This window comes from Salmo trutta, chromosome 4 (assembly GCF_901001165.1).
Source record: "Salmo trutta chromosome 4, fSalTru1.1, whole genome shotgun sequence".
In the NCBI taxonomy this organism is placed as follows: Eukaryota; Metazoa; Chordata; class Actinopteri; order Salmoniformes; family Salmonidae; genus Salmo; species Salmo trutta.
The window spans coordinates 39868716-39940804 of NC_042960.1; the positions used below are offsets into that span (position 1 = coordinate 39868716).

At 41.9% G+C, this 72089-nt stretch overlaps 2 protein-coding genes across 4 annotated transcripts; both read right to left on the reverse strand.

The window, feature by feature from the left end:
- Nucleotides 1–2803: 2803 nt before the first annotated feature.
- On the reverse strand, nucleotides 2804–23070 carry LOC115192342 (volume-regulated anion channel subunit LRRC8D). Of its 2 annotated transcripts, XM_029750729.1 has the most exons (3): nucleotides 22831–23070; nucleotides 6028–6178; nucleotides 2804–5861 (listed from the first exon to the last, which is right to left on the reverse strand). In XM_029750729.1, the coding sequence occupies exon 3, from the start codon at nucleotides 5857–5859 to the stop codon at nucleotides 3319–3321; it is 2541 nt and encodes an 846-aa protein (XP_029606589.1). In that variant the 5' UTR covers nucleotides 5860–5861; nucleotides 6028–6178; nucleotides 22831–23070; the 3' UTR covers nucleotides 2804–3318. The 2 variants fall into 2 exon arrangements, with proteins under 2 accessions (XP_029606589.1, XP_029606588.1); XM_029750728.1 differs by lacking the exon at nucleotides 6028–6178 and having other exon boundaries at nucleotides 22831–23069.
- Nucleotides 23071–28990: 5920 nt separating this feature from the next.
- LOC115192344 (volume-regulated anion channel subunit LRRC8C-like) lies at nucleotides 28991–54684 on the reverse strand. Of its 2 annotated transcripts, none has more exons than XM_029750731.1 (7): nucleotides 54242–54684; nucleotides 39107–39249; nucleotides 32143–32532; nucleotides 31396–32000; nucleotides 30926–31247; nucleotides 30165–30527; nucleotides 28991–29934 (listed from the first exon to the last, which is right to left on the reverse strand). In XM_029750731.1, the coding sequence occupies exons 2-7, from the start codon at nucleotides 39242–39244 to the stop codon at nucleotides 29368–29370; spliced, it is 2385 nt and encodes a 794-aa protein (XP_029606591.1). In that variant the 5' UTR covers nucleotides 39245–39249; nucleotides 54242–54684; the 3' UTR covers nucleotides 28991–29367. The 2 variants fall into 2 exon arrangements, with proteins under 2 accessions (XP_029606591.1, XP_029606590.1); XM_029750730.1 differs by having other exon boundaries at nucleotides 39107–39252.
- Between the last annotated feature and the right edge of the window lie 17405 nt (nucleotides 54685–72089).

A 72089-nucleotide genomic window follows, 5' to 3' on the forward strand; every position in this document is an offset into this window, starting at 1 on the left:
CCCTTCACAGAACAGAGCAAACTGGCTCTAACCAGAATAGAAAGAGGAGTGGGAGGCCCCGGTGCACAACTGAGCAAGAGGACAAGTACATTAGAGTGTCTAGTTTGAGAAACAGACACCTCACAAGTCCTCAACTGGCAGCTTCATTATATAGAACCCGCAAATCACCAGTCTCAACGTCAACAGTGAAGAGGTGACTCCGGGATGCTGGCCTTCTAGGTAGAGTTCCTCTGTCCAGTGCCTGTGTTCTTTTGCCCATCTTAATCTTTTCGTTTTATTGGCCAGTCTGAGATATATATTTTTTTTTGCAACTCTGTCTTTTGAATTTCTTAGAATTTCACTTAATTCAATTCTATTTCCTGTAATTTAAATTGCAATTCTTATCATGTTTGATGCTTAAATTCAAATTCAATTCAAGAATAAAAATTTATAAGGTATTTTCAATTCAATTCTGAATTGAGCCCAACCCTGATATACAGTCACCACCAAAATTGTTGACACCCTTAATAAAGATGAGCAAAAAAGACAGTAGCTAATAAATAATACAAATACTGAACAATATTGCATGGCCTATTCAAAACAATTGGAAAATGATATTTTATAATAATACAACTGCTCAGAGAAAAATATTTTGTTTAACAAGTTAATAGAATATATATATATATATATATATATATATATATATATATTAAGATACGTAAAAATGATTGCCACCCGTTTGCAATACGTTGTGCACCCTACCCATGCAAGGATAAGGGCACATATCCCTTTTCTATAATGTTTTATGAGATTTGAGAACACATTGGGAAGGATCTTAGACCATTCCTCCACACAGAACCTTTCCAGATCCTTGATCTCCTTTGGTCTGTGCTGGGTTTCAAGTCCAGGGAATGAGATGGCCATTACAAAATGTGGATTTTGTTATCAATTAACCATTTCTTTGTGGATTTTGATGCATGCTTGGGGTCATTGTTTTGCTGAAATATCCACTTGCGGCCAAGTTTCAGCCTCCTGGCAGAGACAACCAGGTTTTTGGCTAAATGTCCTGGTACTTGGTAGAGTTCATGATGCCGTTGACCTTAACAAGGGCCTCAGGACGAGTGGAAGCGAAACAGCCCCATATCATAAAAGATCTACCAACATATTTTACAGCAGGTAAACACAGCAAAAAAAGAAACGTCCCTTTCAGGACCCTGTCTTTCAAAGATAATTACTAAAAATCCAAATAACTTCACAGATCTTCATTGTAAAGGGTTTAAACACTGTTTCCCATGCTTGTTCAATGAACCATAAGCAATTAATGAACATGCACCTGTGAAACGGTCGTTAAGACACTAACAGCTTACAGACGGTAGGAAATTAAGGTCACAGTTATGAAAACTTAGGACACTAGAGGCCTTTCTACTGACTCTGAAAAACACCAAAAGAAAGATGCCCAGGGTCCCTGCTCATCTGCGTGAACGCACCTTAGGCATGCTGCATGGAGGCATGAGGACTGCAGATTTGGCCAGGGCAATAAATTGCAATGTCCGTACTGTGATACGCCTCAGACAGCGCTACAGGGAGACAGGACGGACAGCTGATCGTCCTCGCAGTGGCAGACCACGGGTAACAACACCTGCACAGGATCGGTACATCCGAACATCACACCTGCATGACAGGATGGCAACAGCAACTGCCCGAGTTACACCAGCAACGCACAATCCCTCCATTAGTGCTCAGACTGTCCGCAATAGGCTGAGAGGCTGGACTGAGGGTTTGTAGGCCTGTTGTAAGGCAGGTCCTCACCAGACATCACCGGAAACAACGTCGCCAATGGGCACAAACCCACCGTCGCTGGACCAGATAGGACTGGCAAAAAGTGCTCTTCAGTGACGAGTTGTGGTTTTGTCTCACCAGGGATGAAGGTCGGATTCGCGTTTATCGTCAAAGGAATGAGCGTTACACTGAGGTCTGTACTCTGGAGCGGGATCGATTTGGAGGTGGAGGGTCCGTCATGGTCTGAGGCGGTGTGTCACAGCATCATCGGACTGAGCTAGTTGTCATTGCAGGCAATCTCAACGCTGTGCATTACAGGAAAGACATTCTCCTCCCTCATGTGGTACCCTTCCTGCAGACTCATCCTGACATGACCCTCCAGCATGAAAATGCCACCAGCCATACTGCTCGTTCTGTGTGTGATTTCCTGTAAGACAGGAATGTCAGTGTTCTGCCATGGCCAGCGAAGAGCCCGGATCTCAATCCCGTTGAGCACGTCTGGGACCTGTTGGATCGGAGGGTGAGGGCTAGGGCCATTCCCCCCAGAAATGTCCGTGAACTTGCAGTTTTATTAAATTTTTATTTATTTAACTAGGCAAGTCAGTTAATAACAAATTCTTATTTACAATGACGGCCTACCTTGGCCCAAACCATAACCCGGATGACCCTGGGCCATTTGTTCCGCCCTATGGGACTGCCAATCACGGCCGGTTGTGATACAGCCTGGAATCAAACTAGGGTCTGTAGTGACGCCTCTAGCACTGAGATGCAGTGCCTTAGACCGCTGCGCCACTCGGGAGCCCGGTGATGGATGACAAATGGATTTTACATGTGTGTTATCTCATTTTTACACAGGAAGCCATGGAAGGCCACAATATAGCTCCTTAAACTGAGATTCATTTTAAAAAGTAAAATAAGAATCTTTGGCGGTGCCAATAGTTTTGACACCTATGTTTATGAGATTTGTTTTGTTTTGCTTATTAAACCAAATCTACTTCTCTGGGCAATTGTATTAGTATAAAATAATAAAAAATTGCATACAATATTTGTATTTGTATTCTTTATTTTATACATTCTTTTTTGCTCATCTTTAATCAAAGGTGCCCATAATTTGAGGCTACTGTATCCCTGGTATCTATGAATTCTACACCACCATTCTCTGTTTCATTAAGAGGAGCATCCCTTTTCCTCAGAACATTGACTAATCATTTAGTGGTCTAACACAAACATTGCTGTCATTCTACAACTAACTCACTCTGGAACCAGCTCCTTATTCTGGAATCAGCCCATCACTATGGAACTAACCTATCATTCTGGATCTAGACCATCATTCTAGCATTTTACACAGTATCTGGAATCAACTCTCCTAACTAGTTACTACAGTGCCATTTTCTATAAGTTTAAACATCATCTGTTCGACGAGTCAGCCCTGAGCAAAAACCTTTATTCCAGTTCACATGCTTTAATTAAAAAAGTTGACTAGCTTGCTGTGTATGGACAATTATTGCCACCTTTTTGTAATCTCATTCCTGTATGGGTAAAGTGACTGTCCTTCCACACTCACACCCCATTAGCAAAGGGAACGTTGGCTTCCTGATTGATACTCTCCTTGACGTCTAGGGGGAGTGAGTCAAAGAGGTGGTCCTCCACCATCAGGCAGTTCCTGCGGAGGAGATGACACTGGCCTAGCTGTGCTGGCAGGCGGTCCAGACAGTTTCCCTTAAGCTCCAGGTTTGTTAGCTGCCCCAGATTGCTAATCTTCTCTGGAAGGACAGAGATACAGTTGTGTCCCAGACATAGTGTCTTCAATTTGGTGCACTTGAACAGCTGCTTGGGTACCACCTCCACCTTGTTTCCTGTAATGGCAAAGTGCTGGAGGTTCTGCATGAAGCCGATCTCCAGAGGGATCACCACTATGGAGTTGTGGCTAACGTCCAGATACCTCAGCTTCAGCAGGTTAAACAAAGGTACGGGCAGAGATTCGAGTTTGTTGTGCGAAAGGTAGAGGGACTCAAGGTTTTTGACATGGCTTATGGACAATGGAATGGTGATGATTTTATTGTGCCACAGTTTAAGGCAGATCAGCCTATTGAGGTGCTGGAAGCTGATGACTTCCTCAATGGTGCGAATATTGTTGGATTTCAGGTCCAGCTCCTGCAGGTTGGTCAAACTGAAAATAGCATGGGGAATCCTCTCCAGTTCACAATTGTGAAGCTCCAGTTCAGCTAGGTTCATCATTTTTTTCAAACTGTTCAGTACCAGGAGTTTAGTACCGTCATTATGTACCACCAGCTTGATCAGGTGTGGAGAGAGATCTGTTATGTTGGTCGGGACCTTCGTCAAGTTGCTTTTTAGATGCAAAATCTTCAGATGTCTCAGGTCTCTGAGAGATTCTAAACCAATCATCTTGTTGTTTTCAGAATTCAGATTCCCGACCAAGTACAGCTCCCGCAGACTTTTCAACAGGTACACCCAGGTGGGAATCTCAGCTACGTCGGTAAACTTGACATGAAGGCACCGGAGGTGGTCGCGAAGGAAACTGAACGCGGTCTGCTCAACTTTGGCAGGACAGTGATAGAAGTGAAGCTCCTGAAGGTTGATCATCTGGGAGATCTTGGCTGTTATCCTGGCCTCTGGGATCAGCTCCAGCTTTAGGATCTCCAAATCGGTCAGATCGAAGACAGCATCTGGCAGACCTGACAGCATGAAGAGATGGAGCTCCAGTTTGTCCTGAGTGTTGCGGGTTACGTGCTGTCTCAGTTTCTCAAAGGTCCACTCGTGATTCAAGCTGATCTCTCGCAGTTTATTCTCGCTGACTTCAGAGAGGAAGACACCAAAACGCTTTGAGTACAGCTGGTCATACTGATCGACCATGTGCAAGAGAAACGCAAAGTCGTTCTTCACGTCAGGAATGTCACTGAAACTACTCTCCTCTCTGACTTTCTCGAAAGAGTACTCCTTGAGAGGTCGTCGAAACAGCCAGAAGAGAGTGTATATACAGATGAGGCCATATATACAGACGAGGGAAATATAGCTGACAAGCAGCTTCCTTAACATGAATGCCATGTTATGTGTGCATTGGAATTTAGAGTATCCGGTTAAATGTTTTATGTCAGGCTCACACACATGGTCAAAGTCAATTGAAGCAACAAATGTCATTGTGTAACACAAGATCAAAATGAACTTCACGGTTTTGATCACAGTTTGAGCAACATAGAGCTTGTAGATCAAATCACTGTCTTCCACGTGGGCACGGAACTTCCTAACCTTTTCAAACAAGGCCTTGGCCTGCTCTCCATCTTTCTTGTCCAGTATGGTCATGCATGGGACTTCAATAACAGGCTTATCAGCAGTAAACTTGACCCCAGATTTAGCCAGCATCGGGGTGGACTGGTTAGGACTTCCCTCTTCACTGCTGGTTGAGAAATGTTTTGGTAGGGAATGGGCACCAGTGAGCCTTTGCTTATTCTCCTCTGAGTCCTCACATGCCGTCTCGGACAATGCCTTTGTTGTCCAAGGAGACTCAAAACACTTCCCCAGAATCCCCACAAAATGCTCTATTTTCGAACTAGTCTTTGGATATTTGAACCAAAAGTTACTGCTGACCATGAGGACGATGGTGTGTATGAGAGCAAGGTATGGGAAGTATTTTGAGTACCACGGCAGGGCAACGTGGTAGCACATCTGATTGACAAAAACATACTGCTGAAAGTCCAGGTTTGTCCTGACACCTGTTGGCGGAGGCTGCTGTCCAACACCACCAAACTGTGTGAAGTGGATCTCATGAACATCTGGTAGATCGTTAATCATTAGGGGCGCAGCGGCTAGAGTCACCCTACTTCCTCCGTTCCCTGACCCTGACCCAGAACCAGACCCAACCTCTGGCTGCGGTGTTGTGAAGCTGCTGGGGTCCTCTGGAGCTGGTTCCAGGACGGGAAGGCAAACCACCTGGTCTTTGGTTAATTGCATGGTTCCAGAAAATATGGCCAGCATCAGCATGACGACGCCCAGGTAGTCCATAAAGACGTCCCACCATGGTTTCAGGATTCGATAGGTCGGCTGGATGTCATTCAGGGCGGCTACCTCTGTGAGAGTAAACATCACTGCAACAGAAAACAGACATATTAATTAAACAGTGAATTGAAGATGAGGGGGAAAAATGGCAGTGTCTACCCCAGTACCTTTGTTATTGTTTTTGCTTCGTGGATGAAAGGTTAGATTCATCAAGCAGCGTGGTAAAAAAAAGCAGGATTCCAACACTCCACTTACCAAGACCATTGCCGAATATGGCGCACTGTCACCTGCTTTTATTGTAAGCCCTGAGGTGGTACCACCCAGCACATCAAGAAGGGAGTGTATTTCATACCGAACCTCTCCCTTGAGATGACTACATCATGAATTCAATGGTAGAGTTGAACCGCTAGGGGCAAAAAAAGTTAGATTTACTACAAAAATACCTAAATATATCACTTTGCAACGTACGGTCAAAATGAACACCAGAATTTACGTCTTTCACTATAACTAAGCCTTAAAAATGTGGTTTCAATTAGAAAAAATATTTTTTATTCAAAGTTACTCTTAAAAGTTATGGCCCATATTATACAAAGAAATTAGCATAGTAGGCAATGTAACCAATCACAGCCCTCATTTCAGTTGTATTATAGCAAATCCTACAAATCACCAGCAGAGGGCGACCCTTTTGAATCCATTTTCACATTCACTCTGTTGGTAATACTTACAAATTGGATCCTAACTCTAAAAGTAGCAGAGATCCCACTCTGAAACTTTAATAAGATAATGATTTCCTTTGTTTTACTTATTTTCTATTGATATTTTTTGGTATATACAGTGCCTTCGGAAAGTATGCAGACCCCTTGACTTTTTTCACATTTTGTTACATTACAGCCTTGTTCCAAAATTGATTAAATAAAAAAAATTCTCAGCAATGTACACACAAAGCATAAACCGTTTTTTAGACATTTTTAGAAATTCATAAAAAATAAAATCAGAAACACCTTATTCACATAAGTATTCAGACCCTTTGCTATGAGACTCGAAATTGAACTCAGGTGCTTGATTGGAGTCCACCTGTGGTAAATTCAATTGATTGAACATTATTTGGAAAGGCACACACCTGTCTATATAAGGTCCCACAGTTGAAAAACCAAGCCATGAGGATGAAGGAATCGTCCGTAGAGCTCAGAAACAGGATTGTGTCAGGGCACAGATCTGTGGAAGAGTACCAAAACAAATCTGACCATTGAAGGTCTGCAAGAACACAGTGGCATATATATTTCTTAAATGGAAAAAGTTTGGAACCACCAAGACTCTTCCTAGAGCTGGCCGCCCGGCCAAACTGAGCAATCGGGGGAGAAGGGCCTTGGTCAAGGAGGTGACCAAGAGCTCTAGAGATCCTCTGTGGAGATGTGAGAACCTTCCAGAAGAACAACCATCTCTGCAGCACTCCACCAATCAGGCCTTTATGGTAGAGTGACCAGATGGAAGCCACTCCTCAGTGAAAGTCACGACAGCCCACTTGGAGTTTGCCAAAAGGAACCTAAAGAATCTCAGACCATTTGAAACAAGATTCTCTAGTCTGATGAAACCAAGATTGAACTCTTTGGCCTAAATGCCAAGAGTCACGTCTGGAGGAAACCTGGCACCATCCCTTCGGTGAAGCATGGTGGTGGCAGCAGCATCATGCTGTGGGGATGTTTTTCAGCGGCAGGGACTGGGCGACTAGCCAGGATTCAGGCAAAGATGAACGGAGCAAAGAACAGAGAAATCCTTCATGAAAACCTGCTCCAGAGCACTCAGGACCTCAGATTGGGTATGAAAATTCATCTTCCAACAGGACAATGACCATAAGAACACAGCCAAGACAACGCAGGAGTGGCTTCAGGACAAGTCTCTGAATGCGAGTGGCCCAGACAGAGCCTGGCCTTGAACCCGATTGAACATCTCTGGAGAGACCTGAAAATAGCTGTGCAGCAACACTCCCCATCCAACCTGACAGAGCTTGAGAGGATCTGCAGAGAATGGGAGAAACTCCACAAATACAGGTGTGCCAAGCTTTTAGCATCATACCCAAGAAGACTCGAGGCTGTAATCGCTGCCAAATGTGCTTCAAAGTACTGAGTAAAGGGTCTGAATACTTCAATTAAAATTTTTTATATCATATTCACCTTTTTTAAATTAGCAAAAATGTCTAAAACCTGTTTTTGCTTTGTCATTATGGTGTATTGTGTGTAGATTGATGAGGGAAACAAATCATTAAAACAATTTCAGAATAAAGCTGTAACCTAACAAAATGTGGAAAAAGTCAAGGGGTCTGAATACTTTCCGAAGGCACTGTATCCATTCAATTTATGCTGATTCATGACTTCGACAGGTTGAGAAACTGCCTGCCTGTCGGTCTCATCCCGACACATTCATTACTATGTGACAGCTGTTGATCGAATTTGAATATTGAAACAATTTTGCAAATATCGGAGTGACGGACAGCAAGGTTTATACAAATCTCCGCTGTTGAAAACTAAATGTTAGTCGAAAAGAAATGTGAGATAATCTCTAGATGCTATTTAGAGTGGAGATCAAGTTCATAAATTGCCTTGCTTGGCTGATGAGACAGTGGATTGCGCAGTCAGATGGACCAGAGTAAATAGTTATTTTTACGTCATAAATTTAACCGATGGTAACTTGTGGAATAGACACTGACTGAAATGCAGTTTTAACCAATCAGCATTCAGGAATAGACCCAACCGGTGTATAATAGGCAACTATTGCACAATCCAGGTGTGCAAAGCTCTTAGAGACTTACCCAAGAAGACTCACAGCTCTAATTGCTGTCAAAGGTAAATGTAAACTCGGCAAAAAAAGAAAAATGTTCCTCTCACTGTCAACTGCATTTATTTTCAGCAAACGTAACATGTGTAAAACAAATTATGGACATAACATTCAACAACTGAGACATAAATTAAACAAGTTCCACAGACATGTGACTAACAGAAATGGAATAATGTGTCCCTGAACAAAGGGGGGGGGGGGGGTCAAAATCAAAAGTAACAGTCAGTATCTGGTGTGGCCACCAACTGCATAAAGTACTGCAGTGCATCTCCTCCTAATGGACTGCACCAGATTTGCCAGTTCTTGCTGTGAGATGTTACCCCACTCTTCCACCAAGGCACCTGCAAGTTCCCGGACATTTCTGGGGGGAATGGCCCTAGCCCTCACCCTCCGATCCAACAGGTCCCAGACGTGCTCAACGGGATTGAGATCCGGGCTCTTCGCTGGCCATGGCAGAACACTGACATTCCTGTCTTACAGGAAATCACACACAGAACGAGCAGTATGGCTGGTGGCATTTTCATGCTGGAGGGTCATGTCAGGATGAGTCTGCAGGAAGGGTACCACATGAGGGAGGAGAATGTCTTTCCTGTAATGCACAGCGTTGAGATTGCCTGCAATGACAACTAGCTCAGTCCGATGATGCTGTGACACACCGCCTCAGACCATGACGGACCCTCCACCTCCAAATCGATCCCGCTCCAGAGTACAGACCTCGGTGTAACACTCATTCCTTTGACGATAAACGCGAATCCGACCTTCATCCCTGGTGAGACAAAACCACAACTCGTCACTGAAGAGCACTTTTTGCCAGTCCTATCTGGTCCAGCGACGGTGGGTTTGTGCCCATAGGCGACGTTGTTTCCGGTGATGTCTGGTGAGGACCTGCCTTACAACAGGCCTACAAACCCTCAGTCCAGCCTCTCTCAGCCTATTGCGGACAGTCTGAGCACTGATGGAGGGATTGTGCGTTCCTAGTGTAACTCGGACAGTTGTTGTTGCCATCCTGTACCTGTCATGCAGGTGTGATGTTCGGATGTACCGATCCTGTGCAGGTGTTGTTACACATGGGCTGCCACTGTGAGGATGATCAGCTGTCCGTCCTGTCTCCCTGTAGCGCTGTCTTAAGCGTCTCACAGTACGGATATTGCAATTTATTGCCCTGGCCACATCTGCAGTCCTCATGCCTCCTTGCAGCATGCCTAAGGTACTATCTACTTCCGGATGCTGGAGTGAGTGGTCGTGCTGCACCTCGCTCCGCGGGTAATATTACATTTCATTACATTACATTGGAACGAATTGATTAGTGCATTGTTAGCTAGCTACATAGTTGTATATGCTGTCTTTGTATCAAGGATAAAGGTGTAGCTCTGAGGAACTAACAAGGTTAGCTAGCCTGCTGTATTCGTTCGTTCGCGCCGTTTTCGAAACGGCGTCAACACCATAACACCACTGCTAGCTAGCCAACTTTACCAATTAGCAGTACTGTAGAAACTATATACATTACAACGGAACGATTTGACTAGTGTAATGTTAGCTAGCTACATAGTTGTCTTTGTATCAAGATAAAGGCGTAGTACAGAGTAACTATCGAGGTTAGCTAGCCAGCTACATTTTCTAACATAGTCTACAACGCGCCCACTGCTAGCTAGCTTACCCTACCAGCTAGCTGTATCATTTTTAGTCAATAAGATTTTTGCAACGTAAGCTTAACTTTGTGAACATTCGAGATGTGTAGGCCACTTGTGTAGCTAGCAGGACTGACTTTGTGTTAGCTAGCCAACGTTTAATTACTTCTGCGTTATGAACTAGACACGGACACGAATGATCCATTGGTAGCTTGTGTTACCAAGTATTGGTGCTAACCGTGTGTTTATAGGATGCTAGCATGCTAGTTAGCTACGGCGTCATAGGACACGGTGGACTAGCTGGGTTTTCACGGAAGAATACTGTACCAAGTTATCTAGCGGAATAAACTAAGTTTGAGCCTATTCCTGGAAACATTGAACCACTGTAGTTTACATCAATTTTAATTTGGTAGCTAGAAAAGTTATATTTTAGCGTTTTAGTGTTTCAGTGAATTGTTAGTGAGGGAGGACCTGCTCTCTCGCTTCCCCAGATGTTTAGTTCATTTTCATGCCAATCTCCTTTGCATTAGCGTAGCCTCTCCTGTAGCCTATCAACTATGTGTCGGTCTATCCTTGTTCTCTCCTCTCTGCACAGGCCATACAAACGCTACACATCGCGTGGCCGCTGCCATTCTAACCTGGTGGTCCCAGCGCGCACGACCCACGTGGAGTTCCAGGTCTCCGGCAGCCTCTGGATCTGCCGGTCTGCGGCCAACAAGGCAGAGTTCATCTCAGCCTATGCTACCCTCCAGTCCCTCGACTTCTTGGCGCTGACGGAAACATGGATTACCACAGAAAACACTGCTACTCCTACTGCTCTCTCCTCGTCCGACATGTGTTCTCGCACACCCCGAGAGCATCTGGTCAGCGGGGTGGTGGCACTGGAATCCTCATCTCTCCCAAGTGGACATTCTCTCTTTCTCCCCTGACCCATCTGTCTATCTCATTTGAATTCCATGCTGTCACAATCACTAGCCCATTCAAGCTTAACATCCTTACCATTTATCGCCCTCCAGGTTCCCTTGGAGAGTTCATCAATGAGCTTGATGCCTTGATAAGTTCCTTTCCTGAGGATGGCTCACCCCTCACAGTTCTGGGTGACGTTAACCTCCCTACGTCTACCTTTGACTAATTTCTCTCTGCCTCCTTCTTTCCACTCCTCTCCTCTTTTGACCTCACCCTCTCACCGTCCCCTCCTACTCACAAGGCAGGCAATACGCTTGACCTCATCTTCACTAGATGCTGTTCTTCTACTAATCTCACTGCAACTCCCCTCCAAGTCTCCGATCACTACCTTGCATCCTTTTCCCTCTCGCTCTCCTCCAACACTACTCACTCTGCCCCTACTCAGATGGTATTGCGCTGTCGCAACCTTCGCTCTCTCTCTCCTGCTACTCTCTCCTCTTCCATCCTATAATCTCTTCCCTCTGCTCATTCCTTCTCCAACCAATCTCCTGATTCTGCCTCCTCAACCCTCCTCTCCTCCCTTTCTGCATCCTTTGACTCTCTATGTCCCCTATCCTCCCGACCGGCTCGGTCCTCCCCTCCTGCTCCGTGGCTTGACGACTCTTTGCGAGCTCACAGAACAGGGCTCCGGGCAGCCGAGCAGAAATGGAGGAAAGCTAGCCTCCCTGCGGACCTGGCATCTTTTCACTCCCTCCTCTCTACATTTTCCTCCTCTGTTTCTGCTGCTAAAGCCACTTTCTACCACTATCTTCCAAGCATCTGCCTCTAACCCTAGGAAGCTCTTTCCCACCTTCTCCTCCCTCTTGAATCCTTCTCCCCTCCCCCCCCCCCTCTCTGCGGATGACTTCGTCAGCCGGCCGCCCAACAACTTGCCCGCTTGACCCTATATCCCCTCCTCTTTTCTCCAGACCATTTCCGGAGACCTTCTCCCTTACCTCACCTCGCTCATCAACTCATCCTTGACCGCTGGCTACGTCCCTTCCGTCTTCAAGAGAGCGAGAGTTGCACCCCTTCTCAAAAAACCTACACTCGATCCCTCCGATGTCAACAACTACAGACCAGTATCCCTTCTTTCTTTTCTCTCCAAAACTCTTGAACATGCCGTCCTTGGCCAGCTCTCCTGCTATCTCTCTCAGAATGACCTTCTCAATCCAAATCAGTCAGGTTTCAAGGCTGGTCATTCAACTGAGACTGCTCTTCTCTGTGTCACGGAGGCTCTCCGCACTGCTAAAGCTAACTCTCTCTCCTCTGCTCTCATCCTTCTAGACCTATCTGCTGCCTTTAGTACTGTGAACCATCAGATCCTCCTCTCCACCCTCTCTGAGTTGGATATCTCCGGCGCGGCTCACTCTTGGATTGCGTCCTACCTGACAGGTCGCTCCTACCAGGTGGCGTGGCGTGAATCCGTCTCCGCACCACGTGCTCTCACCACTGGTGTCCCCCAGGGCTCAGTTCAAGGCCCTCTCATATTCTCGCTATACACCAAGTCACTTGGCTCTGTCATATCCTCACATGGTCTCTCCTATCATTGCTACGCAGATGACACACAATTAATCTTCTCCTTTCCCCCTTCTGATAACCAGGTGGCGAATCGCATCTCTGCATGTCTGGCAGACATATCATTGTGGAACGGATCACCACCTCAAGCTGAACCTCGGCAAGACGGAGCTGCTCTTCCTCCTGGGGAAGGACTGCCCGTTCCATGATCTCGCCATCACGGTTGACAACTCCATTGTGTCCTCCTCCCAGAGTGCTAAGAGCCTTGGCATGACCCTGGACAACACCCTGTCGTTCTCCGCTAACATCAAGGCAGTGACTCGATCCTGTAGGTTCATGCTATACAACATTCGCAGAGTACGACCCTGCCTTACACAGGAAGCGGCGCAGGTCCTAATCCAGGCACTTGTCATCTCCCGTCTGGATTACTGCAACTCCCTGTTGGCGGGGCTCCCTGCCTGTGCCATTAAACCCCTACAACTCATCCAGAACGCTGCAGCCCGTCTGGTGTTCAACCTTCCCAAGTTCTCTCACGTCACCCCGCTCCTCCGCACACTCCACTGGCTTCCAGTTGAAGCTCGCATCTGCTACAAGACCATGGTGCTTGCCTACGGAGCTGTGAGGGGAACGGCACCTCCGTACCTTCAGGCTCTGATCAGGCCCTACACCCAAACAAGGGCACTGCGTTCATCCACCTCTGGCCTGCTGGCCCCCCTACCTCTGCGGAAGCACAGTTCCCGCTCAGCCCAGTCAAAACTGTTCGCTGCCCTGGCACCCCAATGGTGGAACAAGCTCCCTCACGACGCCAGGACAGCGGAGTCAATCACCACCTTCCGTAGACACCTGAAACCCCACCTCTTTAATTTAACCTCTTGGGGCTATGTGGGACGCAAGCGTGCCACCCGTGGTGCACCCTATCAACAACAGGTGCAATATCAAGAGCGGCAAATTTGAAACCAATTAAATGTAAAAATTCTAATTTTTCAAACATACAACTATCTTACACCCTTTGAAAGATAAACATCTCCTTAATCTAACCACGTTGTCCGATTTCAAAAAGGCTTTACGGCAAAAGCATAAAGTTCGATTATGTTAGGAGAGTACATTGACAATAGCTGTGTGTAATGTTTTGTCAATTCAAAGACAGGCGTCACCAAAACCAGAAAATCAGCAAAAATTATGCACTAACCTTTGACAATCTCCATCAGATGACACTCCTAGGACATTATGTTAGACAATACATGCATTTTTAGTTCTATCAAGTTCATAGTCGCTCTGGATAAGAGCGTCTGCTAAATGACTTAAATGTAAATGTAAATATTTATATCCAAAAACAGCGTTTTACTATGGCGTTGATGTTCAGGAAATCGTTTCCCTCCAATAACCGGCAGTCAAGTCAGCACAACAAATTAAATAATTACTATTCGAAAACATTGGTAAAATATTATATTGTCATTCAAAGAAATATAGATTTACATCTCTTGAACGCAACCGGCTTGCCAGATTTAAAAATAACCTTACTGGGAAATCACACTTTGCAATAATCTGAGCACTGCGCCCAGAAAAATACGCTTTGCGATACAGACTAACCGCCATGTTGGAGAGATCTAAAATCGAAAATACCATTACCTTTGATTCTCTTCATCAGATGTCACTTCCAGGAATCCCAGGTCCATAACGAATGTAGTTTTGTTCGAAAAAGCTCATCATTTATGTCCAAAAAGCTCCGTGTTGTTAGCACATGATCTATGCCCGCCGGACTTCACTTCATGAACGAGGGGAAAAAAAATATTTACGTTCGTTCAAACATGTCAAACGTTGTATAGCATAAATCATTAGTGCCTTTTTTAACCAGAACATGAATAATATTCAAGGCGGACGATTGCGTTCTCTTTTAAAACGTATTGGAACGAGAGTACCCAACATGAACTCGCGCGCCAGTCTAATCGGCCATCACCGTTCCATGGCTCTTGTTCGGTCAGATCTCACAGTAGAAGACTCAAAACACTTTGTAAAGGCTGGTGACATCTAGTGGAAGCAATAGGAAGTGCTCAAACATTAATAAGCCCCTGTGTGTTTCAATGGCATAGGCTTAAAGGTAATTCAACACATCAGGTATCCACTTCCTGTCAGAATGTGTCTCAGGGTTTTGACTGCCATATGAGTTCTGTTATACTTACAGACACCATTCAAACAGTTTTAGAAAATTCAGAGTGTTTTCTATCCAAACCTGAACAATAATATGCATATTCTAGCTTCTGAGTTGGTGTAGGAGGCAGTTAAAAATGGGCACATATTTTTTTCAAAATTCTCAATACAAGATATAGATGTGCTATTGTAAAGTGGTTGTTCCACTGGATATCATAAGGTGAATGCACCAATTTGTAAGCCGCTCTGGATAAGAGCGTCTGCTAAATGACGTAAATGTAAATGTAAATCACGCAGATGAGCAGGGACCCTGGGCATCTTTGTTTTGGTGTTTTTCAGAGTCAGTAGAAAGGCCTCTTTAGTGTCCTACATTTTCATAACTATGACCTTAATTTCCTACCGTCTGTAAGCTGTTAGTGCCTTAACGACCGTTTCACAGGTACATGTTCATGAATTGTTTATTGTTCATTGAAGCATGGGAAACCCTTTACAATAAAGATCTGTTAAGTTATTTGGATTTTTACGAATGATCTTTTAAAGACAGGGTCCTGAAAAAGGGATATTTCTTTTTTTGCTGAGTTTATGATGACTCAAGGACTTGAATACTTATGCAACGTCTGTATTATCTTTATTTTATTTTGATTAATCTTTAGAAAATGTTAGAATTCTTCTTCCACTTTGACATTAGTGTATTTTGTGTCGATTATTGTCACGTAATAATAATAATGGATTAATTGTCAGAGAAGAGGACCTTGTGCATTTCAGGTAAAATAACAACTCAACGTTTATATCCCAGGACAAATTAGCCAGCAACAGCAAGCTAGCTAAATAGGACAAATTAGCTAACAACTGCAAGCTAGGCTGTTTTCATGTTATCCATAGGTAAACAAATAATCGGCCAGAGCGTCAAGTGTAAGCTCTGAACGCTCCGAGGGCGAAACAAGATGGGTGGGGCTAAAGCTTAAGAGGGTGTGAACTAGAGGTCGACCGATTAATCGGAATGGCCGATTAATTAACCTGTTGGGGGTAGGGGGCAGTATTGACACGGCCGGATAAAAAGCGTACCGATTTAATCTGGTTACTACTCCTGCCCAGTAACTAGAATATGCATATAATTATTGGCTTTGGATAGAAAACACCCTAAAGTTTCTAAAACTGTTTGAATGGTGTCTGTGAGTATAACAGAACTCATATGGCAGGCAAAAACCTGAGAGGATTCTGAACAGGAAGTGGCCTGTCTGACAAGTTGTTGTTCATCTTGGCTCTTTTTATTGAAGACTGAGGATCTTTGCTGTAACGTGACACTTCCTACGGCTCCCATAGGCTCTCAGAGCCCGGGAAAAAGCTGAACGATATCGAGGCAGCCCCAGGCTGAAACACATTATCGCTTTTGGCAAGTGGCCAATCAGAGGACAATGGGCTTAGGCGCGTGCCCGAGTCGACCCCATGCTTTATTTTCTTTCGTCTGTTTACCTAAATGCAGATTCCCGGTCGGAATATTATCGCTTTTTTACGAGAAAAATGGCATAAAAATTGATTTTAAACAGCGGTTGACATGCTTCGAAGTACGGTAATGGAATATTTACAATTTTTTGGTCACGAAATGCGCCATGCTCGTCACCCTTCTTTACCCTTTCGGATAGTGTCTTGAACGCACGAACAAAACGCCGCTGTTTGGATATAACTATGGATTATTTTGAACCAAACCAACATTTGTTATTGAAGTAGAAGTCCTGGGAGTGCATTCTGATGAAGAACACCAAATGTAATAACATTTTTCTTATAGTAAATCTGACTTTGGTGAGTGCTAAACTTGCTGGGTGTCTAAATAGCTAGCCCTGAGATGCCGGGCTATCTACTTAGAATATTGCAAAATGTGCTTTCACCGAAAAGCTATTTTAAAATCGGACATATCGAGTGCATAGAGGAGTTCTGTATCTATAATTCTTAAAATAATTGTTATGCTTTTTGTGAACGTTTATCGTGAGTAATTTAGTAAATTCACCGGAAGTTTGCGGGGGGTATGCTAGTTCTGAACGTCACATGCTAATGTAAAAAGCTGGTTTTTGATATAAATATGAACTTGATTGAACAAAACATGCATGTATTGTATAACATAATGTCCTAGGTGTGTCATCTGATGAAGATCATCAAAGGTTAGTGCTGCATTTAGCTGTCTTCTGGGTTTTTGTGACATTATATGCTAGCTTGAAAAATGGGTGTCTGATTATTTCTGGCTGGGTACTCTGCTGACATAATCTAATGTTTTGCTTTCGTTGTAAAGCCTTTTTGAAATCGGACAGTGTGGTTAGATTAACGAGAGTCTTGTCTTTAAAATGGTGTAAAATAGTCATATGTTTGAGAAATTGAAGTAATAGCATTTCTAAGGTATTTGAATAACGCGCCACAGGATTCCACTGGCTGTTACGTAGGTGGGACGATTTCATCCCGCCGGCCCTAGAGAAGTTAAGGCCAATTTCAAGTTTTCATAACAATCGGTAATCGTCATTTTCGTACACCGATCATGGCCGATTACATTGCACTCCACGAGGAGACTGCGTGGCAGGCTGACTACCTGTTATGCGAGTGCAGCAAGGAGCAAAGGTAAGGTGCTAGCTAGCATTAAACATATCTTATAAAAAACAATCAATATTAATTTATCATTGAATCACAGCCTACTTTGAAAAACGGGTGATTTAACAATAGCATTCGCGAAAAAAGCGCTGTCGTTGCACCAATGTGTACCTAACCATAAACATCAACGCCTTTCTTAAAATCAATACACAAGTATATATTTTTAAACCTGCATATTTAGTTAATATTGCCTGCTAACATGAATTTCTTTTAACTGGGGAAATTGTGTCACTTCTCTTGCGTTCATTGCACGCAGTGTCAGGGTATATGCAACAGTTTGGGCCGCCTGGCTCGTTGCGAACTAATTTGCCAGAATTTTACGTAATTATGACATAACATTGAAGGTTGTGCAATGTAACAGCAATAATTAGACTTATGGATGCCACCCATTTGATAAAATATGGAACGGTTCCGTATTTCACTGAAAGAATAAACGTTTTCTTTTCGAAATTATAGTTTCCGGATTTGACCATATTATTTCTGTGTGTTATTATATTATAATTAAGTCGATGATTTGATAGAGCAGTCTGACTGAGCGGTGGTAGGCAGCAGCAGGCTCGTAAGCATTCATTCAAACAGCACTTTACTGCGTTTGCCAGCAGTTCTGTGCTTCAAGCATTGCGCTGTTTATGACTTCAAGCCTATCAACTACCGAGATTAGGCTGGCAATACTAAAGTACCTATTAGAACATCCAATAGTCAAAAGGTATATGAAATACAAATGGTATAGAGAAAAATAGTCCTATAATAACTACAACCTAAAACTTCTTACCTGGGAATATTGAAGACTCATGTTAAAAGGAACCACCAGCTTTCATATGTTCTCATGTTCTGAGCAAGGAACTTAAACATTAGCTTTTTTACATGGCACATATTGCACTTTTACATTCTTCACCAACACCTTGTTTTTGCATTATTTAAAGCAAATTGAACATGTTTCATTATTTATTTGAGACTAAATTGATTTTATTGATGAATTATATTATGTTAATATAAAAGTGTTCATTGTTCATTCAGTATTGTTGTAATTGTCATTATTACAAATATATATATAATAAAAAAAGTTTAAAAAAATAGACTGATTAATCGGCATCGGCTTTTTTTGGTCCTCCAATAATTGGTATCGGCGTTGAAAAATCAGAATCGGTCGACCTCTAGTGTGAACGATGCTGAAGGGGTGTAGACAAAGAAGCGCTATTCACTAGATACCAAAGCATTCAAAGGCCATTTTCTCAAAAGAGTTGACAAGTTTATCAACTTTCCCATTGTTCCTCAACAATGCAGTATGATATACAATTTTGTAGCTCTGAGTCTCTACTGTCATCCAATGTAAAACACCATTTCAAATGTTGCTACATAAGACCGATTCCAAGTGGTGAGTCACATATGAAATCATGTAGTCACCAAAAAAGTGTTTAAACAAATCAAAATATGTTTTATATTTGTGATTCTTCAAAGTAGCCACCCTTTTCCATGATGACAGCTTTGCACACTCTTGGCATTCTCTCTACCAGCTTCATGAGGTAGTCACCTGGAATGCATTTCAATTAACAGGTATGCCTTGTTAAAAGTTAATTTGTGGAATTTCTTTCCTTCTTAATGTGTTTGAGCCAATCAGTTGTGTTGTGACAAGGTAGGGGTGGTATACAGAAGATATCCCTATTAGGTAAAAGACCAAGTCCATATTATGGCAAGAACAGCTCAAATCAGCAAAGAGAAATGACAGTCCATCATTACTTTCCACAGGAAAGGAAGACCCAGAGTTACCTCTGAGGTAGAGGATAAGTTCATTAGAGTTAACTGCACCTCAGATTGCAGCCCAGATAGATGCTTCACAGAGTTCAAGTAACAGACACATCTCAACATCAACTGTTTAGAGGACACAGCGTGAAATCAGGCCTTCATGGTCAAATTGCTGCAAAAAAAACACTACTAAAGGACACTGATAAGAAGAAAAGACTTGCTTGGGCCAACAAACACGAGCAATGGACATTAGACCGGTGGAAATCTGTCTTTTGGTCCGATGAGTCCAAATTTGAGATTTTGGTTCCAATCGCCTTGTCTTTGTGAGACGCAGAGTAGGTGAATGGATGTTCTCCGCATGTGTGGTTCCCACCGTGAAGCATGGAGGAGGAGGTGTGATGGTGTGGGGGTGCTTTGCTGGTGACACTATGATTTATTTTGAATTCAAGGCACACTTAACCAGCATGGCTACCACAGCATTCTGCAGCGATACGCCATCCCATCTGGTTTGTGCTTAGTGGGACTATCATTTGTTTTTCAACTGGACAATTCCCCAAAACACAACTCCAGGCTGTGAAAGGACTATTTGACCAAGAAGGAGAGTGATGGAGTGCTGCATCAGATGACCTTGCCTCCACAATCACCCGACCTCAACCCAATTGAGATGGTTTCCGATGAGTTGGACCGCAGAATGAAGTAAAAGCAGCCAACAAGTTCTCAGCATATGTGGGAACTCCAAGACTGTTGGAAAAGCATTCTTCATGAAGCTCGTTGAGAGAATGCCAAGAGTGTGCACAGCTGTCAAGGCAAAGAGTGGCTACTTTGAAGAATCTAATGTATAAAATATATTTTCATTTGTTTAACACTTTTTGGTTACTACATGATTCCATATGTGTTATTTCATAGTTCTGATGTCTTCACTATTATTCTACAATGTAGAAAATAGTAAAAATAAAGAAAAACACTGGAATGAGTATGTGTGTCCAAACTTTTGACTGGTACTGTATATATTTAACTGTAACCTGCCGCTGCTGACTATCAGGCAGTGAGCAGGATGTGAGTGAGTGAGTGAGTGAGTGAGTGAGTGAGTGAGTGAGTGAGAAAGGCCAGATCGATGTGTGTGCGTTGAAAGCCCTGGTTGAGAGAGTGCTGCAGCAGAGGCAGCTTGTGTCAAGGAGAACGAGTAGCACACTCGCACATCATAACAACTTTTTACCATTTGTGGGTAGGCTATTTAGGAGACACCGTTTTCCATAAAAAAATGAAAGCGCTAGAACTGATATAACGGTGACAAAGCATTGGAAAAGGACTTTAGGCACACTAGAGCTCTTTAGATTAAACCACCTCTGAGCGAAATTAAGTAAACTGCATTCAAATGTCGACTTTTCTTATGGATAACCGTATCAAGCGAAGGGTTTTACTCATGCTCAGTTCTAGGGTCTGGAGCGCTGTGCAAGTGGACATTTGAAATGGAAGTTATGGAAGTCACTCGTGTGCTTCTCTTAAATGGGAAAAAGTCCACAATTAAAATGAATTTAAAATGAGGAGAATGATATTTGCAGTTGTTGGCCATCAAAGGCTATTAATTTCTATGGCATTGTAAGCTACTGTTGCCTACCATATGATACAGTACAATAAATAAGTTGAAATGGCGATATCGCTGGAGTCATTGCAAATCAATTTGTGCCACTTGTGTAGCCTACCTGCTGCTGGCAAACAGATGTAATAAATAGCCTTTGACTCAGTTTTTAGTTGTAGCCTTGTGTTATTATGCAATTGTTAATGGCCATGTTTAGTTAATTAAATTGGAAGTTATCAACTGTGATCATGGTCACAGACGGCTCTATTGCGAATGTATCATTCTCCACATTTAATGTCAGTTTCATTGTGGACTTTTCCCTGAAATGAGATGTTGGTTGGCTTTTCAGGGGCTATAGCCTACCTGCATCTAGCTCAGCAAACCTTGGCAAAGTTGAATTGCAATTATAAAGCCAGATTTTTGTCAATAGCCTATGCCTATTGTACTAACAATTACATTTCGTAAATAGGCCATTTATAAGGGTTTGTAGTCTTAACATCTGGCACATAATGAAGGCACAATTGCCAGAAAATAGCCTAACATTCGTTTTCAACTTTCATCACTCAAACTCTCCTGTCGGAATTATCTATAGTTATGCACAGGCACAAACATGATTTATTTACAATTATAAACTGGGTGGTTTGATCCCTGAAAGCTGATTTGTTGAAAGCCATGGTATATCGGTACCATGGGAATGACAAAAAAAAACTTGTACTATTCTAATTACACTGTCAATCAGTTTATAATAGCAATAAGGCTCCTCAGGTTGTGGTATATTGCCAATACACAACGGCTAAGGGCTATGTCCAAAGAACAGCCCTTTGCCGTGGTATATTGGCCATATACCACACCTCCTAGGGCCTTATTGTTTAATCATAGCAGTCAAAACAAGTTAAATCGTTATTCATTGATGGAAAATGATCTTGAGAGTTTAATAAGGTCAATTTATCTTTTCTCTCGAAACAAATTCTTAAACTTGCAAGAATTATTATTTTGATGGAAAACCAACATTTTCTTCCTAGCCTACATCGTTAAAAATTAAGTAGATATTCCTTCTTAATTCGCTCGTTAATGTGATGGGGGAAAGGGTTTCATGGATAAATGTGGCAACTCCACTCTTGCAAAACATTTTTTGGGACTAGTTTTCAGAGGTCATTGGCTAGACATTTTTAGCTAGACCTGGCAACACTGCCCACAATAAAAATAAACCATGTTTGTGGTAGCTAGATGCCCTTGTAGGCTTCTGTATTCAAACTGATGTACCACATGCAAATGCTGTAGGCTCGTCAGAGATTCATATATACCTGGTTTACATTGCCATATCACAGTCAAGGCTAAAAACGGCGTAATCTACACATCAACTACGCTATAGTTTATATGGACCTTATATTATGAACAGTTTCGGCTACTACTGTGTTCCAAAAATGATTAAGTACCCTAAACGTCATATGAAATTGCATAGGCTACCCACCACCTCCTAGATTGAACATAGGCTAGTGTCGTATTAAAAAGATGAGAACACAGTGTGATAAAGAACTCGCTGTTTTATATAGTAGGTCAAACTGGATTTTGCTATCCCACAACATCATGGACTGCGCACTGGCACAAGGTGCACGTGAATGGGCTCTAAATGTGACACAGCATTTATTCTCGGTAAAGTCTCAACTGAATCCTCGAGACGTCTAACTCTGACGTCACCCCATTGACGTTGCAATTTAACACGGTTAGGATAAGGATGAGTTCAGGCCTGGATTTAGTAGGTTATACAAAACCAAAAAATGTATAGGCTACAGTGGGCCTAGCCTACTCTTGATTTCTGGACAGCGTGTTACAAATTGAAATGTAACACGGCCTTGCCTTCTCTATAGCAGCCTTATTGTAGCCTCTTACAGTACGACTTTTCTCAATGAGTGGGTACATATTATTTTGTGACAACATATATACACATATGGTGCCGCTATTTATACAGAAAAGCATTGCATAACATTCGTGGCGACGGTTTCTGAGACGAGATAGGCTACGCATACGCACCTTCAATTCATTTATGTGTCCCGTTGCCTCGATACTTCAGCAGAAAAATGATAATTATTGGTACGTCCCATGATTCGATAAGGTAAACAAAGACGAAATGCTTAACATCTAGTCAACCGTATTGCTGAACAGACACTAAGCTGATTAGAAAATTGCTTTGGTTCTGCTTCCTCCATAGCGACATGCTGCGGCCATGAAGGTTGGTTGCACCATGGGACACAGGGTGCTCAGGAAATAAATATTAAACGTATCCTGGGCTAGTCCAATAGCTTTACCGAACCATCTTTGGTATTACTGTATCAACCAATCATGTCTCAAAAACAAGACAAGGCTCAACTCTGCTGCCAGTCAGGCAAAGGTGTGAAGTGTAAACTAAAGCCTGTAGGGCACACACACAATCTATAAAATATCCTTATGCAAAACCACCCATTGATTGTAAACGAATTATAAAAGCTTGGTTGTATTACATTGTCATAACTAACACACACACACACACACACACACACATATATATACACAGACATATATATACATATACACACACACACACACATTATATATGAGATTTGTTTTTTACAGAAAAGCTATTGCTGCATTGTTTATGTTTTGGTTTGATAGGAGATTTAGTTAACTATTTATTTTAGTCCTATATAGGGAAAGTAGTTTACTCCACTGGATTATTTTGGTACACCACTCAAAATAAAAAGATCTACAGATCCAGTAGCCGAATCAGCTACGATCAGTCCGTGACATTTCAAAGCATTATTTTCTTACATCAGTTTCATGTTACAATGAATAACTATGGCCTCTGAAACAGCTCTCTAAAAGTGGAAACAGAGAAATGGCATACATACTATACTGTAACAGATCACAGCAGCTGTGCTTTACTTGCAGTGTAATCTTGTGACCTCATGACAGACTAAACATTTGGTTCCTGGAACCAATACTGGCTGTATATTCTTAGGTACTGTCAGACATTGCACCATCAACACATCATGTTGGTGTCAATATTTAACTTGTAATTAAAAAAAAAACATACATTCAAAAGGGGGTTTTGAAATTATTGAAATATATGCTAGGGGACTGGAATTCTGTGCTTCTCAAAATTTGCGAGGGGTGGTTCTTTAGAAGACATTTCCATTTCTCATAAAATTGATAACTAATGTACTTTATCTATTCTGTTGATGATGATCCTAAATACTATGTCTATGTGCCATTCAGAATGCCATTGTGTTCTCTGTAAAATGCCCTTCACAGAACAAGCCCTGAATTTGTGGGCCAAACAAATGCTAAATAATACAAATATAGCCATTGTCTTAGACTGGGCAGCTTGCCAGGAACATGGAACAGAGATGTTGGAGCACATCTGTTGAACAAACAAAGGCCAAAGTTATGAATTATTTTATGTTGGATGATCATTAAAACTATTCAGTTTCATGACGGTTCTATTTATTTATGTTAGGTGCAGTAGCCATGTAGCCACTGCACCTCCGATCAGTTCTTTGTCTCCTCCATCATGCCCCTCTGACTTAAAATAGTGGGTCTTGTCAATGATATGTCTATGGTCTTGTCAGATGAGGCTGATCTAGATAGTGACTATACAGTAACACAGCGGTAGAAATAGAATCTAGTAATTCTATACCTATGACCACATCTCTTCCAGTGAATTACAGCCACATCTTTCACCTGCCCTAACTAACCAGATACACTTGACTTCTCCCCCATCTATTTTTCACCTCATCTCAAAAGGTCACCTTGACTTATCTCCAGTATCAGGCACACCAACATGCTTATCACCAAGGAGAGGAGGCATGAGAGATTGGGAAGATCTCAATTGCATACTCCTCGTGTCCTCGCTCTTCTCAAAACCATTGAAGGAGAAGGTCAGAGGGGCGGGACCGCTGACTTTCTCATCCAATGGGTTTTGAGAAGGCAGCAAGGAGATAGGCGGTCTGGAGAATGCAATTGAGATATTCCCATGGAGTGTGGGTAATATACAGGTAACTGCCAAAATAATGGAAACACTTGATTAAATGAGGGATACATAGTATATTGAAAGCAAGTGCTTCCATACAAATGTGGTTCCTGACTTAATTAAGCAATCTCCAATGTAAAGCCCAACAAGTAGGCTACCATTGTCAGATTCAAATACATTTTTACCATTGCAAATTATTAGATCACCTGCAAAAAATGTATACCAGTCATAAGTTTGGACACACCTACTCATTCCAGGGTTTTTCTTTATTTTTACTATTTTCTACATTGTAGAATAATAGAAGACATCAAAACTAAAAAAAATAACACGAGTCATGTAACAACCAAAAAAAGTGTTAAACCAAAATATATTTTATATTTGAGATTCTTCAAAGTACCCACCCTTTGCCTTGATAACAGCTTTGCACTCTCTTGGCATTCTCTCAACCAGCTTCACCTGGAATGGTGTCACATCCCTCCAATCGAGTTCCAGACACATGAAGAATATATGCCAAGGTGCATTGAAGCTGTTCTGGCTCGAGGTGGCCCAACTCCCTATTAAGACACTATGTTGGTGTTTGTTTTGCCAGTTAACTGTATATGGTTAGCATCCCAAATGGAACACTATTCACTACATAGTGCTCTGGTCAAAACTAGTGCACTATGGGCCCAGTTCAAAACTAGTGCACAATATAGGAAATAGGGTGCCATTTGGAACACAGTGGTTCATGTCAGACAGCTCCCTTTACAAGGTGAGGAGAACTTATATTCTTTGCTGAGAAGTGAGACAGTGACTGTACAGTATTAGTCACAAGCTTTAACCTCACAGCAAAGCTTGGGCGTCCAAGGCTAGTAAAGCATAGACCAAAGTCTGCTCCGTTGATCTAAACAAGTAGGATGGGGTGACAGTCTAGTTTCCCTCTAACACCTGAACATGGCTGTATTCAAAGCACATCACTGCCACCTAGGGTGCAACTTTGATTCCACACACACAACACAGTTTATTTTCTCTGAGGGAAACAGAACTGCAACTGTACATGAAATGGGATGCAACATGCTGTACAGGTATAGGATAAGACAGACTACAAAATGTCTCATTTAAAGCAGCTGGTTATTTTTATTCATCATCAAGAACCGAACACAGCAAATACGATCCGTTAAAAAAGAATGTACAAAATATATACCTTTTCATTATCTTTCATCACCAGATGTATTCATGAGGGGGGGGGGGGGTACTATTTCGCATTAGACTATAAAGCCCTACATAAATGTAGATACGGTACTGTTTTTATACATTAAGATAGCAGCTGACCATGGCACCTTTGCAGTGATCTACAGCTCTGATAGACATTGCAGTGTAAGGCGTGGACTTTTTGTTTTACCTCTCTGAGGACCAAAAGGTATAAATCTGTCTATAAGGCATGTGCAAAGTGTTTTGTGGATTGTAATAAAGATACGTTACTTACAACTTGGCTGGTATGCTTTAGCTTGTGTAAGCTGTTGACTAACTGAAATAAGCTAGCCTTCCTGATAAATATAGTATTGCCACAGGCTATTGACAGAACAGCTACAGCTGAGTGAGTCCACATTTAACTTGTAGACTACACCGTTCTATAAATAACTTTCAACATAATATATAGACTACCTGAGTAGAGAACAGTGGATCAGATTCAATATTTCCTTTTTAGTGTTTCTATAATGTAAAAAAGTAACAGTCATGGGTTGAAATGATTAAATGTGTGGTTTTTGACCTGATCAAATAATGTTGTTTGAGCTTAAAAGGAGCTATCTGCAGTTCAAACAAAGTGGCCAGCCTCCACTGACAGCAGAGGGATGGAGAATGCAAACACTCAAACTCATGGACCGAGCTACCCCATTCAAATAAATAGTCAATGTTAAACATTATACTGTCTATTTACAAAGCTGTTTGCCACTTAAGGGGATTTTTTCCCCAAATTCACCTCACACGCGATACCATTTTGAAAACATTTGTAAGTTAACGCTCATATAAGCGAGAAATTATTTTTCAAATACAAAAAAAATAAAAAATACTGTATGCAGTTTAGGAAAGCTGCACCCAGCTGTATTTTGAGAAACAGGAAATATGTGGAATGGAATGGTTGAATGGAAATTAAAGCAAAAGGTGAGAGGATGTGTCGTACCCAAGGCGGCATGTGAAAACAGCCGGGTGCAAATCTGCCAAACTGCTCACACTAATATCTTTTGTATTTGAAAGATTCCATCTTGCTTAAATTAAAGTTATATTCCAAAATCGTATAGAAAGGGGGGCGTATTTGCATTGAGACAGACACTTAAGAATGAGGCGCTTCAGGATAAAACATTCAATATCACTGAAAAGAATAGAGATGTAGGACTGGTGAATGGATAATGGTCAACTACTGTGGGGCTGTGGTGAAGGAGCAGACAGAGGCACAGATGAAGTCTATGTGTATTCAGATGAAGATGGTACATGGCATGAAACAGGATCAGATTAGTTGAATTACAGCACATGTTGAGTTAGGTGAACAGTTATTGCCCGTCTCAACAATTATTGGTACACTACATGACTAAAAGTAAGTGGACACCTGCTTGTCAAACATCTCATTCCAAAATCATGGGCATTAATATGGAGTTGGTCCCACATTTGCTATAGCAGCCTCCACTCTTCTGGGAAGGCTTTCCACTAGATGTTGGAACATTGCTGTGGGGAATTGCTTCCATTCAGCCACAAGAGCATTAGTGATATCACCCAACATCAGTGCCTGACGTTGGGTGATTAGGCCTGAATCGGATTTCCAATTCATTCCAAAGGTGTTAAATGGGGTTGACGTCAGGGCTCTACGCAGGCCAGTCACGTTCTTTCACACCGATCTCGACAAACCATTTCTGTAAGGACCTTGCTTTGTGCACGGGCGCATCGTCATGTTTAAACAGGAAAGGGCCTTCCCTAAACTGTTGCCACAAAGTTAGAAACACAGAATCGTCTAGAATGTCATTGTATGCTGTAGCGTTTAGATTTCCCTTCACTGGAACTAAGGGGCATAGTCCAAACCATGAAAAACATCAAGACAATTATTCCTACTCCACCAAACTTTACAGTTGGCACTATGCATTCAGGCTTCTCCTGGCATCCTCCAGACGCAGATTCAAACATCGGACTGCCAGATGGTGAAGAATGATTCATCACTCCAGAGAACGCATTTCCACTGCTGCAGAGTCCAATGGTGGCGAGCTTTACACCGCTCCAGCCGACGCTTGGGTTTACACATGGTGATCTTAGGCTTGTGTGCAGTAGTGAGTGTTGCAGAGGAAAGGTAATGTTTACGTGCAACGCGCTTCAGCACTCCCGTTCTGTCAGCTTGTGTGGCCTAACCACATCGCTGCGGAGCCGTTGTTGCTCCTAGACGTTTTCACTTCACAATAACAGCATTTACAATTGACCGGGGTAGCCCTAGCAGGGCAGAAATTTGACTGACTTGTTGGAAAGGTGGCATCATATGACTGCCATGTTGGAAAGTCACTGAGCTCTTCATTAAGGCCACCTGCCAATGTTTGTCTATGGAGATTGCATGGGTGTGTGCTCAATTTTATACACCTGAATCCACTAATTTGAAGGGGTGTCCACATACATACACACACACACACACACATATACACACACACACACACACAAAAGGTGTGCATGCATGCATGCATGCATGTATGCATAGTATTTGTATGAATTTCAAATGGCAAAAACAATATACAAATGCAATGCAACTGAGTAAAGCTTGTACATAAATATAGCAGCAATACAACAATTCGAATGGAAAGGGGGTGCAATAGCATGCGGCACAGAAGGCCAAAGCTAGAGCAGGCTAGGCTAGCAGGGGCTACATAGCATAGCATATGGCAGGCAAACAATATAAAAAAAAATTAAAAACGAATGAAAAGTATTCAAGCAGCAATGCAATAGCCATAAAAAGCAGGCCTTAATTAGCATAACATAAGCAACATGCAGAAAAGGTGCAGAGTGATTAACATATGTCAATTAGCAACTACATGTAACAGAAGAAAACAGATCTGTTTGTGCTATCCTTCCATTCCTTGCCACTCCATGTCATGCCAAACATTGTGTGGCATATGACAGAGAATAAGGAGTCAAATGTTAACGTGGGTACAAGTACACCTTGCCTGTGACTAATCGTATTGTTAAGAACCGTTTAATTACAACACAATGCCATGTTCCCTTCTGTCATGAAGTAAGACTTCAACATAATACTAAAAACATTCAGCCATGATTATCACATCAGCCCCCTATAACAAACTTATGGTACAGTGCTTAGATTTTGATCAATGTTGTGTAAAACAGTAAAATCAAGCTTTTTGGTTGACTAGGATTGCCAGACAAAATTGGCTTTTTCTTTTTGAACAGTCAAGTAAGTTGGCTTGTCCGAGCCAGAATAACCCATTGGCTCTTGTCCTATCACTTTTTTTTATATAGTGTAATGCAGCTTGAAGTATACCCCCTGGGCGGGATGCTAGTCTATCGCAGGGCCTTTTGCACAGATACTGTAAGACATTTCACTCAGCCTTCATTTTGTCTCTGATTTCCGATGGCAAGGTTTCAAACAGAGCGTCTTCCACCATTAGGCCACCGCGCTTCAATGCCCGGCAGAACCCAAGCTCTGGAGGCAGGAGTTCAAAATGGTTGCCCTTCAGTTCCAGGTGTGTCAATAGAACCAGGTATGAGATCTTTGGTGAGAGCAATGACAGCGTATTCTTGCCCAGCTTGAGGGTTGTGAGCTTCTTGCAAAAGAACAGCTCGTCTGGGAGGTTCTCAATCTTGTTGCATGTGACAGAGAAGTACTGAAGACTCTGTAGGACACCAATCTCCGGCGGAATAAACCGGATGTCGTTGTTGGACAGGTCCAGGTAACGAAGCTTGTTGCATAAGAACAAGTGCGAGGGCAAGATCTCGATCTTGTTGTGACTGAAGTAGAGGCGCTCTAGGCTGCCCAGCTTCTTGATGTGTTCTGGGATGTAGCAGATACTGTTGTGCCAGAGTTTCAGGGTCGTCAGCTTGCGGAGGTGCTGGCAGCTGACTATCTCCTCGATGGAGTGCAGGTTGTTTTCTTTCAGGTCCAACTCCTGTAGAGTTAAAATAAAATGTTCTAAGTATAACACCACAATATTACAGGAATTGGCAATACATATTGCATATTTGAGGTCAAGAAAACCACCCAGAACAGGGTTTGCTGGAATTTCACCATTGAAGCCCTTTTCTCCACTAGGAGCTGAAAGGAATAACTCCTTACATATTTAAAAACCACATTGTAGACCACTCAGATAACAGGCAGTCAAAGTAATGCATATCATACCTGTAGGTTGGTGAGGCTGAAGACAGCATGTGGGATGCGTTCCAGGTCACAGTGCACCAGCTCCAGTTCAGTCAGGTTCACCATCTTCTTCAGATTATTGAGCATCACCAGTTTAGTGCCGTCATTGTAGACATACAGCCTCTGCAGGTGGCTGGACACATCCACAATGGACTGGGGGATCTTTGTAAAGTTACTTTTGAGTGACAGGGTCTTCAGATTCTTCAGCTCCCTCAGGGACTCCAGAACCACATTTTTAGAAGCGTCAGGACTCAGTGAGCCAATAAGGTAGAGCTCCTCTAGATTCCGCAGGTGGTACAGCCAATTAGGCAGCTCTCTGCTGTCGTCAAACTTCACCCTGAGCACCTTAGATAAACAAAAAGATAAAATTCAAAAATGTCTAATATTTTACTTAGTTACAGTTCATTGAAGGAAATCAGTCAATTTAAGTAAATTGGCCCTAATTTATGGATTTCACATGTCTGGGCAAGGGCACAGCCATGAGTGGGCCTGGGAGGTCAATTTAATTAGTCTCCACCCACTGGGGAGCCAGGCCCAGCCAATCAGAATTAGTTTTTCCCACAAAAGGGTTTTATTACATACAGAACTACTCTACATATTAATCCCAGAGGAAGACATTTAATGTCAATAACAAATATGGACAAAATACACATACTGTACGAGACAAAAACCCAATACAACGCCAGGAGGAATAGAAAAATAAAAAAATATCCTATAGAATAGCACATGGTAGAATAGCATACCTTGAGTTTCTCCTTGAGGAAGGAGGTGGCTGTGGCGTGGATCTTTAAATAACACTGATACAGAGAAAGCTCCTGAAGGTCTTCAAGCTGGGCAATGGAGGCTGGGATGGTTACGTTGTTGATGATCTCCAGCTTCAGGGACTGGAGCTCTGTCACCTCAAAGATGGTGTCTGGAAGGCCAGACAGCATGAAGAGCTGCAGCTCCAGTCTGTTGTTGTGGTTGGTCAGCAGTCTCTGACGTAGCTTCTCTGGCGTCCACTCATGGTTCAGGTTAAGCTGTTTTAGTTTGTTTTCACTGACCTCCGATAGGAACACTGCAAATCTGCGAATGAGAGAGAGCGAAAGAGAGAAGACAAAGATGACTTTATTGTCCAAGATGGGAAAAGGAAACTTTTACAATTGGAGGCATTGCATACTTATCAATAGCAATGAAGAGCTAAATTACTTGTACAATTACAAAGACAACGCACCTCTTGGAGTATAGTGGGTCATACTGGTCGATCATGTGCAGCATGAAGGCAAAGTCATTCTTCACGTCTGGGATGTCATCGATTCCCGTTTCCTGCCGTACGTATTCAAAGGAGTACTCCTTCAGCGAGCGGTAGAAGAGCCAGTAGGAAGTGTAGAGGCAGGTGAATCCATACACAGCCACGAAGCATAGGTAACAGTATGACAGCTTGGAGAACAGGTGGGCCATGGTGTGATTACAGGAGAAATGCTTATATCCCGTCATGTCCTGCATGTCCACATTGCACTTCACTGTGATCTGCACCTCAGAGACTAACGCACTGTTATATGCGATGATGAGGAGGAACTTCATCACTTTGAGAACAGTTTGGCGAACATACATAATATAGAGGATGTCCCCCTCCTCGACATGCAGGCGGAACTTCTTCACCTTCTCAAACAGAGCTTTGGCTTGCTCTCCTTCTTTCTTTTCCAGGGCACTAGCTGTGGGCTTGTCTACGACGACCTTCTCTGGGATGGATTTGAGGGACTGGGTCTTCTCCAGGTTGTCTAGGTTCCCCTCTACAGACACGTTGAGGATCGCTCTGCTGGCACTGCACTTCTTATCCTTGAATGAATGAATGCACTTTATTTGACATATTTAAAATGTATACAGTACAATATAGGTTAGGTTTCTCGGGCGAAGATTGAGCTTAGTCCTGGACCCAAAAAATATTTCAGGCAGGTACACACACATATACCAACAATACCTTCTCCTCTGGGTTCTCTCCAGACACTTCAGACAGAGCTCTGGTAGTCCAGGGGGAGTCAAAGCACTTTCCCAAGATGGAGATGAAATGCTCTATTTTAGAGCTGGAGCCTGGGAACTTGAACCAGAAGTTGCTACACACCATGAAGATCAGGGTGTGTATGAGGACCAGGTAAGGGAAGTACTTGGCGTACCAGTGCAGAGCCTTCTCGTAGCACATCTGGTTGATGAAGCTGTACTGCTGGAGGTCCAGGTTGGTTTTCAGGCCCATCATCTCGTGCACGTCCTGTGGCACAGCGGGTGAGACCAGCTCGGTTTTATTTGGTAAGAGTATTGTTTGGTTCGGCATGGACATTCTCTGGGGAAGGCAGATGATTTTGTCCTGCATCACCTGAAATAAAACAAAGAACATATAAGCAAGAAAGCACTCAAGATCGAAACTAGTCTGTTACAGTGATAATAGAAAGAGGGGAATATCTGTCTCATTTCCTACACTGACTTCCCTGGTAGAGATGTGACTCAGAAAGGAAATAACCAGTTAAAGTTTTAACTACCGCAGACTGAAGAGGGAGACTGACTCCCTAATGCAATACTGTACCACCAAATGATTTGTTATGCTTTAACCCGCTATTGCACCTTTTAAAACAATATTTGTTTTACTATTCATATAGTACTTACAACATTACAAGTATTTTTCTTTATTGAAATCATAGATAAATCATGGATCCAAACAAAAAGAAAATGATCATTTTTCCTTCTTCAGCTTCGTAAAGATGTACTTGTCTTGCTATGATCCAGACTAGTGACTTAACCTAAATACCATGTGGTTTATGGGCCAGAGAAAATTCTCTTGGGGTTGTGCTGCAGCAGTACAGGGCAGAACAGGAGATATGCAAAGTCAAACCTGCTAAGGGAGAGATTGAAATTTACAGAATGGTTACCTGGAGGAAAATGGGAGGGTCATGCTTTGCAATTTCAGTCAGGGGGAGGGTTAAGTATTTTTAGAACAAGTCCGGGGAAGGGTCATGTAATTTGTATTTTATGACATTGAAATATTTCAGTTTAGACTTAGTTGCTTATTTGTAGACCCGCATGGAATCTGCGCAAGCAGAATTCTGATGAAAAGTCGCGGAACTCCGAATAGAATGCATAGGATTCTAAAGGTAAAAATAAGCTGCAAGCTGAAAGGTTTTCACTGATGTATTTCAATCACCGAAAAATGTAGCCAGAGGTGTAGCCAACTCTCCCCACTGTAGCACCTCCCCTGTGTGAGTGAGAAGTGCAGGATGGAGACAGCTCCGTGAATGAATGACAGCTGTCTGAGGGGAGAAATATTAGGAGCTGAGGAGTAAACACTTGGTGACCAGAATAACAGCCAGGGACAGGGAGTCTGCTGAACTGTACGAGGATGCAGACTTTTCTGCAAAGTCTGTCAGCATTCAATGGACTAAATACGCGTCAAGCTGCAGTGGAGCACCAGAGGTCACACCGACACAAAAATAGGAGGGTTAGTGGGCCAGGTAAACAGTGATGCTTTAGCTAGCTACAGATACATTAACTAGCTAAGAGGTTTGTTGTAATTAGCTAATATCTGTTCTTGACCATTACATTTGTCTGTATCTTCACAGTGGCAAGTTAGCTATCTAGTTAACGTTAGCCTGGCAAGCTTCCCAAGTTACTCCAGCTACATCACTTTATTTAGGCTAGCTAGTGCATCAATGACCGTGTGTACAAATCCCAACCAAAAGCCAAGGATTACAGGCAACATCTGCACCGGAATAAAGCTGCCGCTTTCAAGGAGCGGACGCTTATAAGAAATCCCACGATGCCCTCAGATGAACCATCATAGGCAAAGCGTCAATACAGGACTAAGATTGAATCCTACTACACCGGCTCTGGCGCTTGTCAGATGCAGCAGGGCTTGCAAATGATTAAGGACTACTAAGGGAAATAACGCTCGTGTCAAGGGGGCCGAACAGGCCCCCCATATAAAATCGACAGGGCTGTAGTGGAGTGGATCGAGAGTTTCAAGTTCCTTGGTGTCCACATCACCAACAAACTATCATGGTCCAAACACACCAAGACAGTTGTGAAGAGGGCAGGGCAGGGCAACAAGAGGGCAGGGCAACAAATTGATCAGAAATACAGTGTAGACACTTAATGTTGTAAATGACTATTGTAGCTGGAAAAAGCGGATATTTTATGGAATATCTACATAGGTGTACAGAGGCCCATTATCAGCAACCATCCCTCCTGTGTTCCAATGGCACGTTGTGTTAGCTAATCCAAGTTTATCATTTTAAAAAGGGTAATTGATCATTAGAAAACCATTTGGCAATTATGTTAGCACAGCTGAAAACTGTTGTTCGGATTAAAGAAGCAAAAAAACTGGCCTTCTTTAGACTAGTTGAGTATCTGGAGCATCAGCATTTGTGGGTTTGATTACAGGCTCAAAATGACCAGAAACAAATAACTTTCTTCTGAAACTTGTCCGTCTGTTCTTGTTCTGAGAAATTAAGAAATGAATTAACTATTCCATGTGAGAAATTGCCAGAAAACTGAAGATCTCGTGCAACGCTGTGTACTACTCCCTTCACAGAACAGAGCAAACTGGCTCTAACCAGAATAGAAAGAGGAGTGGGAGGCCCCGGGGCACAACTGAGCAAAGGGACAAGTACAGTAGAGTGTCTAGTTTGAGAAACAGACGCATCACAAGTCCTCAATTGGCAGCTTCATTAAATAGTACCCGCAAAATACCAGTCTCAACGTCAGAGAAGAGGCGACTCCGAGATGCTGGCCTTCTAGGCAGAGTTCCTCTGTCCAGTCTGTGTTCTTTTGCCCATATTAAATCTTTCATTTTTATTGGCCAGTCAGACATTGCTTTTTCTTTGCAACTCTGTCTAGAAGGCCAGCATCCCAGAGTCAACTCTTCACTGTTGACATTAAGACTGGTGTTTTGTGGGTACTATTTAATGAAGCTGCTAATTGAGGACTTGCAAGATGCGTTTCTCAAATTACAGTCGTGGCCAAAAGTTTTGCGAATGACACAAATATTAATTTCCACAAAGTCTGCTGCTTCTGTGTCTTTAGATATTTTTGTCAGGTGTTACTATGGAATACTGAAGTATAATTATAAGCATTTCATAAGTGTCAAAGGCTTTTATTGACAATTACATGACGTTGATGCAGAGAGTCAATATTTGCAGTGTTGACCCTTTTTATTCAAGACCTCTGCAATCCGCCCTGGCATGCTGTCAATTAACTTCTGGGCCACATCCTGACTGATGGCAGCCCATTCTTGCATAATCAATGCTTGGAGTTCGTCAGAATTTGTGGGTTTTTGTTTGTCCACCCGCCTCTTGAGGATTGACCACAAGTTCTCAATGGGATTAAGGTCTGGGGATCCTCCTGGCCATGGACCCAAAATATCGATGTTTTGTTCGCCGACCCACTTAGTTGTCACTTTTTCCTTATGGCAAGGTGCTCCATGCTGGAAAAGGCATTGTTCATCACCAAACTGTTCCTGGATGGTTGGGAGAAGTTGCTCTCGGAGGATGTGTTGGTACCATTCTTTATTCATGGCTGTGTTCTTAGGCAAAAATGTGAGTGAGCCCACTCCCTTGGCTGAGAAGCAACCCCACACGAATGGTCTCAGAATGCTTTACTGTTGGCATGACACAGGACTGATGGTAGCGCTCACCTTGTCTTCTCCGGACAAGCAGCTGAATCAACTTTAGGAGACGGTCCTGGCGCTTGCTGGACTTTCTTGGGCGCCTTGAAGCCTTCTTCACATCAATTGAACCGCTCTCCTTGAAGTTCTTTATGATCCGATAAATGGTTGATTTAGGTGCAATCTTACTGGCAGCAATATCCTTGCCTGTGAAGCGCTTTTGTGCAAAGCAATGATGACGGCACGTGTTTCCTTGCAGGTAACCATGGTTGACAGAGGAAGAACAATGATTCCAAGCACCACCCTCCTTTTGAAGCTTACAGTCTGTTATTCGAACTCAATCAGCATGACAGAGTGATCTCCAGCCTTGTCCTCGTCAACACTCACACCTGTGTTAACGAGAGAATCACTGACATGCTGTCAGCTGGTCCTTTTGTGGCAGGGCTGAAATGATGTGGAAATGTTTTTTGGGGGATTCAGTTAATTTGCATGGCAAAGAGGGACTTTGCAATTAATTGCAATTCATAAGATCACTCATAACATTCTGGAGTATATCAAATTGCCATCATACAAACTGAGGCAGCAGACTGAAAATGTATATTTGTGTCATTCTCAAAACTTTTGGCCACGACTGTAGACACTAATGTACTTGTCCCTTTGCTCAGTTGTGCCCCGGGGCCTCCCACTCCTCTTTCTATTCTGGTTAGAGCCAGTTTGCTCTGTTCTGTGAAGGGAGTAGTACACAGCGTTGTAAGAGATCTTCAGTTTCTTGCACGGAATAGCCTTAATTTCTCAGCCTCTGTACGCCAACATAGATATTCCATTTTTTATTTTTAAGTCAGACATTTCCAGCTACAATAGTAATTTTCAACATTAACAATATCTACACTGTATTTCTGATCAATGATGTTATTTTAATGGATGGGGGGAAAAAAACAAGAACATTTCTAAGTGACCGCAAACTTTTGAATGGTAGTGTATATAGTACCAGTCAAAAGTTGACAGTCATTCCAGGGTTTTTCTTAATGTTTTACTATTTTCTACATTGTAGAATAATAGTAGGCCTCAAAACTATGAAAACACATATGGAATCATGTATTAACCAAAAAAAGTTACATCAAAATATGTTTTAAAATGTAAGATTCGTCAAAGTAGCCACCCTTTGCCTTCATGACAGCTTTGCACTCTTGGCATTCTCTCAATGAGCTTCATGAGGTAGTCACCTGGAATGCATTTCAATTTTTTAACAGGTGTGCCTTGTTAAAAGTTCATTTGTGGAATTTCTTACCTTCTTAATGCGTTTGAGCCAATCAGTTGTGTTGTGACAAGGTAGGCGTGGTATACAGAAAATAGCTTTATTTTGTAAAGACCAAGTCCATATTATGGCAAGAAAAGCTCAAATAAGAAAAGAGAAATGACAGTCCTTCATTACTTTAAGACATGAAGGTCAGTCAATTCGGAAAATGTCTAGAACTTTAAATGTTTCTTCAAGTTCAGTCGCAAAAACCATCAAGCGCTATGATGAAACTGGCTCTCATGAGGACCACCACAGGAAAGGAAGACCCAGTTACCTCTGCTGCAGAGGATAAGTTCATTAGAGTTACCAGCCTCAGAAATCATCAATTAACTGCACCTCAGATTGCAGCCCAAATAAATTCAGAGTTTAAGTAACAGACAACATCAACTGTTAAGGACTTCATGGTCGAATTGCTGCAAAAAAAGCACTACTAAAGGACACCAATAAGAAGACTTGCTTGGGCCAAGAAACATGAGCAATGGACATGAGACCAGTGGAAATCTGTCCTTTGGTCTGATGAATCCAAATGTGATTTTTGGTTCCAACCACCATGACTTTGTGAGACTTAGAGTAGGTGAACGGATGATCTACGCATGCGAGGTTCCCACCATGAAGGAGGAGATATGATGGTGCTTTCCTGGTGACATTGTCAGTGATTTATTTAGAATTCAAAGCACACTTAACCAGCATGGCCTCCATAGCATTCTGCAGCGATAGTCCAAACCAGATGTGATGGCGTATCATTTGTTTATCAACAGGAGAAGAGAGTCAAGGAGAGTGAAGGAAAAGCAGCCAACCAGTGCTCAGCATATGTGGGAACTCCTTCAAGACTGTTGGAAAAGCATTCCTCATGAAGCTGGATGAGAGAATGCCAAGAGTGTACAAAGCTGACATCAAGACAAAGGGTTCCTACTTTGAAGAATCTAAAATATATTTTGATTTGTTTAACACTTTTTGGGTTAAAATATGATTCCATATCTGTTACAGTGAGAGTGAAGGAAAGGAGTGTGAAGGAAAAGCAGCCAAAAATGTATTTGATCCCCTGCTGATTTTGTAAGTTTGCCCACTGACAATGAAATGATCAGTCTATAATTTTAATGGTAGGTTTATTTGAACAGTGAGAGACAGAATAAAAACAAAAAATCCAGAGAAACGCATGTCAAAAATGTTATAAAATGACTTGCAATTTAATGAGGGAAATAAGTATTTGACCCCTCTGCAAAACATGACTTGGTACTTGGTGGCAAAACCCTTGTTGGCAATCACAGAGGTCAGACGTTTCTTGTAGTTGGCCACCAGGTTTGCACACATCTCAGGAGGGATTTTGTCCCACTCCTCTTTGCAGATCTTCTCCAAGTCCTTAAGGTTGAGGCTGACGTTTGGCAACTAGAACCTGGCAGATGACCTAGCATGTACAATCACCCGACCTCAACCCAATTCAGATGGTTTGGGATCAGTTGGACCGCAGAGTAAAAGAAAAGCAGCCAACAGTTGCTCAGCATGTGGTAACTCTTTGAAGACTGCTGGAAAAGCATTCCAGGTGAAGCTGGTTGAGAGAATGCCAAGCATGTGCAAGGCTGTCAAGGCAAAGGGTGGCTACTTTAAAATATCTCAAATAGAAAATGTATTTTCATTTGTTTACACTTTTTCGGTTACTACATGATTCCATGTGTTATTTCATAGTTTTGATGTCTTCACTATTATTCTACAATGTAGAAAATGGTACAAATAAAAACCCTTTGAATGAGTAGGTGTGTCCAAACTTGACTGGTATTATAGTTTTAAAGAAACAAAATATAAAATAAAATATGGCTGTTCTGTACACAGAACACAAGGCAGACTTAACTACAATAGTAAAACTTACTCAGTTTTGCCCTCGGTATAGGTTTATGCTCTAAAATGTTTAGAACATGTATGCACCTCTTAGGAACAATTGTTTGTCCATAGATAGTCAGGCTTTTTATGGAAGAGCTTTTGAAGCTGTTGGATGCTACTGACCTGTAGGGTGCATCCGAACACTCCGATCATTAGCATGACCACAGAGAGGTAGTCTGTGAACACGTCCCACCAGGGCTTCAGAACCCGGAACTGTGGCTGCTGTTCCGAAAACTGTCGGAACTCCGTCACAGGAATCATGGCTCCTGCTGGGACAGAGATGAAATGTAGGGATTGTTTGTAAACAATGTATAGCTTCAAAATATGTTTAGTCCTTATATGTGCCAGTTATTACAAACATAACTGCCTTTATGAATTTAAGAGTGGTCACATTTCTCCATCCCCATCCCTTAGCTTTAGAGCAAGTGGCAGGGCTGCCTTTTGGTTGAAAAACAAATAAAGAATTGTGCCCTTAAGCCTCCATTTAAATCCCCTTGTGACATTCCTGGAGTATCACCACCATATAGGATCAATATGGCCAGCTTCCAGACTAGTTGACAATGCAGGGGGAAATCCTTCACAAGAAGACACTAGGAACGAAGTTGACGTTAAGCATTGCCTTCCGTACAACCAGTCTGTCTATTGTTTGTCAAACAAACCAGCCCTGCCAAAATACAGCAGGCCCCAATATGGCCATGTTTGTTTTACATTCAATTAGGACCACACAACAGACCTTTCACTGGAACTGTGAATCAAAGTTTCCTTTCGGTGTGGGGTTTGATGGATTTCAACTCTGCTTCCTATCATGCTGTCAAACATGACAAAATAACTATTGTAACTAATGGTGTATAATTCCCTTTGTGATACGGTTAAAGATTTGAATGCACAACAAAAAAACTCACTGGTTTGATGTACCAATACACAGAGGAAAGCCTCACTTTTGGCAGTTGGTTCAGATCAATTTTGTGGCTGGCATAGACAAAACAATCTGCCTGTTAGGATGGATAACTGAATCAGCCTAAAGCAGCATAATATATGGAGTAATCTCAGTTAACCCAGACATAAGTCTCACATGATTGGTCAGCTGCTTGATTAAGTTCTGGATCCATACGTGAGAGCAGAGATGAAGAGACGCTAGAACGAGGAGTGGAACCTGCACGAGCAGCTCCACCCTCTCTATTTGCAAGTTAATGGCCGAATGTACCCTCCCGAAATTTGAAAGAAGCTAACGCCTGTAAAATCGTTATTTTTCCAAATAACCAGTGACAAAAAACCCAACACCGGAGTTACTGCTGCTTGTTATCCCACAGTACCAATTATGTTTATGGAGATCTGGCCACGAGAGAATTTAATGAAGCAATGCTTTAGCATCATCAAGGCCTTATAAACATATGCCTATCATGTCTACAATGACTTTACTATCCCGGATTGAAAAAGAGCACCACCAACTGGTGGTGGTCTCTGAAAGATGTGCCAGTTAAATATAGGTACAATCGTCCTGGCACCTCTGTTAGGTGTGGTAATGACTAATAAGAGAAGAAAGTACAGAAACTCTTTATTGCAAACACTTAAAGATGCACTATGCAGAAATCCCTCCCCCACTTACTGGTTGCTAAAATTCCAATAGCCTAATTTCAGTTTGTGTGAGAAAAGCAAGTAGTGTCTAAACCGCAGTGATCTTTTATTTTCCATAACCAAAAATAAAGTATTTTCAGCTGTTTGATGCTAATGTACAAAACCGAAAGTAAAAGACGCAAAAACGAAACTTAAGAACAGAAATAACTCACATAGAACTATTCAAATTTTAGCTACATCTTCTTAGACTGCTTTCAATGAGAATGGCATATCTATAACTCAAATTTCTATGTGAATTTGGTCAGGTCGCCCAAAATCTTACATATTGCCGCTTTAAGACACACCAACATAGCAAGAGGGGACTAGTAGAAGTGATAGAGAGTATGTAGAATAGGCTAAACATAGCACTCAATATAAACACAGCAGTGGGCTAGCACGCTAGGCTAGACCAGGGTTTTGTAGGCTAGGCACAATACAAGGCATACAGGGAAGCTATAATTTGCAAGGCTAACAGTGACGGCCAGCAGGGCAATGTACAGTGACCAAAAGGGCTATCACTGCACACAGTATACAATAACAAAGCCATGGGAACAGGCACAGATCAGGTACTACCTTTGTAGAATGGAAGGGGCATGTGCTCTGCAAAGTACCCTGGGAGTACAATTTCCCCCAAAATATTTTTTTTTTGTATACATTTGTCATTCTGAACTCACTGCCCGCAAGTAGTCGTTAAATTCTCATCTATACTTCAGAACCAAATACTTGCACGTCTTGATTGTTAACCAATGACCAATCAGCATTGGCAAGCAAAGGCGGACCAGATTACTATCCAGATTACTGACCAAAAATAACTTTTTTCCCCCTCCAGTTTTGCCTGGCAATAACAGAGTAGGCCAACATTTATCATCCATACAAAATAAAGTTTAGCATCTACTACTGACTCATCTTTGCCAGAACAATAGGCTACCATTTTCATATTTCAGATCGGCCTAGTTTGGGTTCCTATTGGCGATATATGTTTAAAGTTAAGCAGCTGTAACATCGCACTGCCTTCAATATTACGGGATGAAAACGTAATAACTTCACCAGAATATGTTACGATATTTGTGAGGAAGAACAGGGCTACGCGGCTGGCAACGAGCGCTCTGCAGGCAGGCTGCCCTCCAAAAAGTGATGGTGCGGTGCAGACAGAACATGCTTTCCATCCGATCCTGCACCCTCCACTACAAGTAGGCCGTATGATTTTGCTTGTTCTGGACTCCAAGTACTCAGATTACTTCATATGTTATTGTGTTACAAAGCAGGATAAAAATGTAATGGTATTTTTGTCAATAATCTACACAAAATACTCTAACGTCAAAGTGGGAGATATATATTTTTTTAAGATTAATAACAATTTTAGTTGCAATATGTAACTGTTTCAGCAACCAGACCAAATTCATAAAAAAAATGTGTTTTAAAGACATGGCAGTCTCATTGAAAGCATCTCTAAGAAGCAGTAGATCTGTTCTATGTGCCCCATTTCTATACTTCCCGTTTTTAAGTATCATCTTTGCGTTTTTTTTACATTCGGTTTTGAACACCAGATTCAAACAGCTGAAAATAAGATATTTTTGGTTATGGAAAATATATTTCAAGGCCGTTTAGATGGTACAATGATTCTCAACACTATAAATTAGGCAAACTATTAGAATTTCAGCAGCCAGGAAATGGCAAAGCAATTTCTGCATAGTTCATCTTTAAAATAGTAATTGCATAAGTATTCAGCCTCCTGACTGAATACATGTTAGAAACACCTTGGGCATTGATTACAGTTGTGGGTCTTCTTGGGTAAGACTATAAGAGCTTTGCAAATCTGTATTGTCCATTATTCTTTTGAAAATTCTTCAAGATGTTGGAACATGGCTAGACAGACATTTAAGTCTTGCATATATTTTCAAGCAGACTTAAGTCAATTTTAACTTAGCTACTCAGGAACATACACTGTCTTCTTGGTAAGCAACTCCCGTGTAGATCTGACCTTGTGTTGTAGGTTATTGTTCTGCTGAAAGGTGAATTCCTCTCCCAGTCTCTGGTGTAAAGCAGACTGAAGCAGGCTTTCCTCCAAGATTTTGCCTGTGCTTAGCGCTATCATTTATTTTTATCCTGAAAAACTCCAGTATTTGCAAATGTCAAAGCATACCCTTACCATGATGCAGCATCCACCATGCTTTAAAATAAGGAGGCAGTTACTCAAAGATCTGTTGGATTTGCCCCCAAAATGCATGTTCTGAAATATTTGTATGTATATTTGTATTCTTTTCACTCTGTCATTTAGGTCATTATTGCGGAATCACCACAATGTTGTTGAGCCATCCTCAGTTCTCCCTTTACAGCCAATAAACTCTGTAGTCATTTTAAAATCAGTGACCTCATAGTAACATTCCTGAGCAGTTTCCTTCCTGTCCTGCAGCTCAGTTCAGAAGGACAACTATCTTTGGTGTGTCTGGGTTGTTTAATACATAATCCACAGCATAATTATTATACGTGACCATACTTAGAGATATTCAATGTCTGATTTGTTATTGTTACCCATCTACCAATCACTGCCCTTCTTTATTAGGTTTTCAAAAAGCTCCCTGGTCTTTGTACACTGAACAAAAATATAAAACACAACATGTAGTGTTGGTCCCATGTTTCATGAGCTGATATAAAAGATCCCAGACATTTTTAACATGCACAAAAAGATTCAAAAATGTCACATATTTATTTACATTCTTTGTTAGTGAGCATTTCTCCTTTGCCAAGATAATCCATCCACCTGACAGGTGTGGCATATCAAGAGGCTGATTAAACAGCATGATCATTACACAGGTGCACCTTGTGCTGTGGACAGTAAAAGGCCACTAAAATATGCAGTTGTGTCACACAATGCCACAAATGTGCCAAGTTGAGGGAGCAAGAAATTGGCATGCTGACTGCAGGAATGTCCACCAAAGCTGTTGCCAGAAAATGTAATGTTAATTTCTCTACCACAAGTCACCTTCAGTCATTTTAAAGAATTTGAGCTCTGTATTCCCAGTCATGTGAAATCCAGAGATTAGGGCCTAATTAATTTATTTAAATTGAGCGATTTCCTCATATGAACTGTAACTCAGTAAAATCAATGAAATTGTTCAATACTTGACTGAGGGACCTAAGAGATGTATGTATTGGGGACAGCAGAAGGGTTAGTCATTCATAAAGCATGTCACAGAGTGCGTCCATGTAACGTATTGTGATTTCTTAAGACAAATGATAGGCTACATTGGTAATGACAGGCTACATTGGTAATGACAGGCTACATTTGCACAGCAATTGTGCATGCACATGCTAGTGTGCGCACACACGAACATGCACACACAATCGCTGTGCAAATATAGCCTGTCATTACAGCCATAAATGGTGATGCATTTTCAAAACACAAGATAGGCTACATAAATAAACTGAGTTTCACACCTGCATTTGGAGCTGACATACATTCATGTTAGCAGCCAATATCAGCTAGCGATAAAGGGTGCCTTGCAAAAGTACTCAGACCCCTTGGATTTCTTCACATATTGTTACAAGGTGAGATTCAAATGTATTTTCTCAACAATCTACACAAAATAAAAGTGTAAGATTTGTTGTTGATCAATACAATTTCATAACTAAAATATTGTAATTGTTTAGGTATTCAGCCCCGTTGTTAAGGCAAGCCATTAGTTCATGAGTAACACTTGGCTTAACAAATCACAATAAGTTACATGGACTCACTCTGTGTGTGGGGGGGGTCACATGTTTTGTACCACTCCTTTTGGGGGGGTCATCCACCGGGAAACATGATGGTAGTAACAAATGGAGTTGGGTAGGATACAGTAATGGTAGGCTGCAGTATTTCTTTAACATTGTTAATAAGTGCAGCATTTATTCTAGTTGAAAATAGTTTGCTAAACACTTTACTCAGATTGTGCTGCTTTACCCTCTTGTAATAATTGCCCAATGAGTCTGACCGTGGTTGCGGGGAGAAAACATTTTGCGTGCCCTTTTTTTGTTTCAGCACATGCCCCCCAAAATGTCTGTACACAGCCCTGCACGGGAGCAGCCATCTTAGGTTACATAACACCGCGGCCATCTTGAGGCATATAGTAGCAATGACCGAGCCTGTACTGGTTGGTCTAAACATAAACAAGCAGGTTTCAATACACCCAAACCCAGTGAAGTCCACTTACTATATCATGGATGCACTAACGTGTTGTCAGAGTTCAGGGCTTCAAGAGAAAGGTCCATTGGTTGTCGCCCCACTGTTGGTGTGCAGGGCAGAAGTTATCAGTGAGTTCCTCACTCTGCCACTGCTTTCTGAAGATGAAAGAGGCAGGAATTGGGGATCTGCGACCCCAGATGACTGCCTGTGATTGGCTGACCCCATGGTCTGATATGGCAACCCTAGCAACCTGGCCTAGCAACAGAGGTGTGAAGTGCAAGTTTATGGCCCTTTAGGCTCCAGCGGGGATGGGGTGCCTACTTGGTGCAGTTCGACACATCTTTGGGATATCTCAGGGCCAGGCAGGGAAAGGGTTATCTACACGGATGTTGCTCGTCTCAGTCTTTCCGTCGCTCTCCCTCTGGTCAGCTTTAGCAATCTGCTTACTACAGGTATCACTCTGAATTCTATCTAAATGATGAAATATAACAGCAACGCTTCTGTAAACACAAATAGGCCTACCGTATAATGCACCATTTACTGTATAAAGCCCATTACGTCAGAGTGTACTAAGTTTCAGCTTAACTGCGGGAAATGCCATATACAACTAACTGATGTTCTCTGAGGAGTGCCATCCACAACCACAAGATTACCCCCTTAAATAGCACCTATTGGGTATCCATCTGGTCTTGTCAGTGGGAGAGGAACATTCTTCAAAAACAAGACAAAAGGGATGTCAAATGGTTTTCTCAAGAGAATGTATTTACTGTATTTGGAAAGTTCTTACAGTATGAGCATGATTCTATTATGTCTGCACTTTTGTGCAAATGTAAAACAATACAACTCAGAATGGTAACCCAGATACCAAAAACTTTTCCCACGCTTGCCATTTCCCGCTGTCACTATGCCCATGGCTATAAATTCCTACCGCCAGCGAGCGAGTGGAGTTTACCGCTCAAGACATGATTTGCATCTCCGGCTGGTAGCCTCCATTCAGAAGCCCGCTATAAGCCGTCGGCAGGCCACTTTTGAATCTCTGGCGTTTAGCCTCCACTCTGAGGACAGCTATACGCCCTAGGCAAACCATCTAGCCATGAGGTAATTCGAAAGACAATAGCCAGGAATTTCTCGACTCTCAAATTAGGCCTGCCACCTTCCAGCTAACCACAGCCAGTCAGAGGCTACAAACTGTTTTTGTTGTGATCTATAAACCGTCACCTACATTGTGATTTAAAATTGATTTGGCAATTTAAAATACAGACAGCGCATTGAAAATAATTAAGGATGACAAAAGTGATAACTAATCATTTACAGTTTATAGCCATTAATAGCCTACATTTTTTTTATCATTAGTTTTATGTACTAAGCTATATTTAAAGCCAATAACAACTGTACCTAGCAACTGTTCCAGTTGCTTTGTTAGATGCCACTTGCTAAATCACTTCACACAGTATTGATCACTATCATTAAGGGTGAAGTAGTATGTAATCATGAAGCCAATTCAAGTCTATTGTATTGAGGCCATTAATACATAATCTACATTCCAGTGTCAGAGGAAGGCTCTAAAAATGGTCAAAGACCCCAGCCACCCCAGTCATAGACTATTCTCTCTACTACCGCATGGCAAGCGGTACAGGAGTGCCAAGTCTAGGACAAAAAGGCTTCTCAACAGTTTTTACCCCCAAGCCATAAGACTCCTGAACAGGTAATCAAATGACTACCCGGACTATTTGCATTGTGTGCCCCCCCGAAACCCCTCTTTTACGCTGCTGCTACTCTCTGTTTATCATACATGCATAGTCACTAACTATACATTCATGTACATGCTACATCAATTGGGCCGACCAACCAGTGCTCCCGCACATTGACTAACCGGGCTATCTGCATTGTGTCCCGCCACCCACCACCCCCTCTTTTACGCTACTGCTACTCTCTGTTCATCATATATGCATGGTCACTTTAACCATATCTACATACTACCTCAATCAGCCTGACTAACCGGTGTCTGTATGTAGCCTCGCTACTGTATATAGCCTGTCTTTTTACTGTTTTATTTCTTTACTTACCCATTGTTCACCAAATACCTTTTTTGCACTATTGGTTAGAGCCTGTAAGTAAGCATTTCACTGTAAGGTGTATTCGGCGCACGTGACAAATAAACTTTGATTTGACATTTAATTCCATTACTTGTTGATTGCTTCAAACTATGTTCAAATCGAAGCCACAGTCAATGTTGCAACTTGCAATGTAAATTTAAATGAATAGCCTGCATTGTTAAACTTTAGGAACCCATAGCCTTTTGTTCTGTGACCACAGATCGTGGAGGGTAAACTCAAACTACTCCCTTTTTACTGTCCTTTGCCAAGTAAATGTTACTTGCATTAGATATCCATAGGCTGCTACAGTCTAACGCACGAGGAGGTGTGGCATACGGCCAATATACCATGGCTAAGGGCAGTTCCTACTCACGACGCAACAGCAACATTATTAGAGCAGTAAAAATAAGTGTTGTCATACCCATGGTATAGGGTCTGATATACCACGGCTGTCAGCCAATCAGCATTCAGTGCGCGAACCACCCAGTTTGTAATCTCCTACAACCTTACCAAAAGAGAAATGCACACTACTTACAGTAGGTGGCAGCACCTCTTAAACCCTCAAAGAAGAAGCTGGAAAGCCCAATGTCATCAACAGGAATTTAGTAATCATACTCCCTCGAATGTTGTAGTAGCTTTAGAAAAATGGCAACGGTAGGCTTTCGGAACTAAAGAACAGTTGAATTGTTTGTATTTATCACCACCAAACGTTTTGAAATACCGAATGTATACTAGTGGCATGTTCGCTGGCCTGGATTTTGAGTCAGTGAGAGCGATTCATGTTGTCTTTGTAAAAACTTGCTGGAGATGTACCTATATGTTTTATCTTTCTGTATAATTGTTCGGTAATTTATTTGTTTAACATCCAGAGCATTAGAAAATGTTTCTAGTTTACTAATTTGTTCATGCACCAGATTGGAATGCAAAGCCTTTAGAATTGTTTTGTTGTGTTAAATTGGCTGGCTTACCATTGCTTGTGACCATGCTAGCTGAGTTACTTACCTAGCTAATGTTAGATGCTAGCTAACAACGCCTTTTTTTCTTCTTAAAACTAGTCGTCTCCCTATAACACGGACGCCACTTCAAGGGGCAAAGAGTGAATAAAAGAGAAGCATTATTCCCTGCTAAATACTGATGGAATTTCAGAAGAGAAACAAGAACCTCATTCATGTAATCTGTCTATCAAAAAGAACACTGGACACCCACAGCATCATCTTCACCACATCAGCATGTGGATGACATCTATGAGGTATGTAGTACATTCACTTAGCCTAAATGAAACTATGATTATCTGTCCAGTTTTGAACAATATGTAATTGTATTGAAAAGTCAACTAATTTTCCATGAGGGTAACTGTTAAACCTTGGTTTTATTTTTCAGGGCAGAAATCGAATGACTGCATTTCTGCCCTGTTTTCCTGCCAAAGACTCCAGCAAGTTAAGGTGCTAAGGAGTGAGCAAACACGTGAGAACAAAAGTTGCACATCTCTTTTTGGTGTATAATTGTTTTCAGGAGTGTGACAGTGATTAACTGTCACACACACACACACACACACACTCAAGGGTTTCTTTATTTTTACTATTTTCTACATTATAGAATAACAGGGAAGACATCAAAACCATGAAATCATGTAGTAACCCAAAAAATAAATGTAAAAAAGCTAAATAAAATCAAAATATATTTTATATTTGAAAATCTTCAAAGTAGCCACCCTTTGCGTTGATGACAGCTTTGCACACTCTTGGCATTCTCTCAACCACCTTCATGAGGCAGACACCTGGAATGCATTTCAATTAACAGGTGTGCCTTGTTAATTTGTGGAATTTATTTCCTTAATATGTTTGAGCCAATCAGTTGTGTTGTGACGAGGGGTGATATACAGAAGATAACCCTATTTGGTAAAAGACCAAGTCCATATTATGGCCAGAACAGCTGCAGAGGATAAGTTCATTAGAGTTAGCAGCCTCAGAAATTGCAGCACAAATAAATGCTTCAGAGTTCAAGTAACAGACTAATCTCAAAATCAACTGTTCAGAGGAGACTGCATGATTCAGGCCTTCATGACCTCGAATTGCTGCAAAGAAACCCAATAATAAGAGACTTGCTTGGGCCAAGAAACACAAGCAATGGACATTAGACCGATGGAAATCTGTCCTTTGGTCTGATGAATCCAAATGTGAGATTTTCGGTTCCAACTGCCGTGACTGTGACGCAGAGTAGATGAACGGATTATCTCCACGTGTGGATCCCACCGTGAAGCATGAAGGAGGAGGTGTGATGGTGGGGGGGTGCTTTGCTGGTGACACTGTCGGTGATTTAATTAGAATTCAAGGCACTTTTAACCAGCATGGCTACCACAGCATTCTGCAGCGATACGCCATCCCATCTTGTTTGCGCGGGAATATCATTTGTTTTTCAACAGGACAATGACCCAAAACACACCTCCAGGCTGTGTAAGGGCTATTTGACCAAGGAGAGTGATGGAGTGCTGCATCAGATGACCTGGCATCTACAATCAACCAACCTCAACCCAATTAAGATGGTTTGGGATGAGTTGGACTGCAGGGTGAAGGAAAAGCAGCCAGCAAGTGCTCAGCATATGTGGGAACTCCTTCAAGACTGTTGGAAAAGCATTCCTCATGAAGCTGGTGGAGAGAATGCCAAGAGTGTGCAAAGCTGTCAAGACAACAGTCAAGGCTGTCAAGGCTACTTTGAAGAATCTAAAATATATTTTGATTTGTTTAACACTTTTTGGGGTTACTACATCATTCCATATGTGTTATTTCATAGTGTTGATGTCTTCACTATTATTATACAATGTAGAAAATAGTACAAATAAAGAAAAACCCTTGAATGAGTAGGTGTGTCGAAACTTTTGACTGGTACTGTAGGTCCGTGTGGTATCGGACGCTTGAGATGGATAACATGAATACCTTGTTAGCCTATCAACAACAGGCCAATGGAGACCAGGCTGAACCAGGACACCGAGCTCTAGGAGAGACTTGCAAGTGTGCTCAGAATTGTATATAGCCATTGCTTTTTCCCGGGAAGAAGCAAGAGACATTGAACTTTGACATTGTTGTCGCGACCATAGTAATCTGACGTGACAGCAGCATTTTCTAAATTCCTCCGCTCAGAATTATAACATAAGGCATTATATGTAAATAAACTCAGCAAAAAAAGAAACATCCCTTTTCAGGACCCTGTCTTTCAAAGATAATTTGTAAAAATCCAAATAACTTCATTGTAAAGGGTTTAAACAGTTTCCCATGCTTGTTCAATGAACCATAAACAATTAATGAACATGCACCCGTGGAATGGTCGTTAAGACACTAACAGCTTACAGACGGTAGGCAATTAAGGTCACAGTTATGAAAACTTAGGACACTAAAAGGCATTTCTACTGACTCTGAAAAACACCAAAAGAAAAATGCCCAGGGTCCCTGCTCATCTGAGTGAGCATGCCTTAAGCATGCTGCATGGAGGCATGAGGACCGCAGATGTGGCCAGGGCAATAAATTGCAATGTCCGTACTGTGAGACACCTAAGACAGCGCTACAGGACGGACAGCTGATTGTCCTCGCAGTGGCAAACCACGTGTAACAACACCTGCACAGGATCAGTAAATCCGGACATCACACCTGCGGGACAGGTACAGGATGGCAACAACAACTGCCCGAGTTACACCAGGAATGCACAATCCCGCCATCAGTGCTCAGACTGTCCGCAATAGGCTGACAGAGGCAGGACTGAGGGCTTGTAGGCCTGTTGTAAGGCAGGTCCTCACCAAACATCACCAGCAACAACGCCGCCTATGGGCACAAACCCACAGTCGCTGTACCAGACAGGACTGGCAAAAAGTGCTCTTCAGTGACTAGTTGCGGTTTTGTTTCTCAACAGGGGTGATGCGGGTGGCCCGTGAGTGAGGCGACGGTCAAAAAACCTGTGGCATGTCACGCGACCACTTTGGAGGGACGCCAGCCTCCCAATTGCTCATTGCTAACTGGCAACAAACTGGGCACAAACTGGTTGAATCAATGTCCTTTCAACAATAGAATGCAATGTAATGATGTTGAACTAATGTGGAAAACTGATTGGATTTGCAAAAAGCCAGCAATGTAAAGGAATTTTGTGATTGTCTTTTTTTTTTTTTACCAATTTTTACCCTAAATACAATGAGATGGTTAACATACAGTCAGGTCCATAATTATTGGCACCCTTGATAAAGATTAGTAAAAAAAGACTATAAAACAATACAAATACAAAGCTATTGTATAAAGAAAAAATTGGGAAATTATATTATTTTATACTAATACAATTGCTCAGAGAAAGATACTTTGTTTAACAATTAATAAAAAGATAAAGGTCAAAATTATGGCCACCGCTGTTTTCATTACTCTATAGCACCATCCTCTTGAGACGATAATGACACAGCCTTTTTCCTAAAATGTGCTCTTATTGACTGAACTCTTCAATTCAAACCACAGGTTTTCAATGGGGTTCAAGTCCAGAGACTGAGATGACCAATGCAAAATGTAGATTGTGGTCAATTAACCATTTCTTTACGGATTTTGAGTTATTTTCTTGCTGGAAGGTTCATTTTCGGCATATTGTCAGTCCCTTTGCAGGTGCAACCAGGCTTTTGGCTAAAATGTCCACGTACTTGGTAAAGTTCATTATGCCGTTGACCTTAACAAGGGCCCCAGGATCAGTGGAAGCAAAATAGCCCCATAACATCAAAGACCCACCACAGGTTTGAGGTACTTTTCTGCATATGCTTCTGTTTTCCAACGCCAAACCTACCACTCGTATGCATGGCCAAAGAGCTCTATTTTCATGTCATCTGACCATAGCACTGGTTCCAATCCAAGTGCCAATGCCATTTATCAATGGTCAGATGACATGAGAATAGAGCTCTTCATATAACACACATTTTTGCTTTGTAGCACCTACATATGAAACATTATGGAGTCTTAAAGGAGGCATGGGTAAGACCGAAATGTCATAAATATGCCAACTTTTATTAATTATTTCTCAATTATTCTTTTCTATACAAATGTTTGTATGGAGTCACTTAATGTGTATACAGTCGTCAGCACTAAACAACCTCTATCAAAACATGTCTCAAGGGAGCTACAGCTAAATATTTTAGTACTTACAATAACACAGCTGCACTGTTTTACGTCACGGGGGCCAAGCTTCCTGCCATCCAGGACCTCTACACCAGGCGGTGTCAGAGCAAGGCTCAAATAATTTTCAAAGACTCCAGCCACCCAAGTCATAGACTGTTCTCTCTGCTACCATACGGCATGTGGTACCGGAGCGACAAGTCTAGGTCCAAAAGGCTCCTTAACAGATTCTACCCACAGGCCATTAGACTGCTAAACAGTTAATCAAATGGCTACGCGGACTATTTGGACTGACCCCCTTTTTTACGCTGCTGCTACTCGCTGTTAATCATCTATGCAGTCACTTTAACTTTACCTACAGGTACATATTTCCTAAATTTACCTCAACTAACCTGTACCCCTGCACAATGACTCGGTACCCTCTGTATATAGTCACGTTATTGTTATTTTAGTGTGTTACGTTTTTTCTTACTTTAGTTAATTGTATTTTTATTTAGCAAATGTTTTCTTACTTGAAAAAAAATTAAACATTGGCCTTGTAAGTAAGCATTTCACAGTAAGTCTACACCTCTTGTATTCAGCACATGTGACAGACACAATTTGATTTAATCTTAAATTAGACCGTGCCAGTAACAAACCATCTTTAACCTGGGTCGGTCAGCATACAACTTTGTCTGAAAGTCCGCAGATTCTCATCATTTCACTGTGGAGACTATACAGTACTACTAACATCTCTAACTGTCCATGACAACATTGTTTCTTTGAGGAGTTCCCGAGTCTCATGGAAATATTGAATGTACCTCGGCAAGAAGGATGGAAGACGCAAACATTCACCTATTGAACCTGAAGTGTCTACATTACTCATAACTTCAACTCTATATGAAGTCTCAATGGGTGGTTAATTAATGCAACTGTAGCCAACTGTACCAAACAGTATACTCTATCAAAGAAAATAACTGTATGAGCGTTTAATTTAACTACGGGCGGGGTTTTAGACCATTTTTAGAAAATGGTTCCTCCCTTGCCTAGATGAGTTGTTTGCCTTGTCACCACAGTGAGCTGGCCTGGCTGTCCAGGCAGCCCGGGTCTTATCCTATGTCTGGCTCTTCCTGACAGGAAACTGCAGATCTCTAACACACACTGAAGTCACTGGGACTGCCCAAAACAGACTATGATTGCTTTCAAAATGGAACCGAATACCTTATATATAGAACTACTTTTGACCAGAGCCCTATTGTGCCCTGGTGAAGATTTTTTTTTTTTTTTACAATATATAGGGTGCCATTTGGGAGACATGCATGTCTGGATAGTTCACACCCAGTCCCCAGGATAACACATCCTGTCCAAGATGGGTTCATTAGTTATTCATATGGAAAATGGAAAAACACTGCAGAAAATATTAGACTCCAGGGTCACTTTGAGAGAATCAGGGGATTAACTTGTGACAATAGGTCTTAAAATGTTAACAAAAACACAATAACGCCAGACATCTTTTAACAATAACTTGTACAATGAAAATCCCAACTCGTATAGGCTACTACTAGTACTACTACTACTACTACTACTACTACTAAACTGCATAATGCAAACTGCTGAGCCTATTGGCTGACCTTAGAGCCGAATTTTCTCCTTGTTCAACTTCAAACCACATAATAGGTCACAAAACTTTCCCCAAAAACCATCCCCTCTAGACAGGATAGACAAACTCAAAGCCATTAGTAAATTCGGCTATACAGTATAAGGCTAATCTATGGTGTAAATTCTCGCCTTACATAAATAGGCCCTCATAGGCTACTGCTAACCAGTTATTCATATGGCCTGTGAAGCCATGGGGTGGAGAAGAATATTTTACAACTCATTTTCTATTATTTTCCGATTGAGAAGAGAGGGAGGAGGTGGGGTATATGTGATATCATTATCCAAACTCGAGAAATCGCCACGACTTTTCCTATTTCTAGCCTTTAAACAAAATAATAAAACCTAAGATGTGTGTGTATGTAAAAAAACGAATTGAGATATGTGGCGTATGCTAAAACTCAATATTAACACCGTTCAGTAGCGGTGCCAGCAATGCAGAAGGCTTGGGTTACATGGGCTATACACAGGCGAAAGTTATCTGTATCGCTTACCCGCAACAATGTGTGAGCTAATTTACAGTAAAACCCAAATACAGTCACAGATAATGTAACGAAATGCATATCGTAAACAACATGGACCGTTACAACCAATCATATATTAATACAATAACAAAATGTACCTTAGTCCTAGTGATGTCCGTCCGAAAGCCTAGGTTCTATACAGGACGTCGATGGGTGTTTTTTAGGACAGCGGCGATCATGTCCTTGTGCTTCTGTGCACGGTGCTCAGCAGGCCTACGAAAAAACAGTGTGGAACGTTCAATTAAACGTAAACTGTGTTGTTCTGAACGATCGGTTGAAAAAAAACGTGAGGAGTGGGAGAACGCTATAAGCATGGCAGCTGCCTTTGAATACGTCACTCATTGCTTCAAGCCACACCCCGCCACACCCACCAAACGGTTAGCGCTATCCTTTGGCCGTCCCTACCCTAAACCTAACCTTAATCCCTATCCTAACCCTAATCATAAACCTTACCTAATCATAACCATTGTACATTTCGACTTCAATTGGGTAGAGATGTCCCAAGGATCCCAAATAGCATGGACCCTCACCAAATGGAGAGGGTATCTAAGTATGTTCAAGAACGTTGAAGAACGTATGTTCACGAACGTTGAAGAACGTTTTGGGAAACGTGTCAGTGCAAAACGTAACTCAACGTAGCAAACGTTTAATCGACCTGAACGCACCCCTAGTGTGGTCCTCCGCTTTCCTATATTTCTGACTGCGAGTTACTGTAGTTAGTTCAAGGTTACTGTTTGTGATGCACGAAGACTGACTGACTGACGCGGTTTGGCTGAAATGGAGTTATTCCGCTGCTCTATCGTTCGCTACGTACTTCAGTCAGACTGCCATCAATGAAGTCGTTTGTGGTGATGTAAAAATAAGGGATGTTGTACAAAACAGAGACCTGGATTTTGTGGATATGAATAATATCTTTAAGATTAAGTAGTTGAACAAATGCATAGAATCTTCTGAATCGTTATATTTATTTATTCCTCATTTTAAGAACATTTGGTGTTTACAATTTTCAACATTTTATCAGCAGGCACGTATGGGATGGAAATGATGTTTTGTGCTTGACTTTTCACCTCATAAAGCTATTCTGTGGGGGAAAAAAATGATATCACTGTTAAAAACAAAAGGGTTTTTATGCAACATTGGATAAAGAAAAATATAATATTTGTAAGTGACATCTTCAATAGAGGTGGCCAAATGTTAAGTTATGAGGTTTTCTCAAGAGTCAAAGCCTTTCCTGTTCAATACAAAGAATATGGTTCTGTGGTTAATACTATTCCCTCAGATATTTCCCAGCTACTGAAAAGTCATGTGTTTTCAAGATACATTTAGAGTAGAACCTAGTCTGTGTATTAATGGTATTGATATCAAAAGTCCCAAGTGAACAAATAAACATATAAGATAATATTTTTTATAGTAAAAGAAAGATCTCACCAAGAGGGAAATCATTTTGGAATTCACAACTATCAGACATTCAATGTCTAATGGCTTAGCTTTGTCCCTACATTTTGTATTTATAATAAGATAAGAGAGGTGCACCTAAAGATTTTGCACAATATGTACTCCTCCAACACAATGGTGTGAAGATTTACAGACATTGATGACAAGTGTAGCTTCTGCAATGATGATCCTGAAACGCTGACAGTTTTTTACAGTTGTTTGTGCACTATAAGATTTTTGAGAGATATGGCAGCCCAACCTTACATTCAATTTGTGCATGTTGGATATGGAGGAGTACATACTGAGTAAAACCTCTGAACTCTTTGAAATGTTTAAATAATGTCATGATTTTGGTTGGTAAATTTTATATCCACAAAACTAAATGTTTTTAAATCAACCCCCTGCTTTAAAGTGTTTTTGATAGACTTGTTTTTATTTAAGTCGCTGAAATGTCTACAGTCCAATATTATAGCAAATTATTTTCTGAATCACTGTCATTATCACATTTTCTTTTATGTTGTCATGTTAGTATTTTATGTTCTTGTCAATTCTTGAACTCAATGATGTCTGATTGCAATATTTGATTTAATATAATAAAAGAGACATCAGCGATTGGATCATGTCTAAGCAATCAGAGTATCAATGACAATGACAAATTTTCAAAACGCCACTTTACCCACGTGTATTCCTGCTCTGGCTCAGCCCATCGGTTTCTGGGACCAATCAGACGGTCTAGAATGGATTTCCATTCTAGAAATCATCGGGAAGTACTCAGATACAGAGTCATTGTGGAGAAGAACCTAACGTCCGTGGGCGTGGCATAGCATTTGGCCGTTTGGGTAGCAAGGAGTTTGGGTAGCGAGGCAATGGCACGGTAGTGCGGGGACTATATTTTGGGCTTGTGAAGGAAAATATTGTAACGATTGGTTGGAACCAAAATAATTTTTCTATCGTTTTGTTCTCAATAGAGCAGTTTTTTTGTTCCGTTCTCGTGTTACGACCAGCATAATAAAGTTCTGAACTGTTTCTAACCCCCCAAAATAAAGGTTAATATCATTCCTCTCTTTTCTTTCCTTAACCTACGAAATCAACATAGTGTAGTGAATTCAGGGGTAGCCCTGACCGGGACTCCAACCCAGCGACTGTCAAGCCAGCAACTTAATTCGCTATACTGGCGTCTGTGAGGCCATTGGAGAAGCATGTAGGCATACACGTGAGCGACTTGGTATAGAGAAGCGGAAGTGGGATGGGCTCACGGTAGCCATCCCACTTCCGACACCAATGTAACGGCAAGACATCTGAATCTCTTGACGTGGTCGCTAGTTTTTGTGTTATTGTCGCTCCTTTACCCTTTGGGGGAGCGTGTCCACACACTTCTCTATACCAAGTCCCTCACGTGTAGGCCTAAACAACTCTCTGATGGCCTGACGGCTTAGATAGGAGGAAAGGAGAAAAGGGATTTAGGAAAGAAAAGGAGTTCACCGGTAAAAGGAGTTCACCTGTGTGTTAGGGATCATCCACAGCCAGTAGATGGCTATCGTAGGCTGTTGGTTTTAGTGAGAGGCCACTTTTATCTGCTACAGGGATGCAGCTGGGGCTTGAAGCGCTGGGCATCACAACATTTAGACTATTACCAGACAAAAGGGGAAACCTTATCAGTATCTTTGCTTTTATTAGTATATCATAACTTCACCGAATTACATAATTAAAAGACCTACGGAGGAACGTCCCAGAGTAGGACCAGATCTAACTCATATAAATGGATGAGCTAGCTAATAAGCTTGTGTGTGCAGAGCGGCACCAAAATTAAAAACGTCTTAACCTTTTTTTAGTTAATAAATCCAATGTGAAACGGGATAACTATAGTATTGTAGCGACCCATGTGTTTAAATATATATTTTTAATCCATTCTTCTCTAATAGCATCAATATCACTACTCTGGACGGTTCTGACCTAGAATACGTGGACAACTACAAATACCTAGGTGTTTGGCTAGACTGTAAACTCTCCTTCCAGACTCATATCCTCTCCTTCCAGACTCATATCAAACATCTCCAATCCAAAATCAAATCTAGAATCGGCTTTCTATTTCACAACAAAGCCTCCTTCACTCACGCCCCCAAATTTACCCTAGTAGAACTGACTTTCCTACCGATCCTCGACTTCAGCGATGTCATCTACAAAATAGCTTCTAATACTCTACTCAGCAAATTGGATGCAGTCTATCACAGTGCCATCCGTTTTGTTACCAAAGCGCCTTATACCACCCACCACTGCGACATGTATGCTCTAGTTGGCTGGCCCTTGCTACATATTCATCGCCAGACCCACTGGCTCCAGGTCATCTACAAGTCTATGCTAGGTAAAGCTCCGCCTTATCTCAGCTCACTGGTCACAATAACAACACCCACCAGTAGCACGGGCTCCAGCAGGTATATCTCACTGGTCATCCCCAAAGCCAACACCTACTTTGGCCGCCTTTCCTTCCAGTTCTCTGCTGCCAGTGACTGGAACGAATTGCAAAAATCGCTGAAGCTGGAGACTTACATTTCCCTCACTAACTTTAAACATCAGCTATCTGAGCAGCTAACCGATCGCTGCAGCTGTACATAGTCCATCTGTAAATTTCCCACCCAATCTACCTTCCTCATGCCCATATTGTTTTTATTTACTTTGCTGCTCTTTTGCACACTAGTATCACTACTTACACACCATCATCTGCTCATCATCATCTGCTCATCTATCACTCCAGTGTTAATCTGCTAAATTGTAATTACTATGGCCTATTTATTGCCATACCGCCTCATGCCATTTGCACACACTGTATATAGACTTTCTTCTTTTTCTCTATTGTGTTATTGACTGTACGCTTGTTTATTCCATGTAAACTGGTCAGAATTGAAGGAATGATGGATGGTGCTAAATACAGGGATATTCTTGAGGGAAACCTGTTTCAGTCTTCCAGAGATTTGAGACTGGGACGGTGGTTCACCTTCCAGCAGGACAATGACCCTAAGCATACTGCTAAAGCAACACTTGAGTGGTTTAAGGGGAAACATTTAAATGTCTTGGAATGGCCTAGTCAAAGCCCATACCTCAATCCATTTTAGAATCTGTGGTATGACTTAAAGATTGCTGTACACCGTACACCAGCGGAACCCATCCAACTTGAAGGAGCTGAAGCAGTTTTGTCTTGATGAATTGGCAAAAATCCTAGTAGCTAGATGTGCCAAGGTTATACAGACATACCCCAAGAGACTTGCAGCTGTAATTGCTGCAAAAGGTGACTCTACAAAGTATTGACTTGGGGGGGGGGGGGGGGGGGGTGAATAGTTATGCATGCTCATGTTTTCAGTTTTTGTCTTATTTCTTGTTTGTTTCACACAAAAAATATTTTGCATCTTCAAAGTGGTAGGCATGTTGTGTAAATCAAATGATACAAATCCCACAAAAATCAATTTTAATTCCAGGTTGTAATGCAACAAAATAAGAAAAATGCCAAGGGGGTGAATACTTTCGCAAGACACTGTATGCTTCAGTAAGGTTGCCTTCTTAGCGTTCATAGCAATGGTTATCAACTGTACTGCAGAAATGGAACAAATCACAGAAAATAGATGTGGTGGCAGCTGCAGAGAAGTACTTGAGGGTACGAGATTTGACTTCAGAAGAGTTGGTGTCTGTTGAGTGGTAGTGTCCCGTCTTCTCAGCCATTGGCCTGGGATAGGATCAGATAGGGTTAAAGTAGTGCAATAAAGTGATTGGTTTTTAATAAGTATAGGATTAGTTGGTAGCGTCATTAAAGTGTATATATATATATATATATATATATATATATATATATATATATATATATATATATATATATATATATAATTCAGTTCCCAGTTAGTATGGATCTATAGTTCAGTTGGGGGCGGTAATGCAACATACTGGATGCCAACTGCTGTTAAACCTCACCGACGAAGTGGGTGTGTCAAGTCGGGGGGGTGCATTTTGACAGGAGAGGTGGGAGAATAAATATTTTGGTGTCGGTTCCCCGCCCCTCTTCCCACAATGGAATATTTTTTGTTTTAATACCCGGTACAGTAGGTGGCAGCAAAACACCAATAGGTGAAGTCTCCCATAAAACTTTAAAGAATAAGAAGATTTTGGTGACTAGGAAACTTTTGCTAGTTAGACTTAGTTTTCTTTGATGCCAGACAGGTGAGACTTGTCTCAGACTTATATTGGAGCATTGAGAAGAGGTTTTCCTTTCTGTGGATTGTCTTTGAGATTTTGTTGGCTGTCCAAAGCTGAGCTTTTCATTTGTGTTTCAGAGTCTTACATTGGTTGAGTAGAATATGTGGAATGTTCCAGCAGGAATCTGTTCCAAAAACTTTGTAAATAACAAGGATGCCAACAAACAACGCATACAAAGTAGCATGATCAATTCACCTAGCTAACTAGATGCCGAATAGGCATCAACTCACCACGTAGCTTATTCATAATGTTTGTCCAGAGGCTACCAGAGTGAGGACAGACATTTTTCGGAATAAACGTGGATGACTGAAACTCAACAAAATTTCCCACACCTACCTGGTATCTTATTCTGCCGCTGTACAACTTTGTATGCGTTGTTTGTTGGCAACCTTGTTATTTACAAAGTTTTTTGGAACAGATTCCTGTTGGAACGTTCCACAAATTTTATCCACCCCCTTACATTTTAGTATATTTTTGTGGGGGGGTTGATTTGATTTTGTATACCATCTGTTCAAATACACACATTTTAGTTTACTGGGCTGATGGTGCCTGCATCTGATGGTCAGTCTTAGTTGAGGGAGAGAGCAGCAGACTGAGGGTCCGCCTCTCAACTTTACTCTACTCTCCCTTTCCTCCGCTGACACTGACCAAAAAGGGACGTCTTCCAGCTGATAGAGAAACTCGCGTTGCACCGCATTATTTCTGCCTCATACACAAATTCCTGTTTTACTCCTATGAACAGAGAAAGTGAAATATTCCTTGATATGACCCAAGGCGCTAATAATAACAACGCAAGCCTATCGACACTTTCCTACTCATTCATTACAACTGCAGTGCTGGTTGTAGCACCAGTGGAAGTAGGAAGAATGCACATTTTATGGCTTATAAAAGTGTTGAATAAAAAGTGTTGACAGTGCTGAGTAATAACATGAACTCACTTATAAAAAAAAAGTAGGTCGTTGCTGTATTTCTTGACAGTCTCTCTCTAGTCATGGTTTTGAAATCTCACAGTATCAACTTTGCTTTAACTTTCTTTTAGGCCTGTTACTTTACTGCAGACACGGTAATCTGAGCCAACCGATTGACCTGCGATAGGCCTATAGTGCACTTGATTTGCTCTCCGGGACCGCCGGGAAGGCAGAATTTGTACCTTCAAACACATGAAATGGGAACACTTCGCCTACCCGGTGCCTAGGGCAGCTACCGGCAACAGTGTGAGACAAATAAAAATAGAAATGCAAGGCTTTATCGTAGTAGTTTTTTAAAGAATTGTTTGGTGATCAACTAAGAATGCCTTGGAGATCACTGGTGACCACTGCTGTAGACCATCGAGGAAACGATCAAACTAAAATGTGGCCTAATATCATTACATCTATTTGAATCAATTAAAGCTCTCGATAACAACAGACAAGATCGGCTGTGTCCATTATGTCTATTAATATCTGACCCTCTCGGGAGGGTGTGTGTGTACACACTCCATATACTGAAACATTTACCAGGCAAGTAAGGACTCCTGCTTGGTCTGTCATCTTCGGCGGCTGCAGCTGGTCCTGGTCTCCAAAGTCGCTTTCTCAAGTTCCTGAGGCGTTCCTCAAGGAAACCAGTAGAAGGACAATGGCGTCATCCTTGGGTGTGCCAAGCATCCTTGAAGACAAGTCTGTCATTAATGAAGTAACTAGAACACTCACGTTTCTCCAAACCTCTCGAGGCTTTCCACAATGGCTTTGCCCTCCAGTGTTGTGCTGAGTATTTCTCGAATATTCTTAATATTCACTCACACGCATAGAGATCAACAAAAACCTTACATTTAGCTATATTCCGTGACATGTAAAGCATCAATGTTAAAGTGTAGGTAGCATAAACGCAACCACGTAACATTGATTTGCATTAGTATACGCATTAAAAGTCCCTTTGCAAAGTTAAACCCCACTTTTTTTTATTACATAAAACTTATCAGAATGCCAAAGTCATGCCATCATTTTTTTTTCTGTGTGGCGACGTAATATGGAGGACCCGGCAAGCCAGCCTATTCCCTATAATGTAAACTCCAACCAAAATAACTTCAAATGAAACTAAATCATTTGCACTCATCACTACTGATTTCAATAAATGTTCAGCCAATTACCAAGCAAATAATTGATGAATATATTGTTACAAATCAGCTTGCATGGTTACTAGCCAACTAGCCTTCTAACTTTAGCGCTATCAGCCTGCTTACATTAGCCTTACCAGTGTAGGAGAGTAAAAAAGTTTATTACTTCAAATTATTAGAATAGTACACAATGCAGAACAGAACAACCAGGTTGACGGTCAGTGGCCAAAACCCGCGAACAGGAATATTCCAAGATCAGACAGAAGGTGGAGTCAGATGACTATGATCGCCAGGAGCTTTACTTTCTGTGTCTATTTTTAATTGTTGCGCTACTGGTGCTGCCTGTTGATGTTAGGTAGGCAGCTACAATAGCTGAATGATGTTAACATCTTCGGGTTGTGTTTCATTAAATGTATTTTATTTCATCTGGGTGCTTGTGTCACCTAATAACACCCTGGTACTACCCGTAGCTCCCGTTCTCCTCAGTCCGAGAAAACACAGAGAGAAAGGTATGTGCTGCAGATTACTCCTTTGTAGAAGTCCATAACGTGAAATAAATAAAACATCCCAAGGTTAATGCTGTAGATATTATTATAAGGGAGTGTGAGACCATTGAAACATGTAACTTTCAGAGTTTTATTGTTATTAATATACACTGCTCAAAAAAATAAAGGGAACACTTAAACAACACAATGTAACTCCAAGTCAATCACACTTCTGTGAAATCAAACTGTCCACTTAGGAAGCAACACTGATTGACAATACATTTCACATGCTGTTGTGCAAATGGAATAGACAACAGGTGGAAATTATAGGCAATTAGCAAGACACCCCCAATAAAGGAGTGGTTCTGCAGGTGGTGACCACAGACCACTTCTCAGTTCCTATGCTTCCTGGCTGATGTTTTGGTCACTTTTGAATATTGGCGGTGCTTTCACTCTAATGGTAGCATAAGACAGAGTCTACAACCCACACAAGTGGCTCAGGTAGTGCAGCTCATCCAGGATGGCACATCAATGCGAGCTGTGGCAAGAAGGTTTGCTGTGTCTGTCAGCGTAGTGTCCAGAGCATGGAGGCGCTACCAGGAGACAGGACAGTACATCAGGAGACGTGGAGGAGGCCGTAGGAGGGCAACAACCCAGCAGCAGGACCGCTACCTCCGCCTTTGTGCAAAGAGGAGCAGGAGGAGCACTGCCAGAGTCCTGCAAAATTACCTCCAGCAGGCCACAAATGTGCATGTGTCTGCTCAAACGGTAAGAAACAGACTCCATGAGGTTGGGATGAGGGCCCGATGTCCACAGGTGGGGGTTGTGCTTACAGCCCAATACCGTGCAGGACATTTGGCATTTGCCAGAGAACACCAAGATTGGCAAATTCACCACTGGCGCCCTGTGCTCTTCACAGATGAAAGCAGGTTCACACTGAGCACATGTGACAGACGTGACAGAGTCTGGAGACGCCGTGGAGAACATTCTGCTGCCTGCAACATCCTCCAGCATGACCGGTTTGGCGGTGGGTCAGTCATGGTGTGGGGTGGCATTTCTTTGGGGGGCCGCACAGCCCTCCATGTGCTCGCCAAAGGTAGCCTGACTGCCATTAGGTACCGAGATGAGATCCTCAGACCCCTTGTGAGACCATATGCTGGTGCGGTTGGCCCTGGGTTCCTCCTAATGCAAGACAATGCTAGACCTCATGTGGCTAGAGTGTGTCAGCAGTTCCTGCAAGAGGAAGGCATTGATGCTATGGACTGGCCCACCCGTTCCCCAGACCTGAATCCAATTGAGGACATCTGGGACATCATGTCTCGCTCCATCCACCAACGCCACGTTGCACCACAGACTGTCCAGGAGTTGGCAGATGCTTTAGTCCAGGTCTGGGAGGAGATCCCTCAGGAGACCATCCGCCACCTCATCAGGAGCATGCCCAGGCTTTGTAGGGAGGTCATACAGGCACGTGGAGGCCACACACACTACTGAGCCTCATTTTGACTTGTTTTAAGGACATTACATCAAAGTTGGATCAGCCTGTAGTGTGGTTTTCCACCTTAATTTTGAGTTTGACTCCAAATCCAGACCTCCATGGGTTGATAAATTGGATTTCCATTGATTTATTTTTGTGTGATTTTGTTGTCAGCACATTCAACTATGTAAAGAAAAAAGTATTTAATAAGATTATTTCATTCATTCAGATCTAGGATGTGTTATTTTAGGGTTCCCTTTATTTTTTTGAGCAGTGTAGTTTACAGAGTGCAAAAGTGCTGCTGTTGCTAGCTAGCATACCTTTCTGTGATGCAGACGCTTAGCTGAGCTGCCGATTTGTGCTTGCATTATTATGGGAGATGTAGTTTTGGCCCTGTAGGGTCTGAATGGGATAGAGGCGATTTCACGTAACTTGTTTGTGTTGCAGTGTTTTTGTACATGAGTTGTATTTTGGTACTGTCAACACTGAGAGCACCTAGCAATGTATTGGGGATGTGAGACAGGATATGTGTTTTACCTTTATTCATACTCCTGTATAGAACAACTTGTCACATGGTGCATTGGAGACAGATGTGTTCCTGTCCTGTCTTTTTACAATACTATTGCAGATCAACATAAAAGACAGCCGTGGTGTCGCTCTTCAATTCTTGGTTCTCCTGTGGTACGTATAAAGACCGCTACACCAGCATGCTAACATTATGTTAGCAACTGGCCAACTCATGAAGTGCTATCAACACCGAGCATACAGCTACAGTGGGGGGAAAAAAGTATTTGATCCCCTGCTGATTTTGTACGTTTTCCCACTGACAAAGAAAGGATCAGTCTATAATTTTAATGGTAGGTTTATTTGAACAGTGAGAGACAGAATAACAACAAAAATATCCAGAAAAACGCATGTCAGAAATGTTATAAATTGATTTGCATTTTAATGAGGAAAATAAGTATTTGACCCCCTCTCAATCAGAAAGATTTCTGGCTCCCAGGTGTCTTTTTATACAGGTAACAAGCAGAGATTAGGAGCACACTCTTAAAGGGAGTGCTCCTAACCGCAGCTGGTTACCTGTATAAAAGACACCTGTCCACAGAAGCAATCAATCAATCAGATTCCAAACTCTCCACCATGGCCAAGACCAAAGAGCTCTCCAAGGATGTCATAGACAATATTGTAGACCTACACAAGGCTGGAATGGGCTACAAGACCATCGCCAAGCAGCTTGGTGAGAAGGTGACAACATTTGGTGCGATTATTCGCAAATGGAAGAAACACAAAAGAACTGTCAATCTCCCTCGGCCTGGGGCTCCATGCAAGATCTCACCTCGTGGAGTTGCAATGATCATGAGAACGGTGAGGAATCAGCCCAGATCTACACGGGAGGATCTTGTCAATGATCTCAAGGCAGCTGGGACCATAGTCACCAAGAAAACAATTGGTAACACACTATGCCGTGAAGGACTGAAATCCTGCAGCGCCCGCAAGGTCCCCCTGCTCAAGAATACATAAACATCCCTCAGCCAGGGCATTGAAAATGGGTCGTGGATGGGTATTCCAGCATGACAATGACCCAAAACACACGGCCTAGTTACTGAGAATACACCCTATAATGTAACGTCCTTTGTAACTACGGCTGAATCATGTAAAAAATAACTTGTTGTAGGTGCTCGTGCAGCAGGTGTATTGCCATGTGCTGCACACAGCCTACAATACATACCGGCAGGACTACACCCAAGAACCTGACATTCCATACTCAACACAAGTTAATTAATTTATAAATAGAATCTTCACGAATTTAATGCAATAATGAAATCAAATAATGTTACACCACTCCCCCTACCAATAAAGTTCAGACAGTTGCCTTCAGGCAGTTCATCAGCTGGAATTGGGGCTATCTGGGGTGGTATGACCATGTGCCGATTCCAGTGTGTGCAGTCAGTGGGATAAGAAATAGGTTCCCAAATTAGGATAACATGCCCTATATGGGATTCAAGTACCATAAAAATAATTCAAGAATGTTTATACCTTTTTATTAAGTTATAAAAAAATATAGGATAAACCAATACTGGTGCATCACTTTAGTCATGGGTCTGTCACATTTCACTTAGTGGTCACAGTACCCATAATAATGTTATTGTATATTAACTAACATTTAGAAATACTATATATATACATATATATATATATATATATATATATATATATATTTGTACATTTCTTTATAGATGAACAAGTTCCATTGAAAGCTTAGCGCAGCAGCAGAGACGTGCAGCGATTGGTGTGAGAAGGCTCAAGGAGCCCAATGTCCTGTTACAGAATAAAAGTGCTCCTTACTTTTATCCATTATCTCAGTAATGGGTAGTAAACATGAGCAGAGGGGGAACAACTCTGTGTAAAAACTAATGGCAGGTACAGATCTACTCTAGCAGATGTGTATTCTCAGTAGCAAAATAGCAAGCCATTGTGAGGGAAAATGTTGTCTGAAGAGCTAGCATTGAATTGCAAACAGCATCTCCTTGGTTCGTGTAGGTGAATGTGACCTCAGACCAATTGGCAGTACACCCATATCATTGTTCAGTCACATGCAGGAACCAACGCTTTATTTATTTTCATTTTATTTCACCTTTATTTAGCCAGGTAGGCTAGTTGAGAACAAGTTCTCATTTGCAACTGCGACCTGGCCAAGATAAAGCATAGCAATTCAACACATACAACAGAGATACACATGGAATAAACAAAACATACAGTCAATAATACAGTAGAACAAAAGAAAACAAAAAGTCTATATACAGTGAGTGCAAATGAGGTAAGTTAAGGCAATAAATAGGCCATGGTGGCGAAGTAATTGCAATTAAACACAGGAATGGTAGATGTGCAGAAGATGAATGTGCAAGTAGAGCTACTGGGGTGCAAAGGAGCAAGATAAATAAATACAGTATGGAGATGAGGTAGGTAGATAGATGGGCTGTTTACAGATGGGCTATGTACAGGTGCAGTGATCTGTGAGCTGCTCTGACAGCTGGTGCTTAAAGCTTGTGAGGGAGATTTGAGTCTCCAGCTTCAGAGATTTTTGCAGTTCGTTCCAGTCATTGGCAGCAGAGAACTGGAAGGAAAGACGACCAAAGGAGGAATTGGCTTTGGGGGTGACCAGTGAGATATACCTGCTGGAGCGTGTGCTACGAGTGGGTGCTGCTATGGTGACCAGTGAGCTGAGATAAGGCGGGGCTTTACCTAGCAGAGACTTGTAGATAACCTGTAGCCAGTGGGTTTGGCGACGAGTATGAAGCGAGGGCCAACCAACGAGAGCGTACAGGTCGCAATGGTGGGTAGTGTATGGGGCTTTGGTGACAGAACGGATGGCACTGTGATAGACTGCATCCAGTTTGTTGAGTAGAGTGTTGGAGGCTATTTTATAGATGACATCACTGAAGTCAAGGATTGGTAGGATGGTCAGTTTTACGAGGGTATGTTTGGCAGCATGAGTGAAGGATGCTTTGTTGCGATATAGGAAGCCGATTCTAGATTTAATTTTGGATTGGAGATGCTTAATGTGAGTCGAAGGAGAGTTTACAGTCTAACCAGACACCCAGGTATTTGTAGTTGTCCACGTATTCTAAGTCGGAGCCGTCCAGAGTAGTGATGCTGGATGGGCGAGCAGGTGTGGGCAGTGATCAATTGAATAGCTGTTAACACGCGAGCAGGTGCGGGCAGTGATCGATTGAATAGCATGCATTTAGTTTTACTTGCGTTTAAGAGCAGTTGTGAGGCCACGGAAGGAGAGTTGTATGGCATTGAAGCTCGTCTGGAGGTTAGTTAACACGGTGTCCAAAGAGGGGCCAGAAGTATACAGAATGGCGTCGTCTGCGTAGAGGTGGATCAGAGAATCACCAGCAGCAAGAGCAACATCAATAATGTATACAGAGAAGAGAGTCGGCCCGAGAATTGAACCCTGTGGCACACCCATAGAGACTGCCAGAGGTCAGGACAACAGGCCCTCCGATTTGATACACTGAACTCTATCAGAGAAGTAGTTGGTAAACCAGGCGAGGCAATCATTTGAGAAACCAAGGCTGTCGAGTCTGCCAATAAGAATGTGGTGATTTGACAGAGTCGAAAGCCTTGGCCAGGTCGATGAATACGGCTGCACAGTAATGTCTCTTATCGATGGCGGTTATGATGTCGTTTTGGAACTTGAGCGTGGCTGAGGTGCACCCATGACCAGCTCTGAAACCAGATTGCATAGCGAAGGTACAGTGGGATTCGAAATGGTCGGTAATCTGTTTGTTAACTTGGCTTTCGAAGACCTTAGAAAGACAGGGTAGGATAGATATAGGTCTGTAGCAGTTTGGTTCTAGAGTGTCACCCCCTTTGAAGAGGGGGATGACTGTGGCAGCTTTCCAATCTTTGGGAATCTCAGACAACATGAAAGAGAGGTTGAACAGGCTAGTAATAGGGGTTGCAACAATTTCGGCAGATAATTTTAGAAAGAGAGGGTCCAGATTGTCTAGCCCGGCTGATTTGTAGGGGTCCAGATTTTGCAGCTCTTTCAGAACACCAGCTATCTGGATTTGGGTGAAGGAGAAATGGTGGGGGCATTGGCGGGTTGCTGTGGAGGGTGCCGGGCAGTTGACCGGGGTAGGGGTAGCGAGGTGGAAAGCATGGCCAGCCGTAGAGAAATGCTTATTGAAATTCTCAATTATAGTGGATTTATCGGTGGTGATAGTGTTTCCTAGCCTCAGAGCAGTGGGCAGCTGGGAGGAGGTGCTCTTATTCTCCATGGACTTTACAGTGTCCCAGAACTTTTTTGAGTTAGTACTACAGGATGCAAATTTCTGTTTGAAAAAGCTAGCCTTAGCTTTCCAAACTTCCTGTGTTATTTGTTCCTAACTTCACTGAAAAGTTGCATATCACAGGGGTTATTCGATGCTAATGCAGAACGCCACAGGATGTTTTTGTGCTGGTCAAGGGCAGACAGGTCTGGAGTGAACCAAGGACTATATCTATTCCTAGTTCTACATTTTGAGTGGGGCATGCTTATTTAAGATGGTGAGGAAGGCACTTTTAAAGAATAGCCAGGCATCATCTACTGACGGGATGAGGTCAATGTCATTCCAGCATACCCCGACCAGGTCAATTAATAATGTATATCACGCTTATGACTTGTTTGTATAGCAGTATAAAAGGACAGAGGGAACACCCTTTTCAGTGTTTTCATTAATAAGCTTGGATTGAGTTTGTGAACCTCTTCAGCCGTGATAATAAAGATTGATTCATTTACATTGAGATTGAGTCCTTAGTGGTGAATTTCCATGACAGCATATTACCAATCAGCATTCCCCACACGTGGAGGTACTCCCTGCTGAATCAGGGGCTCAGTCACACAGGCAGGACAAGTAGAAGGGACGAGGACAGGATGCTACAACTGGTATGGTTCACTGTCAATAACAAACACCAACAATTCACAGAACAGTCAACATTTCGAGCAAGGTCTGCAGTGTCAAGTGCCAAGGCATCTCATCACTCCACAAATCTAGAACCATCCACAAAGCCAGACAAATCAATAAAGACATTACTGCACCCACTGTACGATTAGTGTAAACTGCTACATTTCAGCCGAAGACTCAAAATTCCAGGTATGAAAAAGTAAGAAAACAATCTTAGCACTCACGTAAGTCGGTCTGGAAAACATCTGCTAAATGACTCAAATGTAATTTAAGATGTGTGAAGACAGGTGCTCATGGTGTGCCAGCAGCCTTAAAACGACGTGTGTGTATATACTCCCTCACTGCCTGGTCCTTCATGGGACGCTGATACTGGCTACAGAGTGGTGGAGGTGATTCCAGGATCCTGGGGTCTGACTCCTCCTCCAGGGGGCCAAACCATAGCTTTGACTATTTTGGCAGCGTAGTCTGTAAAGACAAAAATAATAAACAGGAATTTCAGCAATAATGGTTGACTTTAATAAATAAAAAGAATACTTGATAGAATATAAAGAAATCTTACCGTAGGTGGTTTTGGTCTTCACTGGCCGAATTGTGAAGACACCCTTCTTGGTCTTTGGGAAGGAGAGGGAGTACCTGAGCAGGCTGTCTTTTCTCACTGCCTGCGTCCATCCACTGTTCTCATTGTAATGCAAGGTTGCAAGGTATGATCTAAAATAAAATGAAAGGATACAAAATAAGCATAGGATACATTTGATGGGTTGGTGACAATTGAGAGACAAACGATGGAAAGGGCTTTGATACACTTGACTGTTATAATGAACATTTCAGTAGTTAGAAAAATGATCTTACTTTGAAACGGCTTTACCAACCTTGCATGCATTCCCTTGTAGGAGAAGGCAGTGTGCTTCCTCAGGAAGTGCAGCATCAGAGCGTGATATGCCTCTAGCCCTGATGTCTGGTAGTCAGTGGATAGTTGCGAGATGTACTTCAAGATCAAAGCCCCATGTAGAATATTCTTCAACCCCACTGAGCACTCTGGAATTAAATGAAAAAACAGAATTAACCATTATATTGTCTGTTCTGTAAAAACAAATGTACTACATGTAGGATATGGACACCTGGTTCCAGCCACTCCTTTGTCCATTCCTCTGCTTGCAGTGGTGTATGAGAACACGAGGTCATGACTGGTATTGGTAAGTTGGTTCTGTATGTGATACAGTGCAACTTTCTATTTTGGCACAATTATTTCCCTGCTTACTTCAGTAGTCGTTGATAATGGAGTTCCAACATCAGCACACCCTCTAGAGTGCCAGCATCTCGATATTCTTGCATAGAGCTAATCACAGTGGAAAATGAACAGGTAATACAAATGTATACATAAATGAGTAGAATAATCATACCCAGTTAATCATACCTACTCATATTTCAAACATCCAGCGTGGTGTTACTCACCATTCAGTGAATTATTGCCAATACATATCAATAAAGGGGTTTCCATTCAGATTTGATATTTAATATTTTTCATTTCATGTGACATTTAGTAATCAATATTATTTATGCAACTGATAATTTTTTGGTACAATTATATTGTTTACAAACAATGGAGTAAAATAAGCTTATAATTTGAATTGGACATCGCATACTATTAATCAATGGCATCAACATATTGCAAAACCAATTAACCCAATCAACCGACCAAACAACTGACTCTTGCAAAACCAATTAACAAATATGTGCAAAGCAACACACATCTTGGTCCATCTTAGTATGAAAAACAGTATGTCAAGTTTGTGCATGGTATGTAAGTTTAGTATTACTTTTCAACCAATCCAATGCATTTTTGTTGAACATTACATTTTTGGAAATCAACACTTCAAAGGATTCAACAGCTGAAAAATGAAACAAACAAATGGGTCAAACAAAGACAAACAGTACCACTTTTCAAGCCTGCTTAAGGTGGCATGGTAAACACCAGCCCCTGTTCTACCAGGGGCATGGTTGAGGTGGTCTCCCACAGCTCTGCATATGACTGCCCCTGCAACACAAAAATAAACACATTTTGTTATATTATATAAAACTGTCAAAGTAATGGATAGGGCTCATCTATGGCCTCTGTTACACCCGGCACTTAAATGTGACTTCTGTCATCCGATCACTCCAAAATGCATTAGTTCTGGATGCACGAAAGTCACATTCTGCTCGCATTAGGTTCAGATTTGCCAGGACTTGGCATTCGGTATTTATGGGCATTGTGTTCGGAGTTTGACAGTCTGGACGCAATCAGGCCACTGAATATGCATAAGCAATATAAAGAGATGGGGTGAATGAGTGGGGAAAAGTGCATTCTAAACAAATTAATTCCTTCCACATCCATTTTCCCAATAGAACATGAGGCAACTAATTTCAGTTTTTTAGGATTGCAAGCTGTTAGAATATTCAATTACATTTTTCTAAAACGTAATATAGGCTAGATGTGCACAACCAAGCCCGAAAAGTAGGCTATATGCCTATTCGTTCAGAACTTTTGAAATGGACAGCAACGTAATTCAGAATATGGGCCTTCTTCCAATTTTCGCCTAAAATGACATACCCAAATCTAACTGCCTGTAGATCAGGCCCTGAAGCAAGGATATGCATATTCTTGGTACCATTTGAGAGGAAACACTAAAGTTTGTGGAAATGTGAATTGAATGTAGGAGAATATAACAGAATAGATCTGGAAGAAGATAATACAAAAAATTATATATATTTTTTTTTCTACCACCT

Coding starts and splice junctions, on each gene's coding strand:
- LOC115192342 (XM_029750729.1), bottom strand. CDS start 5,859: ATGTTTACTCTCACAGAGGTAGCCGCCCTGAATGACATCCAGCCGACC.
- LOC115192344 (XM_029750731.1), bottom strand. CDS start 39,244: ATGATTCCTGTGACGGAGTTCCGACAGTTTTCGGAACAGCAGCCACAG. Junction 32,001..32,142: donor GAGAGAACCCAGAGGAGAAG/GTATTGTTGGTA, acceptor CATTCATTCAAG/GATAAGAAGTGCAGTGCCAG. Junction 31,248..31,395: donor GACCCACTATACTCCAAGAG/GTGCGTTGTCTT, acceptor TCTCATTCGCAG/ATTTGCAGTGTTCCTATCGG.